Raw genomic sequence first — 72,089 nt, 5'->3', positions numbered from 1 at the left:
TTTACTCATATAATAAAGAAATATAATTTCTATGGGAGATTCTCTAACTGACAACCACCACTATGAGCCTAAGTGGTGATACAATGTCTTGCCCACGCTACCAGAACTGTCATATACTTTGCTGTCATATAGAACGCTTAACTTAGTGGATCCACTAGCTTAATTTATGTGATCATCTAAAAAGTATGACCCACTAATACCCATGATGGCTACATGGTTTATGGAGACTTGAGTTAATATGAACTCGCATCCCCATATCGGTGCTCAATACTACTCCCAAAATATGATACTAGCTCTTTATGTTTAAAACATACTTCTTTCTGTGATTTGAGATAATTACTCAAAACATAGCTCAAAGGCTATATTGGAATCAATGTTTCCTTTTCTGGCTCAAATGTGAAATCATTTATAAATTCTTTGGGAATACTTAGTTTCCTAATAACTTTCTGAGAAATGAACTCAACTCTTTACTCTTTGCTTAACTGGAAACTTAAGTGTTAAAACAAAGTTGAAGCATTTGCAAAAGACTCTTGAAAACTTTGATGACTTCACTTGACTTGACTCTTACTTCACTTGAATTGACTCTTGACTTTCCTTGAATTGAATTATGGATTCAAGGATTATGATTCGTAATAGGAAAGGTCTATTGATGTTTAGGAATGATTTCGAATCGCTAAACTTGAGAAAAGTTACGAAATCACCGTCTTGGAACAAGTCCGCGATGCAGAGGTGTTTCTAAGTAAATGGTCGCGAAATTTAATTTGAGACAGAGGAGTCCACATTCCCTCCACGACGCGGAGAAGATTTTTGTTCACAGGGGAACAAGTCCGCGACGTGGACTTGTTTCATGAACCTTACTCGACTTTTTCCTTCTTCGTTTTTCAGCCTCAAACCACCTAAATTCGATTATCTTCCTCAAATTCATTTTAGATCCTGATAACCAGCGTATGTGCTCAAGAACCTAACTCAAAGTAACTCTAAAACACAATGTAAAGTTCTCGGAAACTCCACAATTCAAACTCCCTCTCGTTGTGGCAACATACATAGTTTAGGATTTTAGTTTATTTTTTTAATTATAATGATTTTGGAGCCCAAAAGACACATGGCTTGTTTTAAGACACATGCCTTTTTTTAATTAGTTATTTTGTTATGTCATGGCAATTGCAACACACACTCTTCACATTTTTTTTTTATGATTATCAAAATGTGTTTAATAGGAATAATTTCTATATAGGTAAAAGTGTTCAATAGGTAAAAGGTTGAATTGCAGTGTATAAGTGAAATATGCGGATAACTTTAAGGGATTCTGGATGGCTTAAGTCAATAATCATATTACACTTGACTAATAAGCATATTTATAAGTTAGCCCTCAGTTGTCCTAGTTATGATACTTCTATATAATACTAGATGGGTACTGGCCTATACAAAGCACGGGCCCAACATACTTAATTTTGATGTAAAAATTATGGAAATTTTACACAAATTTCGTAGTATTAAGAGTTAATTATATCTTATCTCTATTGTTTATCAAATTATAAAAATCCTTAAATTTGGTAGAATCCAGATACATCCATAAATGCCTCGATTCATCGCATCTCGATTTCGAATACATCCCTCAACGTTTTGATACATCATGTCCTGATTTTGGATACATTCCTCAAAGTTCTGATACATCTTGTCTCGATTTCGAATACATCCCTCAATGTCCTGATACATCATATCTCAATTTCGGATACATCATTCAACGTCCTTATACATCATATAAAGTGATGTCTCTGATCGCGACACATCGCATAAAATAGGAATTATTGTAATTTTTTTCAAATGGTATAAAATTTTAAAGAATATAATCAAATAAGTTGTATATTTAGATAATTTTTCCAAAATATTTCATAGTAAAATAGAAATTATACTTGATCAGATGCATATGTCAACATTGGCAGAACATGCCATTTTCAGGCAAATATGTGAAATAGATAAATTGAGCTCTCCATAAATGAAATCATCTTCTTTGATCCCCCTTGGAGTATCGATCATCTTGAGCTTGATCTTATTGAGCTCTCCATGATTGAAAGTTCTTATTTTGATGCATTCGATTGTCCTCGACTTCCTAAAAGAATGTTAGTATGCCGTTCTTCCTGTCCATACATCATTTTTCTTCTCTATCATATAACAATAAATCATCACAAGTACATATGGAATTATTTTCTATGACCAAGAGTTATAACAATGAGCTTGGGATGAACTGTGAGCGAGGAAAGCAAAAAAATAAATATAAGAGAGTTATAAAATAGAAGGTACATTGGATCATAAGAATATGATATATTGGATCAAAAGAGACTAGATCAGTTCAAAATGTAGAAGACTCACTACTTCTGTGGAGATTCACAATTATTATTTTGGCTTAGCAGGCTATAGTGTATAGGTGTTTCATATGGGATTCGTCCGATTAATGGTATCACTAACCCTGTTAAGGTAGAAAAATATGCAGTTTCATTGAAGGGAGAGTGTGAGGAGAGTTTTCTGAAATCAAAACATATATGACCATTACATTATGTATTTCTTACAATCAGGATCTAGAGGATTCACTTTTTTCGTGGTGTTTCAAGATTGGGAAGGAATGTATGTAGAAACAACTAATTTTGTCTTTAGTTCTTTGACCTATTTGTAGCTTGTTATCTCCTGTATTTAGATTAGCAAACCAGAAATAATAAAATATGAAAAGAAAAACACAAAGAACTATCCGAGTCCACAGAACCCACTGTGTTTCCTTAAGAAATTTAATCCCCTCAAGCACCCAAGGTTGCAGATTAATTCCTCCCAAGATAAAACGGATTAACCATTAAAGAAGTAGCAGTACCTCAAACTTCGATAATTTCAACGAACTTAAAATGACAGCAACGAATCACACACACAGACACGATCGATCAAATTTGTTTTGTAAGAAATGTATGCAAAAGAAGGGAAGAATTCGATGCAGAAAAATCAGAGAAAACCTCTCTATTTATAGCCAACAAAGGGTAAAAGTCACAACCCTTTGGAAAGAAGGCAACCTTTCATAAAGAAGACAACTTTTCAGAAAGGTCACAACACTTTGGAAAATGCCTAACCTTTCAAACGGTCACAACCCTTTAGAAAGGACACAACCTTTCATAAAGGTCACAACCCTTCGGCATAGTTACAACTCTTCAGGAGAGTCACAACTCTTCATTTCCTGTTCACATCTTTAAAACCCAACAATCCCCCACATGAATAGGGAATGACTATTACTAAAAAATATGCATGAAAAATTGTGTGATTCGTAATTACGGATTGGTTGCCTCTGGATAAGTGGGTTTCCCTTTAAACTTTCCATAGTGAACATATATTGGATATACTCGGTCAATCGGTATATTTGATATCTTTGAACCGTCGAGCTTTGGTGTATACCTAGACAACATAAGTCACACAATCAACCCTTGAACTATTTTTGGTTCTCATTGTTTTGTTCGTTTCAACCATGAACACGTCTCGGCTAATAAGTGCGTAGAGAACTGGCCTTACCGGATTCTCCTTGAAGCGGCCTACACTTCACACTTACATAGGTAATTTCTAAATGTGTTATCCTGTAGATACACCATTTGATATACCCTGTATCAAACTTAGAAATCATTAAAAAGTCCTATTGCCTTTATCCTTGTTACTGAACATTGTCTTATCATGAGAATGGACCATAAAAAATATTCTGACAATGTTGAACCGTCATTAATGACTTTGTTTGATCTCCTTGAACCTAGATCTTGGGATCTCCAGTCTTCTAGGTAGAGTTACCGCCACAATGACTTGTTCTCGGCCATAGTCTCATTCCCTTTGATAATCTATCAACTCCTTCTCTAGTTAGGCCTTTTATAAGTGGATCAGACACATTATCCTTTGACTTTACATAGTCAATTATGATAATTCCACTAGAGAGTAGTTCTCTAACGATATTATGTCTACGTCATATATGACGAGACTTTCCGTTATACATCATGCTCCATGCCCTACCTATTGCAAATAAACTTTCACAGTGTATGCATACTGGAGCTAAAAGGTTTGGACCAAACATCTTTCAAGAAATTTTGGAGTCATTCAACTTCTTTACCGGCCTTATCTAGAGTGATAAACTCAGATTTCATAGTAGAGCGAGCGATACATCTCTGTTTGGAAGATTTCCAAGAGACTGCTCCTCCACCAAGAGTAAATATATATTCACTCGTGATTTTACTTCATTTGACCTGGTGATTCAATTTGCATCACTATATTCTTCCAATACTGTTGAATATTAGTTATAATGCAAATCAATAGTGTAAGTATGTGTTAAATACTCCAAAACTCTTTTCATTGTCATCCAATGAGTTTAATTGAGATTACTCGTGAACCGACTCAGTTTAATAATATCACATGCTAAATCTGATCACATATACTTTATGATATATATCATACTTCTCAATACTCTAGCATAATCCAATTGTGAGTCGCTTTTTCCTTCATTCTTTTGAAGTACAAAACTCATATTTATTGGAGTCTTGACAATATTGAAATCCAAATACTTGAACTTGTCAAGTACCTTCTCAATCACATCAGTAACTTTAATGTCTTTCATATCGAAGTTACTTTCTAGTATATGCTTAGTAGCATTTACATCAGAAATGTCTCTTTTAATGATCAACATGTCATCAACATAAAAACAAACAATGACCTGTGATTTGGAGTGTCTTTAATGTAAAAACATTTATCACATTCATTAATCTTGAATTCATTTGCCAACATAGTTTGGTCAAACTTTGCATGTCATTATTTGGGCGCTTGTTTTTAGTCAACAAAGTGACTTAACAAGTTTACAGACTTTATTTTCTTTACTAGAAACCACAAAGCCCTTGGATTGTTCCATGTAAATTTCTTCCTCCAATTTTCCATTTTTTTTAAAAAAGTTTTCACATCCATTTTGACGAATTTGAAGGCCATATTTCGCAACTAGCGCAATTAACATCTAAAGTGATGCAATCCTAGTTTGTGTTATTATCTGTCAAACAAGGCTTTCTTATTGTCTAAAGCCTATGACAACAAGTCTGTCTTTGTATTTGTCAATAGTTTCATCAACTTTCTTTTCCTTTTGTAGATCCACTTTGAACCCAAAAGTTTATTTCCTAGAGGAAGATCAACCAACTCTCAAGTATGGTTGCTCAAGATTGAATCAATCTTACTATTGACAACCTTTTTCCAAAAAGGATGAGTCCATAGAAGACATATCTTTTTTGACTATATGGACTCATTTTCAAGAAGAAATGTTACAAAATCAAACCCGGAAGAAGTAATTTGTCCATTGACATTTACTATACTTCTGAATCACTTTATTAAGTACATTCTCCTTTGGTTCTTTCCAAGGTCGTTTAGACCCTTCACTTGACTATCCAACGGTTCGGACTTATGAACCATAAATCGACATGCTTTACCATTTGTAGCATATCCAATTAACATACAATTCAAAGTCTTAGGTCCTATTTTGACTCGTTTGGGAATAGTTCCCTCATTTCCATTTCTCATATGAAATAGACTGTATTGGAAATTGTTTTATCACTATCTTTCAAGAGTTATTGCTTGTATAAACTTTAAGGGATGACAAACAATTCTCAATCAGGATACAACAAAGTTTGAACAAACACAACTTTTTGTTGCTCCCTTTCTTAACAAATAAAAGTTTTTTCTTATTTGTTACTCCATTTACTAACAAACAAAACTTTTTGTTTCTCTCTATCTGAACAGACACACTTTTTGTTGTTCTCTTTTGCTATAATGGTAGCACCCCCCACAAATTTTGTGGTAAACCTGAACTTATAAATATGACATTCAACATTTCCTTCAAAGTTCAGTTTTTTCCTGTCAACATATTTCATTAGATTGAGGTGAGAATGTGTAGTAATTTGATGGATGATTTCATTTTCCAAATATATTTCTGCAAAAGAAGATTTATACTCTCCACATCTACCACTTCTAATCATGACAATCTTTTATCCAACTGATTTTCAACTTCAGTTCTATATATCCTATATGTTTCTATTGCTTCATCCTTACCATTCAACGAATAAATATAACAATATCTAGTGCAATTGTCAATAAAATTTATGAAACATTTTTTCCCACCACGAGATGGTGTTGCCTTTATATCACAAATGTCAGTGTAAATCAATTCTAAGGTATTAAACTTCCTTTCAACAACACATACTTGACATTTTGATTTATTGCACTAAAAGTTAGGCAAAACTTCTAAGTTGATCAGTTTTTGCAAGGTTTTGTAATTGACATATCCGAATCATTTATGTCACAAACAATTTGATTCAAGCAAGTAAGAACAAACAGAAATACTAAGTTTGAAAAGACCTTCTGTGAGGTAACCTTTTCCCACAAATATTTTGTTCTGTACTTTTTACTTTCTCAAATACAGATATTGTTTTAGAGTCAACACCTTGCCATATGTCCTTTTCAGAAGGTCCTTTCCATAACATTCAATTTGTTATAGAATTTTACCCATGATCATAGTCTCATCGGTCCAATAAGGGCAATATGACCCAAATGTTTGTTTTACAACACAAACATAACATATCAATTTTCACCAATGTTCATGTCTATACAAAAAAAATAATTTAATAGACATCTTTTCATGAAAAATCACAATATTTTAAGTGAAACTTTTTCATCAAAGAATACAATTCTTTTGAACGAGTAATATAATTTTGTGGTTTTATGCTAGTCATATCATATACTAGTAAAGAGAGACTCAACGTCCACAATATCAAATATATTCCAAGAATTTGTGGGTCTAATATAATACAAGAATGTCATTCAATTTCATATCTTGTACTTTCAAATTTAAATTAGATAGTAAGTCTAATTTTGTCTTTATCACAAGTAAAGAACCCCCCACATTTTAAATATGTTCTCAAAAATATTTTTCAAGTATTTGAAATTATTTTCCACATATTTTTTTCCATGCTTACACATTGGCAACACGAAGCCTTTTTTGGAGATTTAATCCATATAAACACCCATTGCAGGCACAGAAATCACTAATTTTATGTCACTAGTGTTTTTTTTTTCCGTTTTGTCACAACTAGACAAACCACTTAGTATTTAGAATACTAACAATAAAGATTCAATCTTTATACAACTTGTTTCTAGTTTAATGATGAAGTTTTTATATTCTTCTAATCGTTAACCGAATGAACCTTGAATTCTGATAAAGTTTTAATAATCTTCAAATCAGTTTCACATTCACACAGAGTAGTAAACCAAAAAGGTTTTAATCTCCAGAAACCTCAAATACAACACTGTTTCGAGCTAACGATGAAGATTTTATCTTTTTCAATCATTTAGCCTTAATATTCCTGACGAAGATTTTGTACTCTTCAAGTCAGAATATTCATTCAAACAGAGTATTTAATAAATTGGTGAAGTTTCTATATTCTTCAAACCAATGCATAATCTTATTTGTTCGTGAAGTTCTTATATTCTTCAAACCAAAGGAGTAAAAAAAAATCTCCAAAAGTCAAACACAATCAAATTTCACATGGAGTAGAAAACTACAAAAGTTTTATTTTTCCTCCTCTAAACAAAATACATATTAATAATAATAAAGATATATATAGAGATCATCACATAATGACCATCTATCCTAACATTTATGAAATAAATTTCATAACTTATAAAGGATAGAAAAAGAAAATAATAATCAAGGGAAATAAAGATAGAACCTATTTTTTACTATCATTGAATCATATTCTATCTGTCAGCAATAATTCCGTGCAAGTCACTTTTCTTGCTAATTTTTTTTCCTTTTCTCAGTTTCCATCATATTCCTATTTTCCTCAAAAAGACATTTAATTTCAACAAGAAACTAAACTCATGTTCAAATATTGTTAGGAGACAACATTTGTTCATTTACTTCTTCTCATAGTTATATAAAACTAAGAATATAGGGAAAAAATTAAAGTGTTCATCTTAGCCTGTATGCGCAAATTAACTTTTCTCATTGAAAAGAAATTTAAAGGGGTGCAATGCTTGAATGCACTTGGGAAGAAAATAAAAATAATCTTACCCATCCAAGGAAAACTTACTACAAAAAATATACTCGAACATATTAAAGTAGTACTAATTCATCCCTAATCTCGTTTATCATATGATAAAATAATTCTCTTTTTCTTCTTTTTCTTTCCCCAATAAAAAGAACACATAAAATAGAGGTAATTTCCTTACCACAAAAAATACCAACATTAATTAAATTTCTTAAGCTTGTTATTTCCTGTATTCAGATTAGCAAACCAGAAATAATAAAAGATGAAAAGAAAAACACAAAGAACTATCCGAGTCCACAGAATCCACTGTGTGTCCTTAAGAAATTTAATCCTCTCAAGCACCCCAGGTTGCAGATTAATTCCTCCCAAGATAAAACGGATTAACCATTAAAGAAGTACCGGTACCTCAAACTTCGATAATTTCAACGAACTCAAAATGAAAGCAACGAATCTTACACACAGACACGATCGATCGATTTTGTTTTGTAAGAAATGTATGCAAAAGAAGGGAAGAAATCAATGCAGATAAATCAGAGAAAACCTCTCTATTTATAGCCAACAAAGGGTAAAAGTCACAACCCTTTGGAAAGAAGACAAACTTACAGAAAGAAGACAGCCTTTCAGAAAGGTCACAACACTTTGGAAAAGGCATAACCTTTCAAACGGTCACAACCCTTTAGAAATGACACAACCTTTCATAAAGGTCACAACCCTTCGGCATAGTTACAACTCTTCAGGAGAGTCACAACCCTTCATTTCCTGTTCACACCTTTAAAACCCAACAATTAGGGTTGAGCATCAATGACCTAAAAGCCTACTGCATCAAATTGAGATCCCATAGGAAAAAAATGAATTAAAAGAGTTGATATTGAATTTATGACAGATTTACTTCAGACCTTCAAAGGTCATGACTTTGCTTTTACAATTATAGATTGCTTTACAATAGCTAGCACACTTCATAACAACCTAAACTATATGCAGAAATCTAGGCAAACAAAATTAGTCCGACTCTATACGATTTAGTGTCCAAAATGTCTGATAGAGGATTATGGGTTATTTCATGCTTTTGAAAATATTTTCGACAAGCCTTGAGTACATGAGTAGATCCTAATATTGTTTTACATCCGCATACATGGTGGAAGTCTGGATGTACCATACAAATCTTGGAGGAAATGTTCAAAGCTTGCCTTCTCAATTTTGGGGTAATTGGGGTGCTTACCTACCTTAACTGAATTTGCCTTCAATAATAGCGCTTTCAATCAAGCATTCAAATGGCTCCATATGAAGCCTTGCATGGTGGGCGAGGTTTTTTTCCTAAACGATGGTTTGAAGTTGGAGAGGCTAATGTGTTGGGACCAGGCTTGGTACAAGAAGCTATGGACAAGTCCAGTTAATTAGACAAATGTTACTCACAACTCAAAGCAGACAAATCTTATGCGGATGAGAGGAGAAGAGATTTGGTGTTCACCGTTAGGGATAAGATTTTCCTACGAGTATTTCAAACAAAAGGTGTGTTGTGATAAAGAAAAAAAGAGGTAAATTAATCCTGAGATATATAGGGTTGTGTGAGATACTTGATCGGAAAAGAGAAGTGACGTACCATTTAGCACATCCTCATGAGATGTCGTTCATCCATCCAGTGTTCCATGTCTTTATGTAAAGGAAATATATACCAGACTCCTCTCATGTACTTGAAGCACCGACGATACAAATTGATGAGAACTTAACATATGAAGAGGAATTTGTGGCCATTGTTGACAAACAAGTAAGAAAGTTAAGGTCAGGAAAAATTATGTATGTGATAGTCTTATGGAGAAACCATACAATTGAAGAAGCTACTTTGGAGTTGGAAAATTATATGTGAGTCCAGTATTCTCTCTTGTTTCAATCTACAGGTATACACTCATCTAAATTCGGGGCTGGAATTTCTTAAGATTGGGAGAATGTAATATCCCATATTTTAAACAAGGACATATTAGTCATTAGCCAAATAAATAAATCGAATGGGCCTTAGCCCATCAAAAACCTAATAAGGGAGAATTTAAATTAAGGTAAAGAGATTATTGGGGTTAAGAGTTTTGTCAGCAACTCTTGGAAAAAAAAGTAGTACGTTCTTTGTGTCTCTTCCTGTGAAGGAGCATGAAGACGATTAAAACAGAGAAAAATAATTAAATGGAGAAGAAATGGAACTCTTGCTATTACAAGTATGGATTTCAAGGTAAGTTTCTTAACTTAGTCTAAAGATTGAATTTGTATATTTCCTGACTATAAATTTGAATACTGAGAGTTTGAAAAAAACATGGGTTTAGAAGGAATAAAGGATTCTGTTAAACTCTTATCATCTTATAATGGTTTGAGTGAGTATGTTAAATGTTTGGACCAAACTTTTGTAGTTCGGCATAAACCGAAAAAGAATTGCTGGACAATGACATTAGTTTTGTTTATTATAGGGGGAAGTAATCAACAATGAGACTGTTTTGCAGGATCTGAAGCAACAATTTGATATAAATTGACAGATTGAGAGTCTATCATAAAACCTCAAAGATTGGGTATTCTGAATTTAGTATGAATTAGCCTAAACGAAGAAAGTATTACGAGATCGATATGATGTGATTATAGATTGATTAAAGGAAGTCATACAGATTGCCCAAGTGACAGATTTGGTACTTCAACATGAGTACTGTGAGTAGTAATCTTATCATAACTTGTGTTTTATAACTTTCATGATTTATACGTGGTTTATAAAGTGAATGATTTACCGAAATATTTTGAACTTGCATATGGGACAAGTCTTTTACTTGATATGATACCGAAATAGTTATTTGAGATGAACTCATTTTATAAAATATATTTATTGATACTTGAGATATATGATCACCGTTTGCGAAAGAGTTTAACAATTACTTGAGAAATAGTATTTTGACATATGTTTTGATTAAAGTCTTATATACTACGATTTGCTAAGAACTTGAATGTATTATACCGTTTTGAAATGTTTCTATTGATTACAAAGAAAAGTATAAAGGGGAGTAGATCCTTGATGAATCTCATAGCTAACGGCGGGTTCGTTAGACCTGGTGCACCTTGTAGTTATCGATTGCTGATAAAGCCCTTGCTGGTGGGAAGGTAGAAGTAGCATACCGTTATCAATTATATTAACTCCTTTATGAGGAGTTCACTATTATTGGTAACTTCTTAAAGAGAAGGCCACATTGATTACATGATTCATCCTTGGAAACCTTCCAGATATAAGTTTGATATGAAAGTATTTTTCTGAGTTTACTACTAAGTGTTTACATTGATTTTGCTTACATGAGGCAAATAAGATTGAATATTGTTACCGTTTCTGAAAAAGGCACTGATTTTATCAATTTGACTATCATACTAGCATGTTTTCTGACTTGTCCCTTGTTAAAACTGGTTGTGGTTAAGTGTTATTACTCACCATGCTAACATCTCACTCCTCGCTAATATTTTTACAGAGAAGGCAGGTGACATTGATAAGGACTTCTTTATCTAGAGCTTATGATTTGATAATTTTTGGTAAGCCCCGCACTTGTTCGCGTGGACAAAAAACATATTAGTTGTTATAGACATTTCTTGAAATTCTTAGAGTTTCTCCGTAGTCATTTCGTTTATTAGAGTCATTAGTATACGTTCATATTGTAAACTTGTGTCCAATATTACACTTCTTATGTTCTTGGAGATGTACTTTGTATTTCTATACTTCGAATAGTCTATGAGTGAATAATAAGGTGGATTATTGATGAAATTGGTTGGCTGCGTTATTGATCTATGGTACAGGTAAATTTTAGATTAACTGAAAACAAATGATTAAACTTTGCCCGATTTTCTGTAGAATTTGTTAAGGCTTGCTTTGAGATTTTTTTCCCTTAGCGTTGGTCACGTTCCGAAATCGCGTCGTGACAATGCAGCTAATTTAAAGTATCAAGAATTTCGAAAATCAGTGTAGCCATCATCCTTATTTCATGACAATCACCACCACCACAAAATGCCTTATTATCCTACATCAAGTAATTACCAATAGGAGTGTGAATGGCCCGGTTAGTTTAAATTTTTTAAAATATCAAATCAAACTATTTGTATCGAATTTTAAAATTTATAAACCATACTAAACTAATAAAACTCATATTTTTCAACCTGAATTTTTTCAGGGTTTTCAGGTTTTCGAATTTTTTTTTAGTAAAGTATTCGTACAAATATATAATTAATTTGTGCTCCAAATATTTCTTTAATCCTACCAAAATACAACTATCTAAGGGGTTTCTTAAGAAAATAACACAAAATATGAGATGAGTTATGACACTAAAATATTCAACAACAAAATAATAATGAATTGCATAAAAGAAATATTATAAATTAATAAGTCATAATGAAAATGATCATATTTTAAAAGTACTAAATTAAGCTAATATAAGTATTAGTTACATGATTAAACATTAAAAAAAATTAGGTTATTTATTTTAAATGTCTAAACTACTGTAAACTAAAGAACAAATATTCATCATTATTGTCATTCTTTGTGTGGAATTAATTTTTTTGTTAGCATTAGTATTGATTTGATTTTAATTTGAGCTTTATTAGAGTTATTAATATCTATGTTAACCTTTATTAGACCATTCAAAATTCTAAGAGTCAAAAATTTGAAATAATATGTGAAAAGATAAAAATTATGAAAAAATATAAGAAATGTTTAGAAATTATATCAAAGTAAATATTTTTATATATATAATAAAAATTTTAAATTGTATATATAATCTTGGGTTGGTTTAGTCTTGGACTAACTTTTTTTAGTTAAAACCAAACAAATTCAAGTATAGTAAAAAAAAATCTTTGCAATACCAAACCAAACCATTAGTCAGAATACCACAAGATCCGCTTGATCAATTTATTTTAGGCCTCATGCGTAATTATTATCAAAAAATCATGCCAAACAAGCATCCACAAAAAAATTATGTTACTCCGCCATGAGACTTATCAGGAAGTGCTTAACCATCATTCGACTAATTCATTAATCTCATTTTTGGTCAACACTTTTAAGAGCCACATTATATTTTATAGGAAATTTCAAAGAAAAAACAGTTGTAACAAAAAGTAAATATCGACAAATTAGCAACTTAGGTAATTTATATAGTCGAAATATTGAATTTAAAAGTTGCATCTCAATTTTGTTAAAAACTAAACTTTAAGTTGCTTAATGAGGCGTCTCTTGTTTGCTCTTGGATTGGACTAGGTGGCAATCCTTACTGTGGAAGCAGACCTTGTCATTCTTCTCCTTCAATGCCAGTGGCTAAATACACTAGGGCTGGAATGTACGAAAGAATTACCCTCAACTATAAATTTCATACAAATAGAATAAGAATCAGTAATCTAGAGGTCACTTTTTCAAAGTTGTTAGATAACCTAATAATTTTTCAAAAATACTTAGAATCTTTTTATACAACCTGAAGATAGATAATAAGGAAGGGTGCATCTATATTTGTATTTTGGTTTCATGAGCATAATATTATTTATTACATACCAGAGCATATCAATTAGAAATTACTACTAACCTGAGTTACAATAGTACATGGAGGCAGCATGTGAAACACTGGACCTGTTTCAGAGAAACTGAAATGCACCTTCTATAAAGAAAAGGAAAATCCTTTATCAGACAACTGTGAGAAGTTCAAGTGTATATGATATTACCTCATATGCATTAGGAGATGGAAATTTTTTAATATAATATTCCAACTTTATTACTTCCTTTGCTTCATTTTATATAACAGTATTTGACAGAGCACATAACTTAGAATTGTACGGTCTAATAATATGTCGTAATTAACGTCATATAAATTGAGACCTTATCTTCATATATTTGATTGATCACCAAATTCAAAATTTGAACAGTTCACGAAGTTAAAGTAATATAACATAGAAATGGAAAATGTCGGACATATTCCTTTTTACAAAATGTCACAAATATTAATTTGAAACAAAGTACTTGTATATTCCTTTTTCCAAATTGTCACATGAGCCATTTTTCAAAATTCTAAAAGAATCCTAGAGCAAATGAAATTACTACTAAAATCTATGTTACTCAGATTCTTCAAAAATATCGTTAAGAGTGTGTCGGATTCTTCAAAAGTATTGCATTTTTCAAAAATTCGACATGTTTGCGGTAATATTTTTGGACATGTTTGCGATATTATCTTTGGACAAGTTTGTGGTAATATTTTTGGAGAGTCCAAACAACCTAGAATATACTCGTAACGTTTTATTCATCATTATCTTCCCCCAAAATCTCACAACTGCATTTTACACATAACAACCTTTAGAAACTCTACCACCTTTCCAATTTGTTGTTAGCTATATCTTAATTGTTCTTGTTATTTTGATCAAATAAAGTAAAAAAAAAAAAGTATTAGTTAGAAAAAGAAGAAGGAAATAACTACCACATTTAACTTTCAATATCAACACTAATTGTGAAGTTTAGTGAATTATCGATCGAATTGCACAGTAGCTAAGAACACTCGAAAAATATTCTTAAGAAAAGAATGTGAACTGCTTCCTTGATTGATTCATTCTATACAATGGGACCACTTATATACAATATTTCTAACCGACTCAACTCTAACAAACTTGTAGCTAACTGTACTTGATTCTAGAAGCTAACATGACTAACTAACTCAGCTATCTGCACAACTAACTAAGCAGTGTATAATTACAGCTTTAACTAATCACGATTAAGGCACATTTATACATTTGTTTAATTCCTTTACACCCTCCTTCAAACTAGGAGCTACGAAGATATTCTTCATTCCTAGTTTGGACATAATATGACTACGAGGACCTTTCCCAAGTGCCTTAGTAAAAACACCAGCAGGCTGCTTTGAGGTAGACAAATATTTTGTTATAATCAGTCCATCTTGAATCTTCTCCCTTATAAAATGATAATCAATATTGATATGCTTTGTCCTTTCATGAAAGACAAGATTGGCTGCAATTTGAAAGGCTGAGGTACTATCTGAATGCAAAGATACTGGTAGTGAAATATTGACACCAAGTTCCTGAAACAGGCCAACCAGCCACACTACTTCAGCTACTGTTGAATCCATAGCTCTGTACTCAGCTTCTGCTGAACTTCTAGATATTGTGGGTTGTTTTTTAGACTTCCAAGAGATAGGTGAATCTCCAAACTTAACCAAGTATCCAGTAATAGATCTTCTGCTATTGATACATGAACCCAGTCTGCATCACAAAATACTTCTAGACTATTGCTTCATGTGGATGACATCAGTATTCCCTAACCTGGTGTTGACTTGAGGTATCTAAAGAGCATAAGTGCAGCATCCATATGTGAAGACTTTGGATAATGCATGAACTGGTTCAAGCACCGAACATCAAATGATATATCAGGCCTGGTAGTAGTCAGGTACAACAGCCTCCCAATTAGCCTTTGATAACTAGCAGGATTTTGCAATCGTGGATCTGTATGGGAAAGAGGTATGGTGGCATCAAACTCAACAGAAATGAGTTTTTGATCCAACTCCATGGGAGTTGTTGTTTTACTCGAAAAGAAAAATGACTAAGTTTCGAAAAATCGATTACACTTATGATTTAAGAGAAATCGAATTTTCAAAAGGACAGAGTTGCCATTCTGTTTTATTTTAAAAAGAGAAAAACGACGGGTTTTTTATAGAGTCACCACTTAATTTTTAAAGGAAAATTAAGAAAACTGATTTTTTTCAAAAGATTAAAACAGGGAATCTAATGAAAATATTATAAGGGGGTTTCGGGTTCATATTAGCATTTCGGGAAGGGTTTGAAAGCACCTGAAATGCCCACTTTCTTGCGATTATCCGACAATTAAAAATATTTGACTAACAATAGGCATGCTTGACTAGTTACGGAATAAACAAATTTTATAACTTAAAATCATTTAGAGAGAAAAGGGAATATATTATCTAAAATGTCCAAGTAGAGAAAAGCTTATAAAATATTTAGAAATCAATTTGGAAAGACAAGTATACCTAATTATTTTAAGATAAAGTACTATAAGTTAACTAACTCAAAATGGGTATCTTTTGGGAAATTATGAGTTAAGAACCTTCAAATTAATTAGCAAATAAGCGTATACTAACAATAAAATTAGGAAAAATTACAGAAATCTCACCTTTTAGTTTACTTATTACCATTATCCGCTATAAGTTTTACAAATTTCAAAAATCCCTCATTTTCGCGCATCAGATTAATGTATCAACACTTATATTATTGTATCTCGCGCATCAAATTAATGTATCAACGCTTATATTATTGTAGCTCGCGCATCAGATTAATGTATCAGAGCTATATAAGTGTTGATACATGCTCGAGATAAAATAATATAAGCGCTGATAAATTAATCTAATGCGCGAGATACAATAATATAAGCGCTGATACACTAATTTGATGCGCGAAAATGAGGGATTTCTATAATTATAAACTTTTAAGGGATAAATTGTAATTTTGCCTTTAAAGTATGTGATTTTAGTAATTTGCCCATAAAATTAACACGTAATATATAATAAGGAGAGAGGGAGATTTGGGCCCAAGTCTGGTTTCTGTTCTCCTGGACTAGTACTTGGGCCTAATTTTTATTTGAGCTTCTTTGCCCAACACCTTGTACCTGTCCTAGAATTAGCAAATAATACCAAGACGGATGGGCTTTTGGTCCAATTACAACATAATACAAAACTGGAAATTTAGGTGGGTTTTTGGCCCATTTTCACTGCTTTTATACAATGTATACAATTGATGTATACCACTGTATATTTTGTGTATACTGTTGTATACGACATGTATGCAACCCTTTATTTCGCTCCGAATACTTGTAATATAATTTTTCAGCCTTGTGTGTAGCCTCCATTTGCTGGTTGACTCGAAATAACTCAACAAAATGCAAGAGATCAGTCCAAGTGGACTCGGATTGACATCACATGGATCAAAGAAAAGAAAGGGAATTAATACTTGTTCATGTTGAAGGACAAAAATAAAGAAATAAAATCAACTGGGTAAGGTACTCATAGTAGCTGAAGTGGTCACAAGTTTCTTAAACAGTGAATAAACGATATTATTTTATCCTTTTAAAGCTTGTCAACCACATTGACTTTCCATTCATCAATCATAGAGAAATATATATATATATATATATATATATATATATATATATATATTGTCATCCTTCCATTCATGAAAGACAAGGCTAGGAATATAACAACTCAAACTCAAAACAGAGGAAGAGAATAATTCGAAACTTATCGAAAGCAACAATTAGAAACTAGGAAACTTCAATTCTCATCATTATTTTTACAAGAAAGGATTTTAATTGAAATGACGATATGAACAAATTGGAGTAAAAAACAAAACCCAGATATGACCCCAATACAAATCAAGCAAGATGGAGATTTTAATAACTAAGTTCATTAAGCAATGCACATTAACATAAATCAAGAGAGGAAGCAATCTTGAATAGAAACAACAACATGGAAACTATAATTATTAATAATGAATGACACTTAACCACATATTCAACAAACTCAAACTAAACAAGGTCTAGTAAGTAATAAAGTAAACAACAATGTGGCTTGACATGTGATCTGTAAGATCTCACTTGTACGCTACCGAAAATCAACTTAGCATAAACTCATTCTTTTATCATAGTAAACTAGTACAAAGACTATATAACATATAACCAAACCACTAGCAATTGACCTTATACAAAAGAAAAATTAGCACGCTACATACATGAAAGATCAACGCCGATAAATTCATGCTCCAAGTAATCTTAAAGACAAAACTTAAACTTTAACAAAACTAAGATGTTAGGCAGAAAAGATGGTGTAGACTCGATCAAAATGGGTCATGTAGGCAGTAGAAAGTTAGTTGAGATTCAGCCTTTACATGGATAACAACATTAACTACAACAAATCAGGATAGATCAGAACTCAAAGACAAAAAAAAATACAAGCAAAGCTAACAGGTTCAGTAACATACTCATGAAAAACATCATAACACGATGAGATTAAACAATAATTGCAACCAACAGACTTAAAAGAATGACACCTTAATCACCCAAAGAGACTTCGTCAAAGACTACCTATAATTATTTCCCATAAATCAGAAGAAAACTACATTGAAGAAGAAATAATAAGACGAGGATATTACCTTTTTCGATGCAGCGACGGGGACGGCAACGAGCGAGAAACTGACTTCCACCACCAAAGCAATACTTTGAAAAATCATACCACGCTTTCGCAACCCACAACAAACGGAAAAAAGAGACAAATATATATATATATATATATGTCTAAAGTATATACGATTTCTCTATGTAACTTTTCGCCAATTTTTTCTCAACATTTTTCCAACTCCCAACAAAGAGTGAAAAGGAGGAATTTATAAAAGAGGATTAAGGCTGAAAATAGGGAAATTCGGAGGGAATTGGATGAACTTTTCAATTCAAAAATTTGAATTCCTTCCGATAAGGCTACCAGCCAGCTCAAATTTGTACCAAATTGTACAATTCTCAACGGAAAAGAACGGCAACCATCTGATTTTGAGAAAAGGACGATCAAGCAACACGATAGAGACACCTGTTATTCTTTGAGATTCCTCTCGTACGAACAAATAGGAATAGAGGAGAGGGACGTGCGACTGGATCGATTTGGTGGGCTACCGGGTCACGATTCTGGCTGGGTCGATTTGGTTCTGCGCTGGATTGTTGGACTGTTACTGGGCTGGTTCGCGACTGGTTTCACGAGGAAGAAGAGAGACGCAAGGGTCGGGTCAGTTTTGGAAGTTTGTACGCTGCTGTTGAATTGGCTGAAAGAGATGGTATTGGGCTGGGTCTGAATGTATTGTTTTGAGAATAAGGGAATAATGAAAAGTTGGGCTTGAATCGAGTGTTAAATTTGGCACAATTTTAGTTTTAAACTTGACTGCAAAAAATGGATTTAGGAGGAATAAAAAATGCAGCTAGAGTTGAGTTTAAGAAATAGCCATACGGATTGCGATTATAATCATTCGAAATTACAAACGTAGCCGAATCAAATTCATTTAGGAAATTCGACTAGTAATTAAATAAGACGAATTAATATAATTAGACTATCGAGCTTCTCAATATTAATGAAATAAAATAATTAATTTAATTATAAACTAATTAATATAAACCACTATATTACTAATCTAATTAACCAAATATTTAATTAAAATAAAATCTTTTTGAAACGATTTTCAAATAATCATAAAGTATATTAATTATATACATAATTATGTAAAACAAATATATTATCTAAAAATTATAAAAAGTGACAAAACTAGTTAAAATAACTTGCAAACTATATATATATATATATATATATATATATATATATATATATATATATATTTACTTTTTTAATTTTAAAAAACTAATTATTTTAAATCATTTGAAATTGAAGAAGCTCGATAATTAATATATATTGTGGAGGTCCAAAATTGGGTGTCAACAATTGTCCCTCGCTTGATTTGAACTGATCAAACAAATTCGAGGCAAATGAAATTGACTAATCCAATTTTGGACGACAACATCTTCATCTTTCAGAAAAAAAGGTTTTGGTATGGACTTTAGAAATTATAGCCGAACCCAGGAAATGGATTTCCTACATATCTCAGACTATATGAGAATTCAGGTCACTTGTAGTTTGATAAGCTTGATTTGACGTACGATTTGAAAGAATTCAAAAGTCATCCCGATATCGAATTATGAAGGCGTCAGAATACTCGGGAATAAGATTTAAGAGAGAATGTTGAAATACAAATGAGTTTTCAACACTGATCCCGCCCACATATCCCTCAACTTAGGGAATTAGGCTGCTTGTAGTTCAACTCAATCGGTTGAAAAGGAAATCTGTTATGCAAGACAACCTTTGGTTCTGGAGGAGTGACAAATAAGTCGAGTATGAAAAAGAGGCTTGAAACCTCTTATCCATGCATATGGAGCTCTTCACATCCATAAGTAAGAACTTACACAGACATAATTTCCAAAGTTCTTGGTGTATTGTCAACCGGATTGGAAAGTTGCTCCTGGTGAAAATTCAACATTTTCCGAATGCGAAATCGAAACCGATAAACCTAAAGAAAAAACCCACACGCCTTTTGATAGGGGTGTAGTTTGATTGTGGTAGAAATCGTTCCTCGGCTCGCATCCTAAGAGTTTGACACTCCTCTTCGGACTATGCCCCAATTCGCTGCTAAGAAAAAGTTCCACATTGTGTTGCATCCTTGTTGATGTCGTCCGCACCTGTGGTTTGACTTGAGAATTCACCCTCTTGGATGTTCTCGACAAAGAGTGAGATAAAACTCATTAGCATAAAATGTAATTCAAATGGAGAGATAGTGTCTTTTACCATGTTGACACTTAGCTGCTAACGTCAGCTTTCTTTCAATTTGACGTTGAGCAAATAAAACTTATATCTCATATTTGCAATATAATTCTTCAATGTACTTTTTTTTTTATATAAAGTAATAAGAAATAGATTGATGTAATATGTTGATAGCTCCCTTGATGGCGTTCTTGCAAATGAAAATATTAATGATGATTCTTCATTAGTAAGATGATGATAATCCATTGGTAGGATGATGATGATCTGTTGGTAAGATAATGCTACTACATGATAGGATGATGATGATGTTCCATCGATAGGATGACGATGTTGATGCTCCATTGATAAGATAATGATTCTTCATTAATAGGATGATAATGATGCTCCATTGATAGGATAATTATTTTTCATTGATAGGATGATAATGATGCTCTATCGATAGGATGATGATGATGCTCCATCGATAAGATGATAATGTTGATGCTAAATATTCTTCGATAGGATAATGTTGATTCATTGGTAGGATAATGTTTATGATCCATTGATAGGATAATGATGATCCATTGGTAGGATAACGTTTATGATCCATTGATAGGATAATGATGATCTATTGGTAGGATAAAGTTTATGATCCATTTATAGGATAACGTTGATGATCCATTGGTAGGATAACGTTTATGATCCATTGATAGGATAATGATGATCCATTGGTAGGATAACGTTGATGATCCATTAGTAGGATAATGATGATCCATTGGTAGGATAACGTTTATGATCCATTGATAGGATAATGATGATCCATTGGTAGGATAACGTTGATGATCCATTGGTAGGATAATGTTGATGATCCATTGGTAGGATTAAGATAATGAAGAAGATTCGTCGGTAGGATAATGTTGATCCATTGGTAGGATAATGTTGATGATCCATTGGTAGGATAATGTTGATGATCCATTGGTAGGATAATGTTGATCCATTGGTAGGATAATGATACTAAAGATTTGTCGGTAGGATGGAGTTGATCCATTGATGAAATGACGATGATGTCCCTCTGGGTGGTGGTATTATCTCATTTGATAATACTCTAGGAATGTCCATCCGGGTGATAAATACGATGTCCCTCTAGGTAGTTCACATTACCGCATATGTTGAGAATGATACTTTCGCGTGTTCCTATTTTGAACACTTTATTTTCGTTGTGACTCAGGTTTCGCTAGGAATTTGAACGAGGTGTTGTTGCTCGTATTCTAAACTCTTTCTTTTTCTTCTGAAAAACTCCAATGACTTTCCTGCATCCACAGAAAAGTTGTCAAATCTGGGGAGCACCTCCCCCTTTTGACTTCACCATATTTGTTGAATGGAGAAATATGCTGAACTTGAGGTAATCTTATAGACCTGCATCTACAGAAAAATTGTTAGTCTTTAAAACAAACTGATATGTGTTGACTTTTTCAATCGCTTGCTCCTTATCTTGCTATCTTCAGTTGATCGCTCTAATCTCTTGCTTCTCGGTAGACAAGAAAAAATAATTTATGCAAAACTATCTAAAACATATCGATAAAATCTTTAAGAAAAGGTTTTCAAAAAGCTGTAATTGAAAAATTCACTGTCAAGTGTCATGTCACGTCAAACTTAAATGATCGTCCTTGATTTGAAACTTTGGTGTGTCTGATAACTTGTTCTGGAAAATTCAAAAATCCTTAAAGCTTGGAAAATTCCTGACATGGTCCTCCCAAAATCTACTATAATCGAGAAATTTTGTAGTTGACTCTGAAACCCAACGGTGCGGGAGATTGTTGAAGTTGACTATGAACTTTAACGATGCCAGAGATCGTTTGAAGTTAGTTTTAAACTTCTAATCATGCTTGACATATTCAAAATTGACTACAAACTTCTAGTGATGCTTGAAGAAATTTTTAAGGCCATCCTCCAAAATTTCTGTCCCAGTTAGATGTCTTGGGACATCTCAAAATGTTGATATATGACTTGTAGAATTTTTGAGACCCTCTCAAAAAATTTGTCCCAGTTGCGATTCTCAATGTATCTTCAGTGTTGACTTGTTGTAGAGATCTTCTTTTTTGAGAATTTTTGAGAGGCTCAAAAATTCTGTCGAAGTTTCCATCGTAAAGAAAAAATAGAAATCTTATGGGAGATATGACCGAGTTGTTATGGCGCCTACGTATCCCGTTGAGGCAGGAATCAGGTCAAACGTAGTTCCCCTCTCGAGGATTAACAAAAATAGGAAATTAAATGAGGAAACGACCGAGGCCGACATCGGCCGCCTACATATCTCATTTTTGAGAATTCAGGTCGAACGTAGTTCAAGTACAAAAAAAGGAACTATTAAAAAGGGATAAAGGGGTGACCGAGGCCGACATAGGCCGCCTACGTATCTCATTCTTGAGAATTCAGGTCAGACGTAATTCATTACAGAGGGATAAATTCTAAGCAGAAATGATTACAAGCAAATAAAGGCGGTTACAAGGAAAAGATAGAAATCGAGTCTTCAAACATGGTGTCTTTTAACAACATTTAAGTAGATTGATGACTTGTGAGATCCAATGTTCACGCTCAACTCTGTAATGTCATCAAACAAATGTATTGATGTGTTCTTTAAGCAAACTGATGAGTACCATGATCATTTCATTGTGGTCCTCAAATTCGTCTGCATCTACCCCATTTTGTTCATTCAACTTGTGACATGACATGATATTGACAGATTTAAAAATATTTTCACTGAAATCATAGACAGATACTGTTAGATAGCAAATATAAAGTAAGTAAAGCAGAATTTCGCAATAAGAGAGGTTTTTGTTGGAAAAAGAAAATATGAACTTCGTCCATGACGATAAATCATTTTGCCTCTTTTTTTTCAAAATTATTAGGATGGGGATTAAAATAAATTCAGGCAAAAATGAAGGAAAGGATGGGTCTCGAGCCTTATCCGAAACGCCACCAATTTTTGAAATAGCATATAAATTGTCTATGTCTACCAAGACGAGCAAAGAATCAAGAGCGGAGTGCATGTCCAGTTAGGAATTTTCTCCTTTGGCTCGGTGTCTACTATGACTGGTGTCTCAATCATCTCTTCAAGCACAATATCACTTTCTTTGAACAAATTTTCGATTCCTTCCCCTTGACCATTTTGCATTGGAAAAGGCAGATATGAGTGAGGCAATGATTTTGGAAAATCTTGATCGATCTTCTGCTTGTTCTGACCCTCCTTTGGCACTAAAGCAAAAGCTTGATAAGGTGCCATGATCACAAATTTGAATTTCTCTCTTTTGGTTGAAGAGGCTACAACTTTCTCAATCTTCTCAAGATTGGCTGAGATTATAACTTTCTCCCCATTAAAATCTTCCTCGACTTCAACCATATTAATAGTCACCCCTCCATGATTCAACATGGGGTTACTATTGATATTAGGAGTGGCAGTCTGAAGAGTGACGACCTTTTGATCTATCAAATCTTGAATTTTATGCTTCAAGTTGATACAATCCTCAGTAATATGCCCAACACCTCCTGAATGGTAAGCACAATGAAGATCGGGTCTATAAAGCTTGGAGTTGACATTGATATTTTTTGGATCAATTGCCAGTATCAAGCCGACTGATTTCAATCTCTGAAAAAGTTGTGTTAGGCTCTCAACCAAAGGAGTAAAGACTCTAGAAGGTTTCTTCTCAAGATTTCGGCGAGGAGGATAGTAATTATTTCCTGGATGTGAAGGTACTTGACGGTAGTTTGGAGGATTTTGGTGAGTTCGTGCATGCATTTGGAAATTTGGGTATTGTGGAGCTCGGTAACTAAGAGGGGTGTTTTGGTAGTGCAGATGTGGAGTTTGGTAACTTGATTGGATATTTGAACAATTAACTGATGGAGTTAGGTAATATGGATGGGTGTTTTGGTAATGTGGAGGTGGAGTTTGGTAAACAAAAGGTGGAATTTGGTAACTCGGTCGTGGAGTTTGATAACCTGATTGGGTATAACAAGCTGGATATGAATTTTGTGGAGCTCGAGGATAATCTTTGTAAGATGAGAATTTTCTGAAGTGTCATTTTCCATCAGATGTACAGGAAATAGAAGACACATCTTTTTTTTTTTTTCAACAATCCTGAAGATTCGATTGAGGCGGCAACACAAGAAATCTTTCCGGTTTCAATCCCATCTTCGATAGCCTCACCTATCTTGACTATCTCCGCAAATTTTGCTCCAATAAGCAACATTATCCTATCATAATACTCTGGCTCTTGAATGCATATGAACACTTCAACGATCTCTTTCTCAAACATGGGATGTCGAACTCGAGCGGCCTCTTTCCTCCATCTATACGCATATTCATGATAGTTTTCAGTGGATTTCTTTTTAATTCTCTCCAAAGAATAACGATTAGGAACGATCTCCACATTATAGGCGAACCGTTCGACGAAATCTTTAGCTAGTGCATTCCAGCTAGACCACTATTTTGTCTCATGGGAGGTAAACCATTCCAACGCTTCTCCATTCAAATTTCGGCTAAAAAGCCACATTAATAAAGCTTGATTCCTTCCAACTTCCACTAGCTGGTCACAGTAGGCCCTCAGGTGTGCCAAGGGATTTCCTGTTCCTCCGAAAGTGTCAAATTTTGGCACTTTAAACCCTTTCGGGAGGTCCAGATTCAGATAGATGCACAGATCCTCATAACTCAACCCATCGACTTCAAGAATACAATGCAACTCTTTCATGGCTTTCCTGATCTCTTCTTTCATATTCAACTTGGCTTCCTCTTCTTTTGACCTTCATTTTTTCTCTTGTTCCTCATAGTGATCAAGCTCGGAACAATTGGCATAAGGTTCATTTGGAATTTAAATTTGAAAGGTAGTCTTTTGAGGTAATGTTGGAGCAATGGAGGGATTCTGGGTATTTTGAGTGGCTTGGTAATTTTGGGGGAAAGTCTCGGGGTTGATATGCTGATTTTGGTGATGGGTGAAGGTTTGCTAACTGCTAACATTTTGATTTTGAGGGGGAGGGCAAACTTGTGAGTTGGCATTTTGATAAGGAGGGAAGGTTTGGTGGTTGGTACCTTGAGGAGGAAGTGGTGCTTAGTAAGAGACGGAGGCATGATGGGGATTTGGGGCGGTTAGGTCGATGATTGGGGGATTTTGAGCGGGGTTAGAGGGTGGATTTTGAACCTGTTTCGCGCTTGGAGGAGGAAAGTGGAGTGGAGGTCTTCTATCTCCTGGAGGGTTGAAAGCGAAAATTGGATTAGGCAAATCTTGTCTTCTTTGCATTTTAAGCCTCATTTCGGCAATCTGTTGCATCAATTGCATAACTAATTCATTTTGATCAACGGCGGCGGGTTAAGCCACGACAACATCAGTCAGGCTAATCTTGTCATTGTTATCACCCATTACTGCTTTTCCTTTTTGCGAACATTGATTGGGGAAGGAATCTTTGGGGGCCTTAGATCTTGTGAAATAAGGATGACCAGCCAGTTTATCAACACAGATCAGTTCTAAGTACCTGACAAAGAAAAATAACTCAAAAGATAAACGTGTTAGTCTATGTAGATGATAAATTATACAAAATATCACACATATGACCACAAACACATAAGAGTTGCTCCACTTGAAGATAAACTAGCCCACGTATTTAGAGAAATGACTAAATAGACACGAATTTGTCTATTTGATTTTGATCTTAGTGAATCAGAAAAGTTGACTCGAGTCGAGATAAGGTCGATTATGTCTTTCATTAACATACTTCTGATTTTCGATTGATATGAAACTATAATTTCTTTGTAAGAGTTGGAAGAAGATAAAATTTCTCAAAAATGGGGACCGAGCCTTGAAAGGCTGTCTACATATCTCACGAGGAAGAATTCAGTAACTACGTAATTCGACTGCCTTGAATCTCTTTTTAAGTTGAGATGACAAATTGACCCTTTTTCTGAGATGAGAAGTAAGATTTAGAATTTGAAAGAGAAGTTTGATTCTTGTTAGGAAACTAAAGACTCGAAGAGTATTAGGACGTACTTTTGATAGTAACTTGATATTTATGCATTGGGGTTCTAAAAAAAATTCAAAGAGGAATGAGCTAGAATATCTCCAAATGAAGCAATATATTCACACAAGCAGTTATAACACATAAACGAATATTGCGCGTTCTAAACAGATATGTGATCCTTTTGTGCCAAGGGTAGGTCTAACGATTTGAAAGATGTATACGTCATTGGAAACACTTCATTGCCCCAAAACCCATAATAATACAAGTTTTGCGAATAAATCGAATGAGGATACATAATAGGGGAAAATGGATACAAAATAATCAGTCTCACACAGGGGTACAATCATAAACTAAACTTCCATGAAATGTTCTTCGCTCTTGAGCTTCTTGTCGTCTCTGGATGTCCACACTTTTGTATAGAATAGTCACTTGTACAACTCCTCATTTGACTCTAACAAACTAGTAGACTCCCACCCCAGGAACAATAATTTTCAAACAACATATACATCCTTTAAATTTAAACACATAAGTATGATCGTCTGTTTAGGTCGTGGGCCATTTTGGACTCAAGGTGGTCTTTCTAATAGGCCCAACACACCTTGGGTGTTGGGTCATCTTAGTTCAATGCACTAAAAGAGATTTGATTTCGCTCTACACTAGTTGACTAAGAGTTGGTTTAGATAAGACTTGGTTACTCGAGTCGGACAAACTACGGGGTGAAGTCTAATAAACGACGTTGGATGACCACAATCCAACTATTCGTTTATCACTTCAAATGAATTCAAATAGTGTTTTTCTGAAGGACAGTCGTGGTAAGCCACGTAACCGCCCTTTTTTCTAATGCAATCTATTTGCCGTTTGGCGGAATCGGATGCCATGAAATACAACAATTTATAATTTACAAGAATTGAAACAAGTAAGCAATTAAACAAATAGTCAAATAAGTTAATTTTAAGGTTAGAACTCATTCAAGTCCCCAGCAGAGTCGTCATTTCTATTTTACTCGAAAAGATAAATAAAATAAAAATTCGGGAAGGGTTTGAAAGCACCCGAAATACCCGTTTTCTTGTGATTATCCGACAATTAAAAATATTTGACTAACAATAGGCATGCTTGACTAGTTACGGAATAAACGAATTTTATAACTTAAAATCATTTAGAGAGAAAAGGGAATATATTATCTAAAATGTCTAAGTAGAGCAAAGCTTATAAAATATTTAGAAATCAATTTGGAAAGACAAGTATACTTATTTATTTTAAGATAAAGTACTATAAGTTAACTAACTCAAAATGGGTATCCTTTGGGGAATTATGAGTTAAGAACCTTCAAATTAATTAGCAAATAAGTATATACTAACAATAAAATTAACTCGAAATATATAATAAGGAGAGAGGGAGATTTGGGCTCAAGTCTAGTTTATGTTCGCCTGGGCCAGTACTTGGGCCTAATTTTGATTTGAGCTTCTTAGCCCAACACTTTGTACCTATCCTAGAACTAGCAAATATACCAAGACGGATAGACTTTTTCCCAATTACAACATAATACAAAACTGGAATTTTAGGTGGGTTTTGGCCTATTTTCACAGCTTTTATACAATGTATACAACTGATGTATACCACTGTATATTCTGTGTATACTATTGTATACAACATGTATGCAACCCTTTATTTCGCTCCGAAGACTTGTAATATAATTTTCCAGCCTTGTGTGTAGCCTCCATTTGCTGGTTGACTCGAAACAACTCAACGAAATACAAGAGATGAGTCCAAAGTGGACTCGGATTGACATCACATGGATCAAAGAAAAGAATGGGAATTAATACTTGCTCATGTTGTTGGACAAAAATAAATAAATAAAATCAACTGGGTAAGGTACTCATAGTAGCTGAAGTGGTCACAAGTTTCTTAAACAATGAATGAAGGATATTATTTTATCCTTTTAAAGCTTGTCAACCAAATTGACTTTCCATTCATCAATCACAGAGAAATATATATATATATATATATATTGTCATCCTTCCATTCATGAAAGACAAGGCTAGGAATATAACAACTCAAACTCAAGAGAGGAATCAATCTTGAATAGTAACAACAACATGGAAACTGTCCTTATTAATAATGAATGACACTTAACCACATATTCAACAAACTCAAACTAAAACAAGGTCTAGTAAGTAATAAAGTTAATAACAATGTGGCTTAACATGTAATCTGTAAGATCTTACTTGTACGCTACCGGAAATCAACTTAGCATAAACTCATTCTTTTATCATAGTAGACTAGTACAAAAACTATATAACATATAACCAAACCACTAGCAATTGACCTTATACAAAAGAAAAATCAGCACACTACATACATGAAAGATCAACGCCGATAAATTCATGCTCCAAGTAATCTTAAAGACAAAACTTAAACTTTAACAAAACTAAGATGTTAGGCAGCAAAGATGGTGTAGACTCGATCAAAATGGGTCATGTAGGCAGTAGAAAGTTAGTTGAGATTCGGCCTTTACATGGATAACAACATTAATACAACAAATAAGGATTGATCAGAACTCAAAGACAAAAAAAATACAAGCAAAGCTAACAGGTTCAGTAACATACTGATGAACAACATCATAACACGATGAGATTAAACAATATTAGCAACCAACAGACTTAAAAGATTGACACCTTAATCACCCCAAAGAGACTTCGTCAAAGACTACCTATAATTGTTTCCCGTAAATTAGAAGAAAACTACATTGAAAAAGAAATAATAAGACGAGGATAATACCTTTTTCGATGTAGCGACGGGGACGACAACGAGCGAGAAACTAACTTTCACCACCAAAGCAATACTTCGTTAAATCCGACCAGGCTTTCGCAACCTACAACGAATGGAAAAAAAAGACAAATATATATATATATATATATATATATATATGTCTAAAGTATATACGATTTCTCTATGTAACTTTTTGCTAATTTTTTCTTAACCTTTTTCCAACTCCCAACAAAGAGTGAAAATGAGGGATTTATAAAAGAGGATTAAGGCTGAAAATAGGGGGAAATTCGGAGGGAATTGGATGAACTTTTCAATTCAAAAATTCGAATTCCTTCCGATAAGGTTGCCAGCCAGCTCGAATTTGTACCAAATTGTACAATTCCCAACTGAAAAGAATGGCAACCGTCCGATTTTGAGAAAAGGACGGTCGAGCAACACGATAGAGACACCTGTTATTCTTCGAGAATCCTCTGGTACAAACGAATAGGAACAAAGGAGAGGGACGCGCGACTGGATCGATTTAGTGGGATGCCGGGTCGCGATTCTGGCTGGGTCGATTTGGTTCTGCGCTAGATTGTTGGACTGTTACTGGGCTGGTTCGCGACTGGTTTCACGAGGAAGAAGAGAGACGCAAGGGTCGGGTCGATTTTGGGAGTTTGTACGTTGCTGTTGAATTGGCTGAAATAGATGGTATTGGGCTGGGTCTGAATGTATTGTTTTGAGAATAAGGGAATAATGAAAAGTTGGGCTTGAATTAAGTGTTAAATTTGGCACAATTTTAGTTTTAAACTTGACTGCAAAAAATGGATTTAGGAGGAATATAAAATGCAGCTAGAGTTGAGTTTAAGAAATAGCCATACGATTGCGATTATAATCATTCGAAATTACAAACGTAGCCGAATCAAATTCATTTAGGAAATTCGGCTAGTAATTAAATAAGACAAATTAATATAATTAGACTATCGAGCTTCTCAATCTTAATGAAATAAAATAATTAATTTAATTATAAACTAATTAATATAAACCACTATATTACTAAACTAACTAACCAAATATTTAAGTAAAATAAAATCTTTTTGAGACGATTTTCAAATAATCATAAAATATATTAATTATATACATAATTATGTAAAACAAATATATTATCTAAAAATTATAAAAAGTGACAAAACTAGTTAAAATAACTTGCAAACTATATATATATATATATATATATATATATATATATATATATATATTTACTTTTTAAATTTTAAAAAACTAATTATTTTAAATCATTTGAAATTGAAGAAGCTCGATAATTAATATATATTGTGGAGGTCCAAAATTGGGTGTCAACAGTTGCTAGCCCCATATCTACTATTAAAATCCAGAGTGTACTTTCTCTGATGCATGAGTATACCATCCTCATTTCTGGCAAATTCCAAACCAAGAAAATATCTAAGTTCCCCGAGATCTTTTATCTTTAAAGCATGCTGCAGTGCTTTCTTAGTCTCTTTGATCATAACCATATCATTCCGTGTCAATAATAAGTCATCCACATAGATGAGTACTATCATAGTTCTGTACCCCCTTCTCTTAGTGAAGAACGAGTGGTCTCTTGTGCTTTGAATGAAATATGATGTTGTCAAGGTAGTAGTCAACTTAATGTTCCACCGCCTTGAGGCTTGTTTCAAACCATAAAGACATTTCAACAATCTACATGCCTAAGTGTTGGTTTCTTCCTACCAAAACCTTCAGGCAAAGTCATATACATTTCCTCATATAAATTACCTTGTAAAAAGTCATTATACACATCTATTTGTTGAATTCTCCATTTATTTGCAGATGCAATAGAGATAACAGATCTAATAGTTGCCATTTTAACCACATGAGAGAAGGTTTCTTGATAATTAAAGCCCTCCTTTTGATTATATCCTTTAGCTACCATCCTGGCTTTGAACCTTTCCACACCTCCATCTGCATTGTATTTGATTTTGTAAACCCACCTACATCCAATGGCTTTATTTCCTCTAGGTAAATCCACCAGTTCCCAAGTTTTGTTGTCTTCTAATGCCTTTATTTCACTATGCATTGCCTCTATCCATTTACTATCTTTTGCAGCTTCAGAATAACTTGCAGGTTCAATATCAATTGAAAACTTTGAAACAAAACTCTGATATTGGTATGAAAATCCTGTGTAATCTAATACTGAAGCTATGGAGTAAAGGCAACTACTTGGACCAGCTTTTGTGACATAATCTTTGTGCCAAATAAGAGGCTTAAAACCTTTAGTGGACCTTCTTGGTTGTGGTGCAGCAATGACATTAGATGGAGCTGGGGAAGTATCACGAGAGAATATGATTGGTGATCCTAGGGAAGGAGTGTTCAGCACCTGAGCAGGAACTGAATCAGGAGATGATACATTGTGAGTTGGAGGAGTAACAACATCATAAAAGACAAACAGGTCTGGGGTAAAAGTATGACTTTGGTTAGCTGTAGTATTACTCTTAAAAGGAAAATTAGATTCCAAGAATACCACATCCCTACTTACAAAAAAAAGGCCTTTCTCTCCCGATTATAAGTTTATATCCCTTCTGAGTTGACCCGTAGCCTACCAGTACACAACTTTTATTGCTCTAGAACTGAATTTATCTTGCTTTGTGAGATTAATGGCAAAGCACAAACAACCTATGACTCTCATATGATCAAAAGAGGGAGGTTTGTTGTCCATTTTCTCAAAAAGAGACACATGTCCTAAGACAGTAGAATGGATTTTATTCAGTATATACACAACAGCTTGAATACAACACTCCCAAAACTTATCTGGAAAACCAGCTTGAATAATGATTGCCCTGGCTGTTTCAAAAATATGCTTATGTTTCCTTTCCACAAAACCATTTTATTGAGGTGTATATGGACAAGAGCTCTCATGTATAACACCATGTAATTTAAAAAATTCATTGCAGGTAGAATTGAAGAATTTAGAACCATTATTAGACCTTACTCGTTGAATCTTCTTACTAAACTGAGTCTCTACTTCAGTAAAAAAATATTTCAACAAGCTACTAACATCATATTTAAGCATTATCAAAAAAATCCATGTCCACCTTGAAAAATCATCAACAATTGTCAAAAAGTATCTCATTCCATCAAAAGTTTCAATTCCATAGGGACCCCAAACATCCATGTGAATTAACTGGAAGTTACAAGTAGATCTACTAATACTATGTGGAAATAACACCCTTGTTTGTCTAGCCAAGGGACAAATCTCACAATGATGTAATGCAAAAGTACTACCAAGTTTTTGGAATGAAGGAATTTTCCTTATTACAACCATAGGCACATGAGATAACCTTTTATGCCAGACATTGGCATCTGCATCTTGAGTTGCAGCCAAACATCTCTGTGGTGTTACTTCCTCATCATTTCTCTGAGAGCTCAGTGTGTATAGACCATCTTCTTCCTCACCAATCACTCTCACCTTCCCAAATGAGAGATCCTGAAAAATACAGTATTTAGGAAAGAAGGTAACATTGCAGTTCAAGTCCTTAGTTACTTGAGATAAGGTTAAACTTGAATGCAGGTACACATAAGACTCTCCTAAGAATATCACCTCTTCTTATGTGATAGTCTCCAATATGTGACACATTCGCAGAATCCCCTGTTGGCAATTGAACTTTCCCTGTATTTTCTATCAGCCTTTGTGTTGTAAATATCTAGGATCACCTATCATATGATGGGAAGCACATGTGTCTATTATCCATTTCAAAATAGGCAAAAGAGATGTACATGTCATATTAGCACTGCTAGTAGTCTCATCAATAAAATTATGCTCTAACATTCTCAGTAACTGTTGATGTTGTCCTTGAGTAAACATTGGCATTGGCATCATCCTTTGTTGAGGAAGAGAAGCCTGAACAGAAGGCACACAAGTCTGGAGCATGGGAAATAATTAGGAGGATTCAATGGAGACTTCACAGACCCTGTTACACATCCTGTATCATAAACAGAATTTTCAGCCACTACAACCTCTCTTTTACCCTTGTAATCAGGTGGATATCCAATTAAACGGAAACAAACAACCTTGAGACTCAGCTCTAACAAACTTGTAACTAACTGTACTTGATTCTAGAAGTTAACATGACTAACTAACTCAGCTATCTGCACAACTAACTAAGCAGTGTATAATTACAACTTTAACTAATCATGATTAAGGCACATTTATACATTTGTTTAATTCATTTACACTAATACCACATTTAACTTTTCAATATCATATCAACACTGAGATAAAAACATACCTAAAGTTGAATCACCTATTGAGACGATAAAAGAAAGGAAAGCATAGTACTCGAAAGTCTGAAAAAAAATATCATCATTCCAAAGAAATAGGTTAAGTATGTAAAAAAACATCTATGAATTCCGCCATTAAATTGAAAAAAAATGAAGAGAATCAAAGGAAAGCTTAGAGAAAAAACTGAGAAAAATACTAAACTGAAATTGTTACCACCATTAGTGTGAAGAAAATAGTCTCTATTTATTAATTAAATAATAGAAGTAAGAAAAATTCAATGGAGAGGATGCATCTAGAATAAAGGTGTGTGTTTGTGTGGTAATAAAGTGATCATGGGCATTGAGTGACACGTGTAGCAAGTAGTATAGATATATGATTAAGTTAAATGACTGATTTGCCCTTGGTCGTCCTCCTTATCACATTTCTATATAGTAGTAATAAATAGAACAAGATAGATATATGAGACTCGTACTTGCACGAGTCCAACATAAGTTTTTTTTTTAATCTCAATTTTGTGATACAAATAAAATTTAGAGAGTCAGTTAAATTTTAATATACGTTTTAGATATTTTAAGTTGTTAATTATTTTGATTTATAGTTTATTTTACATAATTTACAAGTATTATATGTTACTCCATATGTTTCAATTTATGTGGCACTGAATTTTGAATTATTATGATCTATAGTAATTTCTATGTTATTTTCAAATAATGTATGTTAGTTTTGTTATCTCGATTTTATTTGGTACTTTTAAAATTTTAAAAGTCAACTAAATTTTTTGTATGTCTTTTAAATATTTTAAGAATTTAATTATTGTTATTTATAGTCCTTTACATAATTTTCATGTAATATATGTTACTCCTACTATTTTAATTCATGGCAGTAATAAAATTTCAAAAATTACTTTCGTTTTTAAATGGTTATTTTATCATTTTAAGTCATTTCAAATCACCCCTATTTAATTCGCTCATCTGTCATTGAACAGAGTCTTAAAAAGAACAAAAAGGGCAATTACTCTGGAATATTGTAGAAGCTTCCTACTGTTCCTATCTATAGTTAACTGGAGAAGATTCTAGATTACACTCGAATTCCATAAGTTTATCGGTTATATATATCAGACACTTTATCCAATTCATCATCAGCAAGTCATCAAGCAAATCAAACACTACCATCAAAAGTAGTCTCCGCAATTCTTCAAACCAGAAAGCTTCCAAAAATGTCTCTTATTCCAAGCTTCTTCGGTGGTCGAAAGAGCAACATCTTTGACCCATTTTCCCTCGACTTATGGGATCCATTCCCAATTTCAACCAATGTCCCATCCTCTGCTCGTGAAGTTTCCGCTTTTGCAAATGCAAAAATCGATTGGAAAGAGACCCCACAAGCTCACATTTTCAAAGTGGACGTTCCAGGGATCAAGAAAGAGGAAGTAAAAGTTGAAGTGGAACAAGGAAGGATTTTACAGATTAGCGGTGAGAGAAGCAGAGAGCAAGAGGAAAAGGATGATCAGTGGCACCGTATGGAGAGGAGCATAGTTGCGTTATTACAAACCTGATGAATAATATATCTTATAGACGTGGATATTTATCAAATCTTGCCTTACATCTGCTTTCCAAAATTTTCTAGCAAATAAATATGGGAATATACTGTAGCAGAATGTCATGCATTCCGTTTTGTTTTTGGAGTTATTGAGCATTAGGAGCTGATGAACATCACCATCATTAATATTACTACCAAAATTATAGCAAAAGAAGGAACACACCTGCTTGGCAATGAAACTTTTGCCAAAAAAGGTGCAAATTGGTCTCTTGTTGATAGTTGCTACAACATGAACATCCAGAAGGGATGTTAACTTTGCATTTATGAATATGATGAGTTCTTGTGATTTCTTCAAATTTGCCAAGCAGAATGACAAGAAAACTTACCTTTAGCATCGCGTGTCCAAATAGGTCTATTACGTACTATGCTCCTTCCCAGAATAAATTTTGATAGATAAGATGATATCATTTATAAGATTATGAGGAAGGATATCATATAAATTGTAAAACTGATTGACGAGAACCTTTTTAGGGGCGTTGTTAAAGTGAGTGATCTTAGCTAGGGCACCAATGCCAAGCCAATTGTCCCACCAAAAGGAAATATTACCAATACCTATTTTCCAGAGAATATATTTCTCAGAAATATCCTTGATGTTCATTAGTCTTCTTCAATTATGAGAGTGACCTGTTGTGTACGTAGCCGCGCAAGTAACATAGTTTCTTTTAGAACCAAATTGTCAAACCAAGAAATTTATGATCAATTTATATTAAATGAACTTTCAAGAGAGATTGTGATTTTTGTTTACTACGACTACTAACAATTAAATTAATTAAGTAACTAACAAGGATGACGTCAGTTTGATGATTTAAACAAGTAAGAGACAATTTCAGGGCTGCAACATGTATAGGGTTTCATGTATCGCATTTCAAGCAATGAATTAAATAAGGTTATCAAATTACTGATTTACAGGGCTGATTTTATGATCATGGTCTCCTGACCTCTAATCTCCTAATACTCTTGCTGATCGTCTAACTACATCGTTGAAAGGGGATAGAGAGGCCCAATTGACAAGCATTTTAATTTCATCATGTTTCGTAATCAAACTTGGTGTTTGTCTGGGTGTCAATCATAAACACAAATCTAATCAAGTGATATGCAAGAAAGATCAAACTTTTTGTATTATTTGGTTTATCTACCTTATTGTCCCCGAGTCCAAGAATACACAAGATATTTATTTTTATGGCGTGGTCAATCATGAAATACTAAAATAAGAACACAAGTAATTTAAGGGGTAACCAAGAATTAACTCAAAACTATTGATGTTCAACAATTATTCATAGCTACAACCCCAAAACAAAGGCTTTTAGCCACTCATAATGTTCATAAACTCAAAAACAATTGTCTTCATGCAGTTCCAAATTAAAGAAGTAAAGAATCGAAGCCTACGATGAATTCTTTATATTTGCTCTTACACACCACAAAGAAGTCGAACCCTTACAAAATAACCCTAGGTCCTATTTATAGAGTTTAGGAAATAAATTTTAACCCAAGTAGGAATTCTAATTAAAATTTCTAAGTTAAGACTTGAACCATTCTTCATTTGTGAATAAGATTGTACCAAGTGATTCTTAATTATTCTTAGATTCTAAGGTCCTATTTATAGAGTTTAGGAAATAAATTTTCAATATTAATCCAAGTAGGAATCCTAATTAAAATAGTTAACCGATATACATAGACAATTCACCTCTCTCCCACTCTCTGCCCTCTCTCCCTCACCTCTCTCCTTCTTCTCCCAATCTCGCTCGCCTCTCTCTTCCCTCTCCCAATCTCGTTTGACATATATACAAATGCATATGTATAATATACAATTATCTAACTGATATACATATACAATTCACCTCTCTCCCACTTTTTGTCCTCTCTCGCTCGCCTCTCTCCTCTCTCTCCCAGTCTCGCTCGCCTCTCTTCTCCCTATAACATGTAGCTACGAATTGTAATTATCAAACTATAGTTATGGAGAGTAATTAGGCTATTTTTGAGTGGCTATATGTGAAAGTTCCTCAATAAACATTATGAATTTCAGATAATGATAATTGGGAAAAATGAACTTAAAAATTTAAAATCCAGCCTTAATGAAGAAGTGGAAGGCAACAGGAGCAGGGGGAAGAATTTAAGTTTAACTTTTAAATGAAAGTCAAACTATTGACATGGAATGTAAGGAGGCTAAACGATCAAAACAAGAGAATAATGGTGAAGAGTCTAATGCAAAAATGGAAAGCGAATGTCTACTGCTTTCAAGAAACAAAGATCAGCAAGGAAGTTGAAACAAGGGCTAAGCAATTATGGTCATGCCGATGGATGAAATGTGGTTACCTGGAAGCTGAGGGTAGCTGTGGGGGTGTCTATATGATGTGGGACAGCATAATTTGGAGAGGGACTTTAGTTGAAGCTGGTCAATTCTCCATCACCTATGAATTTGTATCAACTCAAAACCTTTATACCTGGTACCTCACTGGAGTGTATGCTCCCCATACCAGGGATGAGAAGCTACTTTGTTGGGAGGAAATAGCTGCAGTTAGAACTATTTGTGATGGTCCATGGGTCACATGTGGAGACTTTAACACAGTTAGAGTCATGGCAGAAAGAAGAGGATGCAGTAGGATCACAAATGTGATGAAAGATTTTTCCAACTGGATTGAGGAGATGGAATTACATGACCCTCAATTAAAAGGTGGGAACTTTACATGGTTCAGAGGGGCAAACCACCACAGTGCAGCCAGGTTAGACAGATTCTTATATTCAAGAGAATGGGAAGAAACCTTCAAAAATATAAGGCAGACGATAATGCCTAGAGTGACATCTGATCATAGCCCTATTATGCTACAATGTGGGGATTGGTGGCAGAATAAGTCCTACTTCAAGTTCGAGAATTGGTGGCTCAAAGTGGATGGTTTCAAGGGGCTAGTTGATAGTTGGTGGAGTGAGTTTGTAGTTGAAGGCTGCCCTGACTACAAGCTTAGTATGAAACTGAAGTTGCTGAAAGAGAAACTCAAAGAATGGAGTAAGCAAATAGGTAGGGAACTAGGCACTAAGAAAAACAAGTTGTTATCTGAATTAGGTCACATTGATCTGGCACAAGATTCAAGACTTCTGACAGAGGATGAGCTGATGGTGAGGGCTACAATCTTGGTAGAATTGAAAGAACTGGCAAAAATTGAGGAGTCTAGGTGGAGACAAAAATCTAAGATTCTATGGTTGAAACAGGGAGACAACAATACTAGGTTTTTCCAAAGGATGGCTACAGCTCACAAGAGATATAATAATATAGACAGACTAATAATCAGCGGAGAGGAGGTCAAAGAGCCAGAAAACATTAAGTTGAATATGATTGAGTTCTATAAAAAACTCTATACTGAAACAGAGCTATGGAGGCCTTCTTTTGAGTATGTGAATTGTCCTAGAATATCCCAAGAGGAACAAGAGTGGTTGCAAAGACCTTTCAGTGAAGATGAAATGCTAAATATAATCAAACACTGTGATGGTGACAAGGCACCTGGGCCTGATGGATTCAACATGAGTTTCTTCAAAGTCTGCTGGGATACTTTGAAGGAGGACTTGATGCAGACAATTCATGACTTTCACCAGAAGGAAACTTTTGAGAAATCATTCAATGCCACTTTTGTAGCCTTAATCCCTAAAAAGCATGGAGCAGAAGAGTTGAAGGACTTCAGACCAATAAGTCTGATTGGCGGAGTATACAAAATCATAGCCAAGCTTCTCACAGAAAGAATGAAGAAGGTCATTGGGGTATTGGTGGATGAGCACCAAATGGCTTTTCTGAAGGGTAGGCAGATAATGGATGCATCAATACTAGCAAATGAATTAGTGGACTGCACGGTGAAGCAAAATCTACCTGGAGTCTTATGCAAGCTGGACATTGAGAAGGCTTATGACCATGTAAATTGGTCCTTCCTCCTGAAGATTTTGAGAGATATGAGCTTCGGAAATAAATGGATCAAGTGGATTGAGATTTGTATATCTACTGTGAAGTTCTCCCTTATCATTAATGGCAATCCCGAAGGGTTTTTCAGTCACAAAGAGGTTTGAGACAAGGTGATCCTATGTCACCATTCCTATTTATCTTAGCTATGGAGGGCCTCAACTCCATGATCAGGAAAGCAAGTGAGAATGGGTGGCTGCAAGGTTTTTGTGCAAATGCAAATAGGGGAGAGGTTTTGGAGATCTCACACCTGTTATATGCAGATGACTCTTTGGTTTTCTGTGGAGCTGAAGTTAATCAAATAAGACACTTGAGGGCCATCTTAACCATCTTTGAAGGAATATCAGGATTGCATGTCAATTGGCATAAAAGTTGTTTATACCCAGTTAACCAGGTGACAAATATGCAGATGCTTGCTTAGAATTTAGGCTGTCAGGTAGCCTCCCTCCCAACAAAATACCTTGGAATGCCCCTTGGTGCAAAGAACAAAGAGGTGGAAGTCTGGAATGAAGTACTAGAAAGATGTGAGAGGAAGTTGTCAAGATGGAAAAGTCAGTATCTATCCTTGGGAGGCAGAATAACTCTTATCAAATCGGTGATGGATGCACTCCCTACTTATATGATGAGCTTATTCCCAATACCAAGAAGTATAGAGAAGAAAATCAACAAAGCAAGAAGAATCTCCTTGTGGCAGGGAAATAAAGAGAAGCCTAGGTATAATCTTGTTAAATGGGACGTAGTGACACTAAACAAAATTCAGGGTGGTTTGGGTATAAAAAAGTTGAGTACGCAGAATGTCAGCTTGTTGAAGAAATGGCTATGGAGGTTCTGTAGTGAAGATCTGGCTTTGTGGAGGAGATTCATATCACATAAATATGGTCTCCAAAACAATTGGATCATTGAAGAAGCAAATGGTACTTTTGGATGCTCTGTTTGGAAGACAATCAGAAGACTGTGGGCATCTTTTATCCCCAATCTATCCTTTAAGGTTGGGAATGGGGTGAAAACAAGTTTTTGGAATGAACTCTGGTTAGGAGAAGAGAATCTGAAGATCATGTTCCCAAATCTTTATATATTGAGTCTACAACAGATGGACACTGTGGCACAGGTGTGGAGCCCTCAAGGTTGGGATTTGATCTTTAGGAGGGCTTTAAATGACTGGGAGATTGACAGAGTAGCAGAATTACTACAAACACTTAATGCATTTCCAGGTGTCACTGAAGGTCCTGACACTCCAAATTGGAAAATGCAAAAGAAAGGAATTTTCACTGTGAAGTCTTGTTATTGGAGTTTAAATTCTAATCAGACTATGGAAATGGAATGGCCTTGGAAACTAATTTGGAAAATCAAGATCCCCCACAAGGTTTCAGGTTTCACTTGGTTGGCAATCAGGAAAGCATGTCTAACCCATGAAGTGATACAAAGAAGAGGTATACAGATTTGCTCAAGGTGTTACATGTGTGGGGAAGAGGCAGAAGTTAACAGTCATCTTTTCTTACATTACAGAACAGCTGTAAATCTGTGGGACATGTTCTTATGTATACTTGGAGTTAACTGGGTAATGCCCAAGACTACTTTAGACTTGCTGAGACAGTGGGAAGGAGTGGGCAGAAGAAGAAGATCCAAAGAAGACTGGTGGAAGTGCATCCCAGCCTGCATTTGGTGGACATTGTGGAAGGAAAGGAATGAAAGATCACATGATGGGAAACTTAACAACATTCAAAAAATCAAGATGAATAGCTTGAGCTTGTTGTATTTTTGGTGTAAACATGATTTGGTGGGGGAGGTAGATAGCTTAGCAGATTTTAAAGCTCAATTGTAAAGTTTTTGCCCAGTTTCGGCTTTTGAAACTATCCCCTGTGGGGCTGTAAATCCCACCTCATCATGCTCTGCTGATGAGTTTTAACGTGAATATAAAGTTACCTTTATCAAAAAAAAAAAGATAATTGGGCCCGTGCAAAGCATGGGCTTCCCCTTTCTAGCATATACATACACATCAAAGTCGAGAAAGATGTAGGAAATAATGAATATAGATAATGCATATAGTTGACTCTAATTAATTTTGAATTAAAATACTGATGATTGATCAGTAACCATTTTGTGGACGTAGGTCAATAAAGACTTGGATCATAAAATCAAGTGTTGTTGTGTTGCTTCACTTTTACGGATGCAAATCAAATGTCCTCACAAATGAAATGAAAATCTACTATTTTACTACTAAAATTTATTTATGTCATTCGTTAAAATTTTAGCTTATTTATATCATTTTTGTTTGAGAAAAGGTTTATTCATGTCATTATTAGTTAACTGAAATGACATAGATGAACAAAATTTTACACGATGACATATATGAGTCTTTTCTCAAAGTTTGCTAACATATTTGAGATTTTTTTTTTTTTTTTAAATGATTGAATTAATGATGTGGGCTATATCATAATTGACCACACATAAAAATGATTTTGCAAAACTAAAATATTTTTCAATTAACAAATATTGACTTGAATGAACCGTTTTTTTTTTTTAAAAAAAAAATGGTATAAATGACCCGACTTTAAATTTGAAATTCTATAACATATTTAAGGTTTTCCCCCTTTTAACTATGGATGTGTTTGGTATGAAGGAAAATGTTTTTCATGGAAAATATTTTCCTAGAAAATGTTTTCTTGGAAAACAAGTTGTTTTTTGACTTATTTTCTCATGTTTGGTTGGTGACTAGAAAATATTTTCCAGAAAAGATTTTTAGTGTTTGATTTATGAATGAAAAATATTTTTGAGAAATATCTTTTATTTTTACTAGAGTAGAAAATAATTTTTGAAATTGAAAATATTTTTTAAAAACAAACTTAAATTTTTTTGGGGGTGGGGGCTGATAGGGGGTAGGTGAGGGGAGTCGAGGGTGGGAGTGAAAAATTGAAACTTTGAAGTTGAATTTTTTTAAAAAAAACAAACTTAAATTTTTTTTGGGGGGGTGGGGGCCTGGTAGGGTGAAAAAATGAAATTTTAAAGTTGAAAATATTTTTTAAAAACAAACTTAAATTTTTTTGGGGGGTGAGGGGCTGGTAGGGGGTGGCTGGGTGGGGAGGGGGGGTCGAAGGTAAGAGTGAAAATATTAAATTTTGAAGTTGAAAATATTTTTTAAAAACAAAATTAAAATTTTTTTTGGAGGTGAGGGGGGCTGGGTGGGGGGTTCAAGGGTAGGGGTGAAAAAAATGAAATTTTGAAGTTGAAAATATTTTTTAAAAACAAACTTAATTTTTTTTTGGAGGTGGGTGGGTGGGGGGGACTGGGGGTGGTAGGACGTGGGGAGGGTGGGATAAAAAAATTGAATTTAAAAACAAGCTTTAAATTATTATTTTGGGGGGGGGGGGGGCTGGTTTGAGGATAGAGACAAAATAAATTATTTTTTTCAACAAAAAAATAATTGTAATTTGAAATTGAAAGAGAGTTTTGAAAATTGTTTTCATTAAGTTTTGAAGTAAAGTCATTTTTCTTAAATTTAAAGAAAATGAATTGATTTGAAAAACATTTAATCCAACCAAACATGAAAGAATTGAAAAACATTTTTCGAAAAATATTTTCGTTCATACCAAACACACCCTATATGTAAAAACAAAAAGTTCAATTACTCCTTACATAAAAAAATAAAAATAAAAAAGAAGGTGCAATTATTCCTTCTAAAAAAAAGTCTCTGGAATATTGTAGAAGCCTCTTCCTGTTCGTATCTAAAATTAAGCGAAGAGGATACTAGACTACACTCGAATTGCTTGAGTTTCTCAGATTCATCGACTACAAATATCACGGATACTTTCTCTAGTTTATCATCAGCAAGTCATCAAACAAATCAAGCACTACAATCAACAATTTAAAAAATCCTCTGTTTTCTTCAAACAAGAAAGCTTCCAAAAATGTCTCTGATTCCAAGCTTCTTCAGTGGTCGTAAGAGCAACATCTTCGACCCATTTTCCCTTGACTTATGGGATCCATTCGAGGGCTTCCCAATTTCAACCAATGCCCCATCATCTACTCGTGAAATCTCTGCTTTTGCAAATGCAAAAATCGATTGGAAAGAGACCCCAGAAGCTCACGTCTTCAAAGTGGACGTTCCGGGGATAAAGAAAGAGGAAGTGAAAGTTGAAGTGGAAGAAGGAAGGATTTTACAGATTAGCGGTGAGAGAAGCAGAGAGCAAGAGGAGAAGAATGATCAGTGGCACCGTATGGAGAGGAGCAGCGGTAAGTTTATAAGGAGATTCAGACTGCCGGAGAATGCAAAGACGGGAGAAATAAAGGCAGCGATGGAGAATGGGGTGCTCACTGTGACTGTTCCTAAAGAAGAAGAGAAGAAAAAATCTGAGGTGAAGGCCATTGACATTTCTGATTAAACACAAGTGCAGTGCAGATCAAAAGTCCTTTTGTCAATAATGTTTGTTTTCCTAAGTATTTTGGTTTGTTGGGAAATTAAGCTTTTAATCTGAATTTTGTGCATGTGTAATGTCTAAGTTGTAAACAAGAAAATTTAATTTCCTTGAGAATTTAATTAATGAATAATTTCCTTTTGTCTTTTTCATTCTCTTGAATTTTGTTTCTAATACTAGATGGATAATGCCTTGTGCGCGCAGGGGGCTTCATATTTATGTATATTTTAGTGTACATATTTATATTATATGCTAGGCAGGGATAGCCGTGCGCCAAACATTAAAAGGTTTTTGCGATCGAAATGTACACATACAGAAACATAAATATACATGGTTAGGAATTGTTTTCGGATTAAATGCACAATATGTCGTTTGTAGTTGTATTATTTACATCCTGCACTATTTACGTAGTGTTGCATTTTGTGTTAGACAGAGCTTGAGAAAGAGTACCTGCGGAAAAAGATGGAAAATAAATTTACTTTCAAAGTGAAATATTTAGCTATTGCGGCGGAATTTGTTGTAGTGAAATTCTATCGGCTAAAATAACTAGTGTAACAATTAATTAAAACATAGATAATACAATTACAAAGAAAAGAGAAAAGAAAGTAAATGAGCTACTTATTATTTAATAAAAAAAAGAATAAAGCATATCAAACGCTCACATGGTCAACCTTCAAATTTAACTCAGATACCCATAAAATAATACAAACTTGCTAATTGAGGGACTCACCTGTAAAGAGGTGCCAATTTCAGTTGACAATGACTTAGATCCTCTCTAACTTTTCTTTTATTATATGTTCTCTTCGTCTACAATCACCTCATCCTTTCCTTTCAATGCTTGCTTGCTCAGTTTCCTCAATATTTGATTCTTAAACAAAACCCATTAGAAGGAAAGAGAGATGGCTAATAATTAATATTTGGTAGCCAAAATTGAAACAAAACAAATTTACATCCCAAGCACTAATCCAGAACTCACTATTGCAGAATTATCTAACAACACAAGGAACAGATATGGAATTTAAAAACATGCCAATGACAATAGCAACGTACAAAGTATGACAACTGCAGAATAGGCACCTCCCAAATTTATAATCCAAAATTGTATCTCCCTATTAAGTCATTAAATGCTGGCTAGTCATTTATCTATCTTTCTAAATATACATATATTACTTGTTTTCACCATACCTACAATCTTAGAGCTGATTTCTGTCAAAAAATGGACAGTGGACAACTAAAATTAAAAACTTATATCAAAGGAGAAGAAAGCATTTCTACTATACCCAAATTTAATTTAATATTTTGTGTTAATCTTTTTATTTTAAATTGGGTAAAGAATATAACAAAATATAAATAGTTTGTAGCAATATAATGTTTCAATCATCAGAAAGCAAATGTAACGACGACAGTGTCACTAACAATATGAATAAAAAGAACACCAAGAAGTAGCTATGATTATAAAAGTATTTTTTAATGACGTACATCTTGAGGTGCTTGCATTGAAGCTTCAACATAAGAAAGTTCAGAGCTTTACTGATATTTTTTAAAAAAATTCAAAGCTTTGAAGTAATTAAGGTCACAGAAACAATATGAAATTGCAAATAAAGTTAAAATAAACTATGATGCATTAGAGAACTAATACCAACCACCAAGTTCTTTCACATGACTCATTTTCTGTTGGAATTGTACTCTCCTTCCAAGGCAAATGAAAGTATTTCATCTAAAGTTCAACTCACCTTATTTTGTCGTAGATATTTTTTGATTGCCACTGGAGATGGACCTACCTGTAGGAAGAAACTATCTCTTGTGAGGCAGGGTATGAATGTGTGTGCGCGAGTATAATATATTTTATTTATATATATATATATATATAATTAACTAAATCACAATATAAAAAAAGTTTTATCTAATATATCTCTCAATCTTTCTTTGGTGAACATTTTCAAAGAGCCTGAGCTATATGGCTAAAAACAAAAAGAGATTATGTTAGTCGAGAAAAGACTTTTTTTATTTAATAGTCAAAGGATCCCCTGTTAGTTAGCTATCCAAACCTCAGTTGCAGTGGCGGAGCCAGAATTTACATTGAGGGGTGTTAAAATACAAAGTAGTAAGTACACATAAAAATCAACAAAATAAATTTTTACTAATGAAAGCAAAAAATAATTACATCATCACAATCGTTTGGCGACGCCCGACAAAGAGTCACATCGAAGGCAGCGAACAAAAATGATTTTTTTGGGCTCTTCCTCCTCAAACCCTTTAATTTTTGAAATTAGGGATTTGTTTAATCTATAAAGTACATTTTTTCTTTTAAAAAATAAAATAGTAAAGTCAACTTTATTTAAGTCAATCGCTCAAAAATTGGCGGAAAAAAAAAGCTTCAGTTTTCTAAAATCTTAAAACAAAAGACGCTTCTTGAAGTCTTAATTTTAATTAAAAAAAGAAGATGTTATAAAAATAAGAAATCCCAACCAGGTTCGAACCCCTGACGTTCAAGACCAAAGATTAAGGAGATATTTTGCGGCCCCTCAACCACTGAGCTAACTCTTCATCTCGTTTTAAAGAGTGCCAACTATAATATATATAGTAATAAAATCAAAATATAGCCTACCTAGACAACATAATTTTTCGACGAAGGGGTGTCGCTTGACACCCCTCGGGCAAGGGTAGCTCCGCCCATGCTCAGTTGTTCATCAGGAAAACTCAAGAGTATGGACATGCAGAGGCGTATCCAAGGAGGGGTCACCGGGTTCACGTGAACCCATGCTCCCCTCCCGAGATCATATATAGTAGTGTTATATTTTTGAAAAATATTGAAATATAGATGTGTGAACCCATATTCGGAGTATCATATAATGCGATGATGACTGGGTGCACCTCTCTACGTGAGGTTAGAAATTTGAATTTTATATTCATCTTGTTTTATTTTTCTTTGTAAAATTAGATAACACCTCTCTAAATGGTTATTGGTAACACTTTTGACATTTTAATTAGTTTTGGACCTATAATATTAATTTTAACGGTTTTCAGTAATAAGAACCTAAATGTCCAACCGATCAAATTTATATTTTAGATCAACCTTTTTATAATAATGCACCCATCATACCGAAATCCTGGATACGCCTCTGTGGACATGTCCCTCCGTTATGATTCCACTTAAATACTTTCCCCGACTTTGGGTCAAAGACAAAGTTCAAACTCTCTGTTATGATCCCACTTATCCCACGTAAATACTTTCCCGACTTTGGGTCAAGTGCAGAGTTCAAACTCGTGACGTGCACATCCCTCACTATAAGTTACTACTACTCAAAACATTTAGCGCCTGTTTGGAAGGACATCCTGGTAATTGAATTTGGTGTAATTACACTGTCTGTCATGTTTGGTTGGACAAATAATTACTTGGTCAGCAGGTAATTGATGTAATTGGCAGGGGTAATTACACTCTACAATTCACAGGTAGGAGTTGTGAATTTCTGGTGTAATTACCAGTTGATTACTTTTTTTTTTTAATTTCTATTTTTATTTTTTTGTTTTAATTTTTTTACTTCTATTATTTTAAGTTCTTTTTTTTATTTTTATTATTCTAAAAATTCGTAAAAGTTTATTTTTTATTTTATATTATTATATTTCATTTTCTTCTTGTTCTCAACCTTACTTTACGTGATTCTATGCAATTTTTTCGTATTAGCTATTTCTTTATGCCATGCTTATTTTCTCATTAGCATAATTTTATTAGTACTATAGTTTTAAAATTAAAATATAATTTATTGTTAAGTAAGGTTATAGACTTACGTTTTCTTTATTAAGAAAAAAATAAAAATAAATCATATTTATGCATGCTACGTTGAAATTTGTTATAAGAGTATTATGTTAAATTTTTTGTTTTGAATTTATAACTTATGTTATATTTTCAGTTTCATTTGTTTTAGTAATATTGAATTCACATTGCACGTCGTTTTTTAATTAAAATTGATAGATTATATTTTTTGTCAAACATTTAATAATTTATGACATTTATTTATATATTAATCTTTTTATCAAACATGCATTTTGCGATGTTCGTAGAAATTTCATACTTTTAGTTTTTACAATCAATTCATTTGAAATATATTAATTTGAAAAAACATAAATCAATTATTTTTTCATAATATTAGTTAAAGAAAATATGTTTATTAATTAATATATTTTCAAATAATAATATATATCTTAAATATTTAATTTAATGTCATTTATAAATTTTTTATTTGTCTAGTATAAATTTTAAATAATTAATTTTTATTTTAAAATTTAATATAATTTTATGATTGCAATTGTGCATCGAAACAGAACATGTGTAATTACAATGTGACATCCAAACATGACATGTATAATTATAGTGTAATTACACCGTGGCAACCAAACAAGTCAGTGTAATTACTAGACAGTGTAATTACTAGACTGGTAATTACTACCCTAATAATTACTACTCTAGTAATTACACCAATTTCAATTATCAGGTGGCTTTCCAAACAGACCCTTAGGCAAAATATGATTACTTTTGCAGCATATTTCTGCTATCTTGTGTTGTTGCGTAAAACATTCAGCATCACCTACACCCCCAGCCACCAACCAGCCAATGGTAATGAGAGAGACAGGTTCTTCTAGAACAGACTTATTTACGACATCACTAGCACTTATAAGTGCATCTAATTAACAACAGAACTAAAAACTACAAATACAGTGAGGGAGCAAGATAGTAAAGGCCATAATTAATAACAAAATGGACTAACTACATGGAATTTAGTTGAATCCTAATGCAAGTACCGAACAACAACAAAAAAGTACTATACTATATAGGATTATGCTTTATTAGCAGCTAACATTGAAGCTAAGGCAATGTTTCATTCTATTTGCTTGGCATCTCCACTTCACTCTGCATTCGAGCTCAAACAAGTTGTTGCTTTTCTCATCAAAACCAATAAACCTCTCTCACTACTCCCACTTTCTCGGGTAACTTATACCTTGTTGAATGAACTTAATTCACCTACACTAACATATTCCATAATCAATTACTAATTGAGAATCATGACCCAAAAGACCAATATAAAGCGCCATAATTTAGAGCTTGTTTGGATTGAATTAAAAGTTCAACAAATCTACTTTAAGTAATTTTTAATTTTTGGGAGAGATTTTTAGCTGTTTGAGAAATCTTGCTGAAGGTAATTCTTTAATTGATGCAATTTTCTTGTTTCATCAAATGCGTAGTTACAATATGAGTGCTCATTTGTTCTTAAGGCTTGTGGGGGGTTACAGGATCTTTTACGTGGGAGAATTGTTCATGTGTATGTACAGAAACTTGGGTTTCAATCGAATTTAGTTTTGTTAAATGCACTTCTTCATTTGTATGCTACTTCTGGAGCAATGGATGATGCCATCTTTCGGTTCGATATAATTTGCATAAAAACAACATCACCATTTACTCAAACATTACCAATAATTTAAATTCTAAAGGTTAGAAGACTTATCCTAGATCTACTGATAGACCCGTAGGTCAATTCGAGTATAAGTAATTGAAAATCCTTAAACTCCAAGCTAAACCCACAAATTTGGAACTTCGACTTTGACGAAAAGAAAGATGAGACACAAAAAAAAAATCTACATTGAAACATGAAAAAACCTTACCTGGAGAATGCTAAAGAGAAGAATTGAACTTTGATGTGCAGACGGTGGAGCATAAATGAAGAAGATACCGACAGAGTAATGCATACATACATTGATAACACAAGAGGAAGACACGTCACAATAAGGAACTGAAAAGACAAAATTGATAACACCGGAAGAAGACACCTAGTCATTATGGAGAATTGAAAAGACAAAAATACCCTTGAGAGCAATGAAACAGGCATGTTGAAATAAGCCTTTTCTAATATAAGAGTAATAGAAGTAATTGTTATTTATGTTATTGAGTAAGTAAAGCACATCGTGTTAATTATTTTATACACACATTATCTACGTAGTTGTCACAATTCAATCCATTGGTCATGTGGACACCTAATCAAACATGTAGAAAATAAATGAAATACATTCCAACTCCGGTAAGGACATGAAAACATTTGTAATTACTTTATTTATAACCTCCAAGAGACCAACTAAATCCTTTTTAGAATTAGTCTAAACATGTACAAAGAGCTACTAAAAAAGTACCGTCTATAAAAAAAAAAAGACACAATACTCACCATAAGAAAGAAAAAATAAAGTTTGAGATTATCATTGTCTTCACATATGAAATATCATTGATCCTACAATTAGACTATGCCAAATGACATAATAAAAATAGTATCAGTACAAACAACACATACTAGTAGGCATTACCGATCGATTCTAACCTACCACATGATAAAAAATAGACATTCAAAAATGATCATGCAATATGAAGGTTATACCATCCCAAGTCTCTAACCACGAACTCTTACCTCCCTCGGTAAATATCATAACTAATGCACCTTGATTTTCATGTCATTCTGTTACACCAACAAAAAAGTACTATACTATCACTGACCCTATCAGCCAACTTGGTATTCTCTCTCAATTTTTCATACCAATTTTCTGGCCCCTTTGGAACATAACATGAAACTGTCGACTTAAGCCAACTTATCTATACCAAACTAAATCCAACACCATTTATAAAATTAAGTTCATCATAATATAAATAGAAAACAAAGTTTAGAAATAGCTAAGAATTGAGTTTTCATAAATTCAATCAATAGTCAAAAGAGTTCATACAAGTAAAGAATTGAGTCACCATAAACTCAACTCAATAGTTGTACCTATTATGCAAAAATAAACCCAAAGAATTGAATTGTCAACAAGCATATTATATACAACAACCATCACAAGTAACGCATAGCCCAGACTCTCAGTCCTTACCCTGACTTACAGTAACATGAACCATGTACCACCTGAGTATCTACAAGTCACCTGCGATCAACTCACCTTTCAAATAACCCTAACCACTTAGTGATCCAACAATTATGTTATGAAGAAGTAAATCAGGTTCACTTATGGAACGATAAAAACATATTTGGTCCTCCATGATACCCGAATTCATATTGTTAGTGTACCGGTATGGTACTGGAGTAATCTGTAGTTAGTATACCGATGTGGTATTTGAGCCACCTGTATGTGGATATCCATGTATACCCAAGTCAATCGTTAGTATATATCAGATGTGGTATCCGAGCCAATCATGGGAATATTATGTACCCGACTTGGTATTCGAGTCAATCATCAAACACAAACAATCATGCACAATCACAAATAAAATGAACATTAACACTTGAAATTACAAGTCACATAGTCGATTCATTGTATGAGATTATAAACATGTTTCTATTACATATGGCTTCATATGGTCTCCCCATTACATACATAAGTGATACACTAGGCAGTAAACATGCACCTATATCTATTGGACCACACAAACCATTCTAACTAGAAAACTCAAGGCTAAACAAGAACTAGAGAACCACCCCTAGTCATTATCTCGTCTTTCGCCTTAACAACAAAAAACAACAATCTATTAGTATCCAAACTTTGTGTTTGAATACCTTCGCGTGCAGTCTTCGAACATCTACAAGATGTAATGCAGGAAAAATAGGTCTAACTACTTAATTGAAGGAAACTTTGCCTACAAATAATATAGGGAAAATGGTCTGATATACTCTCGTTATGAAAGTGGCTCATATATACCTTTACCGTTATACAAACGACTCACATATACCCCTACCGTTACAAAATGAGCTCACATATACCTTTCATTTAACATAAGTGAAAAAATATATTTAATTTTTTTTAAAAAAAAATAGTTAGGAGTATATATGATTTTTCTAGCAAAGTTCAAGGTATATATTAATCTTTTTCATACATAAATTATTTTTTTACTTCTTTGATTATCATTATTTGAGTTTCTTATTCATATTTTATTTTTTTTCTTTCATTCCTTAGTGTAAAGAAAGAATCTAAAACTATTTTTTTTTGTGACAATATTATAATTTAAAACTATTTTTTTTACTATATTGTAATTTAGTTTTTGTATTTGAGAAACAATAGGGTCATCTGTAATACATTTTACAAGAATATTAGTGAAACATAAATAAATTTGACCATCAAAATAATAAATCTAAATTAGTCATTGAAACAAAAAAAAAAGTCATGTTTGAGGAGGATTAAATATACCCATACGGGAATATATATATATATATATTTTTAAATAATTGAAAAATTAAACCAAAATTAATTTTTTTCACTTCCGTCAAAGGAAAAGGGTATATGTGAGTCATTTGTATAACATAGGCAGGGGCAGATCTACATGGAGGTTAGGGAGTTCACCCGAACCCCCTTGTCGAAAAATTATACGGTATATATAAGGTCAAATTCTGTTTTTATGTGTCTATATATTAAAATGAATCCCCTGAACACATATAAAGAGGCTAGCTCAGTGGTAAAGGGGGTTCAAGAATTTGCTTGGACGTCATGGGTTCGATTCTGCGTAACAACACTTTCCTTAATTTTTTCTTGTTTTCTTCATTTGGAAAATCAAATAGCAAGGTTGAGATGAGCTCAACATTTTTGGGTTGGATCTTTATTGGTTTTTTTTTTTTTTTTTCATTTTTTAATGTTATTTCTTCTTTTCAATATTCATTTGTTCGAATTTCTAAGGCACATTATTTTTATTTTTGTATTTTATTATTTTTATCTCTATTGCTCATTTTATTTTTACGTAACTCTCTTTTTATATACTAATTCAAAGGAACTTTTTAAAAAACTGTCAATTATTCTTAAACTTGAAATTGAGTTAGAGAAAAAATACTTTAAAGATAAGTTAAACTAAACTTAATCGAACGAATAAATTTGAAAGGCATGATTATTCATCATATTTCTTTCTCATTTTTTCAGTTCTATTCTAGATAGACGTAAACTACATTTAAATGATTTATTCATTTTTTTTATCGATGAAAAACCTTATAAATTGAATAAATGAACAAAAAATTGGCGATGCCATTTATTTATCCTTTTAATATGCATTATAACATTAGTAACTCAATCCCCACACATTTTAAAGAGTATTAAACAATTTTCAAAGTAACATATGATTGAATGAACACTAATTCAATTTATTTTAAAAATTCAAAATAAAGTAAAACAATAAAAAATTAAAGAAAAAAATCACTTTTTTTTAAAAAAAATAATCAATGAATCACAGTAAAAGTAGGAAGAAACACTAAATGTGGCATGACAAGACAAGTTATATTTAATGGATTAAGGATAATTTTTTTCTTTTCCGATCCGTTTTCTCCATTTTTTTATGTACTTCTTATAAGTTGAACCCCATCCACGAAAATTCTGGTTCCGCCACTGAATATAGGGATATATATGAGTCACTTTTATAACGACAACTCTAAATGACAAAGTTGAGAGGTATATAAGACCTTTTTTCCAATAATATATGTTACTCTATCTATCTCAATTCTTGACACGGATAAAATTTAAAAAATCATTTAAGTTGTTAATCAAGCACTACAATAAAATTTTTAAAAAATCCTCTGTTTTCTTCAAACAACAAAGCTTCCCAAAAATGTCTCTTATTCCAAGCTTCTTCGGTGGTCGTAAGAGCAACATCTTCGACCCATTTTCCCTCGACTTATGGGATCCATTCCCAATTTCAACCAATGCCCCCATACTCTGCTCGTGAAGTCTCCGCTTTTGCAAATGCAAAAATCGATTGGAAAGAGACCCCACAAGCAAAGTGGACGTTCCGGGGATAAAGAAAGAGGAAGTGAAAGTTGAAGTGGAACAAGGAAGGATTTTACAGATTAGCGGTGAGAGAAGCAGAGAGAAAGAGGAGAAAAACCATCAGTGGCACCGTATGGAGAGGAGTATGTGTGTGTGTGTAATTGTCTAATTTTTAAACATGAAAATGTTGTGAGAGTTTAATTAATGAATAATTTCCTTTTAACATTTATTTAGCAGTTGTTGTTTCTCTTTCCCATTCTCTCTAATTGTTTCAAGACACAATGATCCTCATCAGAGGCGAATCCATGATTTTTCGAACATGGGTGCACCAAGTAAAATGTATTGAAGTGAGAATTGATCCTTAATCCTCAAGGTCAAAAGCTCAACATTTAACCATGTGGACCGTTTAGACTTCTTGTAGTACGGGTGCAAAAATATAATATTATACAAAATCTTAAAAAATATACGTATAAAATATCTAATTTTACGAAGAGACCACTGGTGCGATTGCCCTTTTTTTTGGCTCTAAATTCGCCACTGATCCTCATAGTTAATATTTCAGGTGGTTACTCATTTTCTTTTATCATCTAGAGTTTATTTGGTAGGAAGAAAACTTTTTTTCATAAAAAAATGTGTTTTAGAAAATGTTTTCTTAAAAAATAAATATATTTTTAATTTCTTTTTTGTTTGATTGGTGAATAGAAAATACTTTTTACAAAATATTTTTTAATATTTGATTGGTGATAAAAAAATATCTTTTATTTTGGTATGAGACTAGAAAGTATTCTTTAAGAAAATAATTTTTGGCTAAAAAATCAACCTCGATAATTGATCTAGAATCCTCTAACATCTGAACTAGGACAAGACCCCGACTATCCTAACTGGGGTATTAGGGGAGGGATGGCACAAACGATGAAATTTTTTTTAAATTTGAAATAGTTTTCAAATACAATTGTTTTAAGAAAAAAAAATTGAGAGGTGGCCTGGGTGGGGGTGCATCGAGTGGGAGGGGGGGGGGGGTGTTAGGGGAAGGGTGGCGTAAAAAATGAAAATTTTTAACATTTGAAATATTTTTCAAAAATAATTTTTTTAAACAAAAAAATTGATTGGGATGGCCGGAGGGGAGGAGGAAGGCCAGGGGTGGAGATGACGTAAAAATGAAATATTTTCGAATTTGAAATATTTTTTAAAAAAAATAATTTTGTTTTTGTTTGGTGGAGGAGTGGCTGATTTGGGGGGTAGGGCAAAAACAATATTTGAAATTTAAAAAATAAGAAAATTTTAAAAATTCAATTTTTTCGGATGGGGATGGTCGGATATGGAGTACGAGTAGGGTAAGAAAAATATATTGTGAAATAGAGTTTTGAAAAATGTTTTCTATAATTTTTGAAGGAAGTCATTTTCCTTACATTTGAGGAAAAATAAGTTGATTTGGAAAAAAAAATTCCAAAACATTTAAGTCAACCAACCATAAAAAATTGGAATTCATACCAAACACACCCTTAAAGTAATCTAAGTATGAGTTTTTTTCAAGGATTTTTCTCAATTGAAAGTCACTCAACTTTCTTGGGAAAAAGGATATATATGTCCCCGAACTTTCGTAAATGGTATGTATATACCCTTCATTATATATTTAGGTTGTTAGTACCCTTACCGTCCAAATTTAGGTGCATATATACCCTTTATACTAACAGTGATACACGTGTCTTAATCCTATCAGTCAACCCGATATTTAATAAATTTCTACCAAAAAAAAAAAACCCACTTGATTCATTGAAAATCCACCCAAATAAAAATATCCACACCCAAACAAAACAAAATCAGTGGAAGTTGTCAAAATTTAACGTTTCCCCTAAACTAATCTCGACAATCTCTGTAATTATTGATCAACTCCATCAACCATTTCTTCTTTCCCAAATCTCTTAAACCCCCTTCTTAAAACCTTAGCTACATATTCATCAATCTCAAATCTAGAACCCCATCCATTCTTTTTCAGCAATCCATAAACCCTAACAATAGATTCCACATGTTCAACTTCAACCAACACCCTCACCAACCTTACCAGCGACTTATCATCACATTCAATCGTCCCCACTTTCTCCAAATTACAAAGCAATTCATCGATATGTTCAGAGAAACCCTCCGGGTCAAAGCTAAGACCATATCAGCATAAAGCCCTAAATCAGGGACATCACATTCCAATTGAACGACTGGTAATACTTTGAGGGCCAAATTGCAAAGGTCTTGTCGTAGAATTTCTTTGTAGGTTGCAATTAGATCTGTTTTGATGAGACGATTAAGGTTTTTGAGTCTTGAGCTTCGATTTGGGAAGGGTCAGTTCTTTGAGCTCGTTTTAGAGCTTGAATCGCTTGGATGGCGACGATGCTTGATCTGCCTTTGACTACAGGGGAATTTCACTTGAGAATGAGAATGATTTGGGGATGAAGATTGGGGAAAAGATGCTACTAAACAAGTCTCTTGATTTGAAATTAAGTGAATTAATTGGGGGTTTTGGGTTATATTAATTTGGGTGGATTTTTTTAATAATTCGGGTGGGTTTTTTCAAATTTTGGATAGAAATTTAACAAAGAATGAATCGACGGTTAAGATTGAGACACGTGTGCTACCGTTAGTATAAAGGGTACATATGCACCAAAATTTGGACGGTAAGGGGAATAACATCCTAAAAGTATAACGAAGGGTATACACATACCATTTACGATAATTCGGGGGATATTTGTCCTTTTTCCCAACTTTCTTTTATAATCTCAGAATCACTCAACAATGAATATTTTACCTACAAAGTCACTCAATTATTGATATTTCACTTAGAAAGTTACTCAACCAATTTAAATAAATTTTTTATTGAATTTTGTTGAAACCAAAATATTATTTTGAACTAATTTTTTTTAAAATAATAAGATACTCATATAATTATTTTATTAAATTTTGCTGAAATACCACTCTTGTTTTAAACTAATTTAAAAAATAATAAGATAATCAATTCAATTATTTATTAATTTTAATTGGAATATTGTTTTCTAAATATATTTGTGCAAAAGTACCACCGTATAAAGTAGCATACATATTAAATGAAAAAAAAAACATCGACAATTAAGAGAAAGGAAGAAAAAAAAATCAGGTAAATCATCTAGGATCAGTAACATTAATCATTTTGTGTGACTTTGCAGGTAAAATATTTATAGTTAAGTTATTTTGAAGTTATAAAAGAAAGTTGAGTGACTTTGAGTGAGAAAAATCCATAATTTTGACTGATTTTAACGTTATAAAATAAAAGTTGAATAACTATCTGTGAAAATAACTATTAATTGAGTAACCATATGAGATATTAGTTTGATCCTCAAGAATATATCTCCTTATTCGGCTTCTCTCGGTATGAGAAGCAACAAAAAGATATAAATGAAAAGGCTATTGATGAACCCTCAAATACCAAAAAATGCCCATGGAAAATGTTGATATTCTTAAAGTACCTTTCATTTTGTGCCACATAAATTAATTTTTTTTAAAATATATAATATAGTATTATTTAAAAATAGGATAAATTACCTATAAACACACTTTTATTTTCCATAATTTATATTATTTCCTATCATTTCAAAATATTTCCAAAATCCATCTTTTTCCTCTCAAACCCCACTATTTCGGATACATAAAGTTTCAACACTCAAACACACATTTCTCTTCCTATTTTCACTCCCTTAATCTCTCCATATTTCGCCTCCCTCAATCTCTTCCTATTTTCACTCCCTCAATCTTTAATTACTTCCTTCATTTTTTATTTTTTCTTCTCTTTCCGGTCATTAAGATCGCTCCACAACTTTTTCCAAAGAACCCAAATATGTCTTAATTCTCTCCACAATTTTTTCCAAAGAACTATAGGATCTCCTCCCTTTCCACCTTCAAAAAATGCATAAGGGAAAGGGGAAAGGGATGATGTATCTACATTGCTCCTTACAACAAAATCGTTTCTAGGGGATCCTCTTTTGCTGGTGAAACTGCATTATAAAATGGAAAGAGGTAGATTGCTTTCCATTGTTGACAGTGAAAAAAACATATGGAAGTTGATATGGAGCAAAGATAAAAGTGTAGGAGAGTTTCTTTATCATTTCTTTTTTGCTTTCAGCAGATCAAATTGTTGATTTTTTTTTCAATTATTTGTTGTTCATCCTTTATAATACATATGGGTTCAGATTTTAATGTATCTAGTTGATTTTGTTTCTGTCACGCCCCAAGCCTACACCCTGGGCGGGACTGGCACTCGAGAACCATTTCTGCCCCCAAGCGAACCCTTGGCCTGGCTTAACTTATAGCGGAAGACTTAAAGAATTAATACAAGGATTCAATGCATCTCTACTCAATTGTTTGATAAAATAACTTAGAATGCTTAAAGGTCAAACATTCAACTTGGCCAAAGTGACAACTCAAGTCTTAACATAAGAAATAACAATGTAAAGACAACTGAACTACTAACTGCCTATGAAGACTCTAAAACAAGGAGGGATGTCGGGACAAGACCCTCGATCATCCTAACAACTAAATTACTAAAGCAAATGATAAAGGGGTCCTCCGAAAAGCAAGGAGGCTCACCAACTAACTTTGAGTGCTCAACTGGATCAACGAGGTGCTGGATGCTGATCCTGATTACCTCTGTCTGCATCATAAAATGATGCAGGCCAAATGGAATCAGTACATTGAATGTACAAGTATATGAGGGGTATACTAAACAATACATAAGCTTGAAAGGAATCTGAAAGAACACTTACCTTGGATATACTCAACTCATGAACAACTCAACTCAAATGCAAAGTAAACAACAATAATGGTGCAGTTATACAAAGCATTTAAAATAGGAGGTAGCAACTCAATTTGTTAAAGAAATGCAACAACAGCTCAGTTTACATGTAAAGTAATATAATACTGTGAGAGTTTCTTTAATCGACAACCACCACTATGAGCCTAAGTGATGATACAACGTCTTGCCCACGCTGCCAAAACTGTCCTATACTTTATCGTCATATAGAACACCTTAGCTAAGTGGATCCACTAGTCTATGTTGAAAAACACTAAGGAATCATCTAAAAAGTATGATCCTTTCTACCCATGATGGCTACATGGTTTATGGAGACTTGAGTTATTATGAACTCATGTCCACATATCGGTGCTCAATACTACTCCCAAAATATACTCAACTCATATGTTTTTAAAACAAAACTCTTTCTTTGGTTTGAGATAATTACTCAAAACTTAGTATAAAAGCTCTCTTGAAAATCGGTGTTTCATTTCTTTCTCAAATGTGAAAAACATTTTAACTCTTGGGAATACTTAGTTCCCATATAAGCTTTGAAGTAATGAACTTTACTCTTACTCTTTACTCAACTCAAAGCTTAAGTCTTAAAACAAAGTTAAAATGTTTGCAAAAGACTTCTGAAATGACTCTAAGAATTCTCTAGACTTGGTTCTTTACTTTCCTTGAATTTGAATTTATGGATTCAAGGATTGTGATTTGTGATAGGAAAGATCTCATGATGTTTAGGAGTGTTCTTAAATAGTTAACCATGAGAAACGATCAAGAAATCACAGTCTGGTAACTAGTCTGCGACGTGGAGATACTGTAGCGACCCTAAAAATAGATAGGTGAAACTAGAGCCTAACGTATGAATTTTTAAAGTTTAAGCATAAATTGGAAGTAGTCACTTTTGGAAAAAAGGTTCAGAATCTGGAAATTGGCTAAGTTCAAAATCTGGAAATTCGGCCAAGTGTGGAAATCAGTGAGTTTTTGGCCAACTTTGAGCAGTCATAACTCCTAGCTCAGGATGATCCAGGAGTAGTTCCAGTTATGTTTGGAAAGCCCTTGGAACGATCTTTCCAACGCCACCGAGTTTTCTTGATTCCGAGTTCGGATGAGCGAGTTATTCCCTTTGAAAGTTGGGCAGTTGGCAAGGAGTCCGTCCGGAAATTTAAGGGCATTTTGGTCTTTTCACAAATCTTTTCTTTTGAGGTTATATTATTGTGTTAGGCTGATTGTGGATCATTTTGTTCCATTTTAAAAGAGTTAGGGTTAGGGTTCTTGAGAGGAGAAGAAGAAGAAGAAGAAGTTGGAGCTAGAGTTGAAGATTTTGAGTTCTTTCTTCTTTAATTTTTCGTGGGCTTTCAACTTAGAGGTATGGTAACCCTTGATCCTTGGTGAATCTTTCTTTCAAGGAGTCCAATCAAAAGTGTTTCAAAGAACAAAAATCTCAAATTCTAATCTAAGCATGGGTTCATTGGCAAAACGTTTTCTAAGCCATTATATTGATGAATTAATATTTTTAAGATGATTTCGTATGGAATTCCTTGAAGAACCATGTTTTCCCTAAATTCCTAAATTTGCTTATGAAGTGGGTCTTTTGCTTATGATTCAAAGTTTATGAAATTGTGTTTGGATTGGATTGTATTGTGACTCTTATGACTTTCTACATCTATCTATGATGAATTGATGATGTATGGATGAATTGAAAGTTGTGGCCTTATGGGCAAGTTATGATGAATTCTCTTATGGTAAGTAAAATGGTTGGGACTTGAGTGTTGTTGATTATGGCTTTGGAGGATGGTAAGTTGGCTTAATCTCTTATTATGGATAAAAATTTTCTTGCTTAGTTTGATCCACTTATGGTGGAGGTGTTTAATTATGGAATGTATTATGAACATGGACTTGAAGGCATTATCTATTGAATTAAAGTGTTATCAAGTTATGAAATGTTATTGTACTATGTGAAGGTATTCTTATGGTTATAAGGTGATCTTGTACAAAGTGTTATTGTATTGTATATTATATACATAAATGAGGCTATATGTAAAGTCCTATATGAAGCTATATGTAAAGTTTTATGTGAAGCTTTATATGTGAAGGTATGATGTGAATGAGTTTTATGTGAAGCTATTATGTGAATGAGTTTTATGTGATCTTGTGATGATCCTATGTAAAGTGGATAGCATTGTGATTTAAAGTATGATTTTTCTCATGAAGTATATATGAAATGATGTTGGATTACGAAGTATCCTTAGATGAAAATGTTGTGACTTGGTTGGTAGACTAAAGTGTCTCTCCTTGTTACTTAAAGTCTTGAATGCATGAATGTGTGAAGTGGGCTAGAACTAAGAAATGGTGCCCTTTCTATAAATGCTAAAAGAGGAATTCTAGGCCAAGACTTGAATTGGCAGAACTAAGAAATGGTGCCTTTTCATAAGTCTAGCTTTCCTAAGTAAATGTATAACCTTGAAGGATGGGCCTTAGGGCGAAGTTCCCTTCTCGAGTGAAATGATAGACTTAGAGATGGATGGAGCCGGAACGGCATGAAAATCCTTATCTAAGAAAGTCAAATGAGCTATCCTTATGAACCTTGATTGGCCATAACTAAGAAATGGGGCCTTTCTTGGGAAGAGATACTATGAGTTGGTTGAACTAGAAAAGGAACCCTCTCTAGTACATATGTGAATGAAAATACTCTATGGGAAACAAGGCTAGCACCGAGTGGATGTGGTTAGGGTGGTGGCCCTACTTGAGTATGAGACTAGGGCACAATGAACATCCTTGGACATCCCCTAAACCATGTGCCTACATGGGTTGATTATTAGTTCTACCTTTGGCAAGTAGAACACCTTCCACGGAGTAGGGTAGACTCCGGATTCCATGCCTAGCTAGTATGGTCTATGTCGGTTATGTCTATTCCCATCATGTGGGATGTGCACTCTAGTTATTGGATAGGTTCTACAAAGTGTAGGTGGTAGTATGAGATGCTATCTACACATTGCACGAGTAGGCCTAGAAGATGCTAAAGTGAGTTCCCTAAGTCTAAACGACTATTATGTGAAAGTCCCCTTATGTGCTTAAATGTCTCCTAAAGTGGTTCATTAAAGAATTTTGATTTAGTATGTTATATAGTAATGGTACATTCCTTATCTATGGTAACCCTTAGGAACACTTAGGTGTATATAAAGAGATTGTATGGGCGGTCACTTCATGTTTCACATAAGTGTGGCTTTGGGTAACTTGAGATAGAGGTCATGAAATGATGAAAAGGCTTACTTGTCGATTATGTTCATGTATTGTACATTGGTACTAGTTGAGTATGTCTATTATGTGGGTATTGTCTTATATGTGGATGATGACATGAAATGTGTCTCTTATAATTGTGATATGAAGGTTTTATCAAAAAATGGCATGAAAGCATATATTTCAAATAAAGGTCCCTTTTTAGCATGTTTTTGCATGGTCATCATACTTAGTACTTAATTGTGCTAATTCCATATTTCTCTATTTTCTACAAGTGTAGGTTCCGGAAAGTAAGCGGGTTCTATAGTAAGCTTGGAACTTGAAGTTCTTCCAAGATCTTGTGGTATGTCCTCATATGTCGAGGACAAGACTTTTCTATTCTAGTTTTATGATAAGGTTCTTGTAATAGACTTAATAGACTTCTTTTGATTGTAAAGGGCCATGTCCCTAGTATGTTTTCACGTTTATGTCTAAGATGGCTAAGAGACTTAGTATTCCGCTTTTGTACTTTTGAATGATGTTTTAAAAGTGACCTTTGAATCTTATGGAATTTTATTTAAAGAGTTTTTAATTCCGCACTATTTTACATATTTAATGTGATGAATGCTAAGGGCTTGTATGAGACCTCCGAGAGGTCGAATACGCATGTTACGACTTGGAAATGCTCTCGGGTCGTGACAGATACATTTAAATATTAAGTCGCAAAATAAATTTTGAGGTAGAATGGTCCGTGACCACCCCACGACGTAGGAGAGATTTCTGTGTAATAATGGGGCAAGTCCGCGACGCGGACTGGGGCACTAGATTTGCCTGACTTTTTTCCTTCTTCATTTTCTAACCCCAATTCACCTAAATTCGATTCCTTTTCTCCAATTCTCTTTAGATTCAAATACCCAGTATATGTACACAAGAATCTAACTCAAACAACTATGATAATCGACTCAATAATCTCAAGAAACTCCTCAATCTCATCCCAATTCAAAAACGAAAGTAAATTTAGGAATATATATCAAGAACATCAAACTTTAAACCTCTTTAGGACGAATTCACGCTGAAATAATTATGTTTGGCACGTGGGTGAACGAATCCAACTTTATGAAAGTCTCACATATCTCGTAGAATTGAATCCTTGGCGAAATCCACAACCAAAAGCGTAAGAACTTGACGAATCTTGAACTTCTCTTCTCCTTTCTCTTCTTTTCTCCAAGCCCTAGTGTGATTCTCAATAGAGTAAACTGAATTAACTTAGTTTAGACCCCAAATAATTTACTAAAAATGGATTTAACTAATTGGGTAATGAAAAGACCAAAACCCCCTTCCAAAATCCGGTTTGAACTTTCCATATCTAGACAACCCAACTTCGAATGGACATATCTCAGTCATACAAACTCGGAATAGAGCAAACTCGGCAACGTTGGAAAGATAATTCCAAGATATTTCCTACGGTATCTTGTAGAACACCTAACTCATCATGAGCTAGGAGTTATGGTCATTTGAAATTGACCAAAAACTAAACTTGACATAACTTAACCGATTTTCCAGATTTTTCATTCTTTCCTAAAATTTATTTTTCCAATTCTAACTTTGTCTGGTTCTTTCAAATAGTGATGTGTTACAGTTTCTTAAACTAATGTATAGTGCATTCGTTTCAATATTATGATATATTACATTTTTTTTAATCATGCACAGTGTATTGTGTTCAAATATTAATTTTGATACATAACCTTAATTAGTAATTGATACTTGATACAAAAGTTCTACCAAATGTATCAATTATCATGTATCAAGTGTTGTTATGTATCTTCTACGATTATCCAAATTTAGAAGGATATGTATCCGTTCAAAGTACCATATTATATTCGAGATACATTTGTGAGCGGAGAAGTTGAGGAAGGACACATGCTCCAGTTCTAAATCTACTATTGAAAAAATGCCCAAAAAGAGGGGGGGGGGGGGGGGAAGTTAGACCTACCATTACACGGTCAACACTGTCAAAGATACAGATTTTTAATGTATCTCGTTTATTTTTATTCTTAAATTAACCTTTGTTAGTGTCATCACTGATCTGATACATCACTATTACAATAGTCTTTGTTTTATGCAATGTATCATAGTCATATTTAAGTTGTTGATACATAACCTTAATGCTGTTGAATATTCGATTAATTAGTTTTATTATGTTCAATATACATGTTGTTGTTACATAAACACTACCTAATGTATCATCTACATGTCTCAAGTTCTTTAATGTATCATCAATCTTATTCGAATTTAAAAGATTATATATTACCCAATAATAATCTTTATACATAAAGCATAATGTTCTATAACTGGAGCACTGCGAATCAGATCCAACAATAAGTATATGATACATATCCATTCTTTGGCAAACTAAAACTACATGTATCTGATACTTAATAACTATCACATAGTAATGTATCGATCTAAACACAAACATTTTACGGGCAATCTTTACTTCTCTAATGTATCTGATAGGATTACAATACTTAGCAATTTACTAAATATTTTAGGAATAGTAATGTATCTTGAGTAATATATCCTTCTGTCCACAAGGTATCTCGTCTAGTTGAAATCTACCACAATTACATATTTTTCGCTTAAGGAAAACAATGTATCTTCTTCCAGCATCAAACTAAAACATAGCGATACAATTTTGTAACCATCTTATAACATGTACCGGATACATTACAATAACCAGTGATTCAACCATTCACCAAAATTCAAGATTGATATATATTAATGTACCATCACATTTTTTCTTGATCAAAACAAGTAATTTTACACATCTTGATTGTTACACTATTTATATGTACAATATACACAATATAGTCTGACACATTTGTGATACACACACTCGATATTCAAAACGTATTTGATCCATCTCAATTGTTAATTCATCAATTACAGATATCATATACAATATATTATGATGGTACATTTTTATAAAATCACATCCAGATACAAAATAAGGACCACACCATAATCCATAGATACAAAATTACAGTACACATGCGTCGTTTACCACTATTGTATCATGTCTTACATATTCACATCAAAACGACAAAACAAAACGTCTTCTTCAACCTTTTGCAACAAAGTCTTAACTTGTCCCCTTAATAAATCCTCGTCAGATCCAGGAGTAACCAAGTATTTGGCTTGACCAGTAATCCTTTTTTGGATATTTTTGAAGACAGGGTCTTTAAATTTTCCATAGCAAGACCAACAATGGGGGAATCAATCATTATATCAATCGATATTGATTGTTTTCCAATTACGTTTCTTGATTTCGCCAATGTTTTCTTCTCAGCTTCTTTAATTTTCTCTGAACAAGAAATGAAATAACTTTTCAAAAATCAAATTAAATTTTAATAAACGAAAGATGTAAAAGGGGAATAGAAACTTACTAGTTGACAGACGGATCTTGTTAGCAATGTTAGCAATGTTAGCAACAACCAAGGTTGTCCAATTAGTTTTGCGTGATACATTGAATTCAAATTACTCGACGATTTCGAAATGATGATTCAAAATCGTGAATCGCTTGTCCAATCATCTACAATGTTGAATTTGGGATTCAAGATTTCAAATTGATGATGAAGATAAAAGTTTGATTTTTGAATTTTGTGAAGCTGTTACAGATTGGAATGGATTGATATCAATCAGTTTGCGTGATTTGTGGGAAAAGAAAATTAGTTTTGACTGATTTGTGGAAAATGAAAATCAATTTTGCGTGATTTGTGGAAAAGAAAATCAATTTTACGTTAATATTTCATATTAAGCGAAACATACAAGTTTATAATGTATCATATAAAATATATCCGGGTGAAACTTATGTATCCTGATGACTGATTTTTTAAGGGATTTTTGTAAAATAGAAAAGAGTAGGGATAGAATGTAATTTAGGGTCTTAGACTATGGGATTTAGGCATAACGTGAAATATGTCTACTTTAAATTGAGGATATTTTTGAAAATTCACTAATTTCTCTATACTTTTTTTACTTTTCTTTGTAGTTTATTATATAATTTAAAGTTATGTAAAAATTACTATAAAAAAACATAATAGAAAATAGATTAACTCTAGAATTTCTATTCATATCAATAAGTTGGGATAGATAAAGTAACCTATGTTTAAAAATATATAATAAATCATAATAATTAATAACTCAGAATATTTAAAAAAGATATAAACAATTGATTAACTCTCAAAAATTTATCAATGTCTCATAAATTGGGATAAGAAATTATCTTAAAACTACGTTAAAAAAAAATTAAAATCACAATATTTAACAACTTAAAATGTTTAAAAAGCGCATCTCGTAATTCTATTAGTGTCACAAAACTTGAACGAGTAACATATTGAAATTACGTAAAAAAAAAGTACTATAAATTATAATAATTAACAACTTAAAATATCTTATAAAAGCATAGAAAATTTTTATTGGACTCTTAAAGTTTTATCTATGCTATATAAATTAGGATAAAAAAGGTAACACATATTAAACTCGTGCTGATATGGACTCCTACATCCAATATATACTAGATGAGGCTTGATTGTGTTGATATGGATGTCTCATCTAGTATGAAACCAAAAGGGTATTAACATGAGTCTGGAGTCCAAAGGGCAAAAAAAATTGAGCAAAACTTTTTAAATGAACAATAAAAATTGAGTATGAAACCAAAAGGACAACATTTAGATAACAGGGGAGACGGTGCTAAATAGTATGTTCTAAGACTCATGTTAGAATGAGTCTTACAAGGCTCACGTTAGAATGATCCCTAAATGACCCTTACTATATATATATATATATATATATATATATATATATATATATATATATTAACACCACATTTTTTATTAAAAAAAAACTTAATATTCCCTTTTTTTTTTAATTAAAGAAGGTCAAAGACCCTTTGTAATAAAAAAATAAAAAAGCCAAAACAGCCCAACTCTCAAACAACCACCCAAAAAAAAAAAACACAATACCCATCATCTAGACAACAAATCTAAAACAATATTTCTTAAGCATCATTTTATTGTGGTATTTTTGTGTTTATTATTTTTTTTTTCTATTTTCACTAGTTATGAGAAAATAAAAATGTACGCGATGCGGTCAAGTTTAATATTATTTTTTTTATATATAATTTGATAATATTGAGAACAAAATATAAGGACATAAAAAAGAATTTAGACATATCGTTCGGTTCAGTCCGATTTTAAAGTTTATCAATTTGACTTATTGGTTATTGATTTGTAGAATTAAGAAAAAACCTCAAACCATTAAGAATCAATAACGTGATAACAAAATATTCAAAACCGTTATCGATTAAATATTGAACCCATTAAATTTAAATCGATCATAAATCAATCGCTCGTGGCACACACTTATTTGTAGTTATACGTATGCACATATATAGTCCTGTAATTTTATTAAAGCAATACATATTAAATTGATGACATTTTTATATATATTATCAATTGAATTTAAAAAGTGTTGGATCTTTTCCTCAATATTATCAAATTATATTAAATACTATTAAACTTGACCGCATCACTTACATTTTTATTTACATATAAATAGTAAAAATAGAAATAAAAAATAAACATGAAAACACAAAAATAATGAAGGAGGAATATTATTTACATATGCTTCCCTATGGTCTCCCCATTACATACACAAGTGATACACTAGGCAGTAAACATGCACCTATGTCTATTGGACCACACAAATCATTCTAACTAGGAAACTCAAGGCTAAACAAGAACTAGAAAACCACCTCGAGCCACTATCTCCCATTTCGCCTTAACAACAATAAACTACAATCTATAGTTATTCAGACTTTGTGTTCGAAGACCTATAAATGTCGTCTTCGAACCTCTACAAGATATAATGCATGAAAAACAGGTTTAACTACTCAATTGAAGGAAACTTAGCCTACAAATAATACAGGGAAAAGGGCCAGAGATACCCTCAACTTTGTCATTTGGAGATGATATGTGTCATGAACCGAGCCTACACCCTGGAGATGGCCGGCACTCGAAGACCATTGCTGGTCCCCAAGTGAACCCTCATCCTGGCTGACTACAAGCGGAAAACTAACTTAAGCATGCAAATGCTTAAAACTGAATAAAATCCAATAAACTCAACTTTTCAAAACTTTAACTCAAATGAACAATTTAGAATAAAAATAATATATTCAACTTGCCATAAAATAGGCACTTAAGTCTTTAAAACATTTAATAAAGAATAATACAGACTTCTCAACTATACTGACTATCTATGAAGCCTCTAACTGATAAAGATGGAAGTCGGGACAAGACCCACGACATCCTGACTAAACTGAAAAGTAAATGAAATCCTTCGGAACCATAGCTAACTCGAACTTCCGGACGTATCAACAAAGCTCTTGTTGATGACCCTGAATACATGTGTCTGTATCATGAGAAGATGCAGGCCAAATGGCTCAGTACATGGAATGTACGAGCATGTAAGAGGAAATCTAAAGCATAAACATAAGCTTGAACCTTGATAAAAAGGAAACATACTTGCCTCTTCTCAAACTTACTCAACTCAAGGAATACTCAAGGATACTCAAAACTACTCAACTTACTCAACTCAGAAGTATTCAAAGATAAGATACTTAACTCAGAGATTAGATACTCAACTCAAAGATATGATATTCGACTATGGGTACTCAACTCTGGATACTCAACTCAATATAAAGCAACAATACACATGCAATATATGGAAAGCTTTATAAAACAAAAAAAAACAACTTAGTTCGTTAAAGATAAAGCAATAACAATCTCAACTTTACTTATATATAAAAGTAATATAACTTTTGTGGGAGATTCTCTAACCGACAACCACCACTATGAGCCTAAGTGATGATACAATGTTTTACCTCACGTTGCCCAAGGACCATCCTAAACCTTGCCGTGATATAGGACCTTACTTAACTTAGTGGATCCACTAGCTTAACTTATGTGATCATCTAAAAAGTATGACCCATTAATACCCATGATGGCTACATGGTTTATGGAGACTTGAGTTATTATGAACTCTCATCCCCATATCGGTGCTCAATACCACTCCCAAAAATATACTTAGCTCATGATTTTAAAGCAACTTTTTTCTTTAGTTTGAGATAATTACTCAAAGCTTAGCCCAAAGGCTCTCTTGGAATCGGTGTTCCCTTTTCTTGCTCAAATGTGAAAACATTTATAAACTTTATTGGGAATACTTAGTTCCCTAATAACTTTTAAGAAATGAACTCAACTCTTTACTCTTTGCTTAACTTGAAACTTTCAATCTTAAAACGAAGTCAAAACGTTTATAAAAGACTTTACTCTTACTATTTACTTAACTTCAAAGCTTAAGTCTTAAAACAAAGTTAAAACATTTGTAAAAGACTTCTTAAAATATGGTTCATACCAAATTAGGGACATGAATGACTCAATTCAATGTTTTCAATAACCATAAATAGAACTCAATACTTGGAACTCAAGAACTTCAATGATACTACTTCTCTGAAAGATGCTCAACTTACGAAGTTCATGCAGAATTATGGGCATGAAATAACTTGACTCGGTGGTCTACATAACAATATGAAACTCATGTATAAGACTCTTCTCATTCTCTTACTTACTTACTCAAAACATAACTCAAATCGACGGTTGATCTCAAAGGATTCACAATTGAACTCAAAGGCTTTCATTAACTCTACTGTTAAGTCTCTCTTGAATGTGAATTATGAATTCAAGAGTTATGTTTCGTGATTTTAAGGATTTCTTGATGACAAAATAGACTCATGAATACATTCTCATCATTCTCATACTCACTTGCTCGAGTCTTGAAACAAGTTACTAGAAGTTGTAGAAGACTCCACAAAAAACTCAAAGGGACTTTCTTAGAATGTTCGAAAGAATTCTCAAAACTTAATTCTCAACTCTACCTTGAATTTGAATTATTAACTCAAGGTTATGATCATGTTATGAATGATTTCTAAGTGTTTAGAAGTAGTTTAAAGTGTTTAGAATCAAAGGGGATTAAAGGTACCCTTTGAAAGAACTCAAACGGACGAAACGATGAACAAGGGGTGGGGGCAGGCGACCCTGGCGCTCTGAGTGGTGTGGGGCGCCAGCCCCTAAAGTTCAGAGAGGTAGTTGGGGCGCTCTGGCTGGCGTGAAACGCCAGACCCCAACCTAGAAAACTTCGACGACTTTCTTTGCTCGTTTTCTCAGCCTAACTCGCCTAAAATCGAACGGTTTCTTGCCCAATCACTTGGATTTGATTACTTAACATTATTACACTCTCATATACTGAAAAAAACACTCAAATTACTAAATTTCATCTGAAGAAATCATCAAAACCCCAACACAACAAGATTTATAATGAACTTCAAGAACACCTATCAAGAACTCATCAAGAACTCTAATCTTTCAACTTTCAGAATGAAAATGCGCTGAAAATAACATGATTGGCGCGTCGGTGAACTAACCCAACACTATGGAAGCTTACATACCTCTTAGGGATCAAACCCATGGCGAAAATCCGCAACAAGACGCAAGAATCTCGACGAACGCTTTCTCCTCTCCACTTTTCTCCTCTTTTCTCTTCTTGAACTCTCAACTAAAACCCTAGGCTTAAACTAGGATTATTAAACTGAACCTAATCAGATTATACCCATAAAATATTACTAAAAACGAATTAAATCTGATTGGCTAAGGAAAAGACCAAAATACCCCATACTATTTTCGGCTAACTTTCCTTAACTAGACAGCCTAACTTCAAAAGGTCATATCTCACTCATCCGAACTCTAAACTTAGCAAACTCGTCGGTGTTGGGAAGATAATTCAAAGATCTTTCCTACGGTATTTGGTAGCACACCTAAATCATCATGAGCTGGGAGTTATGGTCGTTTGAAGTCAACCCAAAACTCATACTTAACTTAACTTGCAAATTTTCAGATTTTGCTATTTTCGATTTAGTTCTTTTTCGAACTCAAGGTGCTACATCTAGTGAACTTAACACTAAAGAAATTTTAATTCCTTGGTAAAATCCTACTCACAACGAAGGATGGTTCAAGTCTTAGCACAACATTTTGGGGTGCTACAATATGCCCTCGTTATGAAAGTGACTCATATATACCCTTACCGTTATACAAACGGCTCACATATACCCCTACCGTTATAAAATCGTAACACCTTAAACTTTGATCAATATTAAGTTTTGGGTCAACTTCAAACGACCATATCTTTCAGAAAATAAAGAGTTAGGAGGCCCATGAGGTATCAAATCGAAGGTCGTTGTGTCTTCTTTCCAATGCCGCCAAATTTGCTAATTTTCAAACTCCGAGTAAAAAGTTATCCATTTAAGGCATTCCATCCATTTTAGAAAAGGGTCTTTTGGTCTTTTCCTTTCCCTCACTCGTCTTAATACATTTTCCTGACCCAAATTAAGGATTTAATCATATTCTGAATTTTCCATTCACGTTCAAAACACTTAGGGTTTTTAGGGTTAAAGAAGAAAGAAAGGGCTAAGTTCAAGCTTCGTTCAAGAATTGAGGAATTTCACCAAGAACAATCGTTCTTTTCAGGTATGTGAGGTTTACCATAGTGATGGATTTGTTCATCCTCACGCCAAGCATGTAATTCTTTCATTAATTTGTCCATGAAATTCTTTATGCAAGTACTATTGAAGAATTCTTGAGTTTTAGCCCCTTTCTTTAACAATGGAGGTTTTGAGTTCTTGATGTGAGGGTCTTGCGAATGAGTGTTGTTTATTGGTAAATTTTGTGTGGATTTAAATGAATTTATGTTGGGTTTATGAATTAAAGAAAGTATGGAAGAAATCAATCGATTCTACATGAGTTAGGACCCGAAATTGAGCAAGGAAATTCATCAAAAATCTGGGTTTTTGGGGTGGGGCAGCATGCCACCAACGCGCCAGGAGGGCTGGCGCCCTGCACCTGCGGTGCGCCCCAAAGCAGCCCCAAAACTTTTGGGATTAGCGCGGCGTGCCACTACTACACCAGGGTCACTCGATCTTTTTCTTCTCCGTTCTTCGTCCTGTATGCAATTTTTTAAATCGCACCTATGTTATTTTCTTGATCTTAACTCCTAAAGTCTTCATTAATCCTTGAGAAAGTCTTCATGTCACATTCACATGTCTTCATTTACATTCAAGTTAACGTAAGATAAGAGGAAAGTTTAAAGGTTCTATATTTCATAAACACTTAAGAGTTTCAAATGTTATTTATATATCTATATATACATATGTACCTAGGTTGACTATTGGACTTGAAAGATAAGATCATAAGTACATGTTTTCAAGAATGTAAATACGTCTAATGTTTTGAAAAGTATTTCAAGTAAGTAAGAAGTTCATTCTTTGTTATGGGTAAATTGAGCATACAGTTATATCAAATGTTTGGGAATAATATCGAGCATTGAATTGGGTTAGAGTTTTTTATGATCCGAAAGTCCCATAAAACTACGTAGCCAGCGTAGGATATGATAACATTGATTCTTCATGCGACTCACTGCCTCTGAGAAGTCCAATTAGATGGATCCATAGTCCCGATATCATCCTATACCCCGATAAAGTATAGTATAACCGTTACAACGTGGGTGAAACGTTGTATCATGGCTAGGCTTATGGTAATGGTTGTGGGTTAGAGAAACTCCCCACAAAGTAAAGTATATTATCATGTTGCTTTCATTGCATATCTTATTGTAAAGCTTAAATGTTGTTCACTTCATATTCATGTATTGATCTA

The 72,089-nt window shown here is 33.4% G+C and overlaps 1 protein-coding gene and 2 pseudogenes across 1 annotated transcript; 2 read left to right on the top strand and 1 right to left on the bottom strand.

The window, feature by feature from the left end:
- The first annotated feature begins 34,231 nt into the window (after positions 1 to 34,231).
- LOC125817135 (17.4 kDa class I heat shock protein-like) lies at positions 34,232 to 35,073 on the top strand (annotated as a pseudogene).
- A 7,786-nt stretch (positions 35,074 to 42,859) lies between these two features.
- Positions 42,860 to 43,513, top strand: LOC125817044 (17.6 kDa class I heat shock protein-like). Its single transcript, XM_049496632.1, has one exon. The coding sequence runs from the start codon at positions 42,963 to 42,965 to the stop codon at positions 43,434 to 43,436; it is 474 nt and encodes a 157-aa protein (XP_049352589.1). The 5' UTR covers positions 42,860 to 42,962; the 3' UTR covers positions 43,437 to 43,513.
- An 11,576-nt stretch (positions 43,514 to 55,089) lies between these two features.
- On the bottom strand, positions 55,090 to 55,651 carry LOC125817134 (protein THYLAKOID ASSEMBLY 8, chloroplastic-like; annotated as a pseudogene).
- Between the last annotated feature and the right edge of the window lie 16,438 nt (positions 55,652 to 72,089).

This window comes from Solanum verrucosum, unplaced genomic scaffold (genome assembly GCF_900185275.1).
Source record: "Solanum verrucosum unplaced genomic scaffold, falcon-dt-bn FXZP01000094.1, whole genome shotgun sequence".
Lineage (NCBI taxonomy): Eukaryota > Viridiplantae > Streptophyta > Magnoliopsida > Solanales > Solanaceae > Solanum > Solanum verrucosum.
Note: the sequence above shows the minus strand (reverse complement) of the source record. Positions and strands in the feature narration are given on the sequence as shown.

Bases quoted from the DNA above. Each gene is read 5' to 3' on its own strand.
- LOC125817044 (XM_049496632.1), top strand. From the start codon at position 42,963: ATGTCTCTGATTCCAAGCTTCTTCAGTGGTCGTAAGAGCAACATCTTC.